At 45.8% G+C, this 54,082-nt stretch overlaps 4 protein-coding genes and 1 non-coding gene across 6 annotated transcripts in view; 1 reads left to right on the top strand and 4 right to left on the bottom strand.

The window, feature by feature from the left end:
* Positions 1-10,406: 10,406 nt before the first annotated feature.
* Positions 10,407-17,305, bottom strand: LOC125121853 (WAP four-disulfide core domain protein 6A-like). Its single transcript, XM_047770174.1, has 4 exons — positions 16,960-17,305; positions 13,814-13,945; positions 11,105-11,272; positions 10,407-10,429 (listed from the first exon to the last, which is right to left on the bottom strand). Exons 1-4 carry the CDS (start codon positions 17,162-17,164, stop codon positions 10,407-10,409), a joined length of 528 nt encoding a protein of 175 aa, XP_047626130.1. The 5' UTR covers positions 17,165-17,305.
* Positions 17,306-18,892: 1,587 nt separating this feature from the next.
* Positions 18,893-18,964, top strand: TRNAK-UUU (transfer RNA lysine (anticodon UUU)). Its single transcript has one exon. It is a non-coding gene; the product is annotated as a tRNA-Lys (tRNA).
* Positions 18,965-22,368: 3,404 nt separating this feature from the next.
* LOC125122044 (eppin-like) lies at positions 22,369-27,200 on the bottom strand. 2 transcript variants are annotated; one of them, XM_047770298.1, is made up of 3 exons: positions 27,110-27,200; positions 25,522-25,651; positions 22,369-22,824 (listed from the first exon to the last, which is right to left on the bottom strand). In XM_047770298.1, exons 1-3 carry the CDS (start codon positions 27,198-27,200, stop codon positions 22,542-22,544), a joined length of 504 nt encoding a protein of 167 aa, XP_047626254.1. In that variant the 3' UTR covers positions 22,369-22,541. The 2 variants fall into 2 exon arrangements, with proteins under 2 accessions (XP_047626254.1, XP_047626256.1); XM_047770300.1 differs by having other exon boundaries at positions 22,542-22,811; positions 25,520-25,651.
* Positions 27,201-31,328: 4,128 nt separating this feature from the next.
* Positions 31,329-50,347, bottom strand: WFDC8 (WAP four-disulfide core domain 8). Its single transcript, XM_047770173.1, has 6 exons — positions 50,307-50,347; positions 38,861-38,970; positions 38,218-38,358; positions 35,853-36,020; positions 32,408-32,548; positions 31,329-31,468 (listed from the first exon to the last, which is right to left on the bottom strand). The coding sequence occupies exons 1-6, from the start codon at positions 50,345-50,347 to the stop codon at positions 31,329-31,331; spliced, it is 741 nt and encodes a 246-aa protein (XP_047626129.1).
* Positions 50,348-54,010: 3,663 nt separating this feature from the next.
* LOC125122043 (protein WFDC10B-like) overlaps positions 54,011-54,082 on the bottom strand; it is a 2,803-nt gene continuing 2,731 nt past the window's right edge. The window contains exon 3 of the mRNA XM_047770297.1: positions 54,011-54,082. This exon is cut by the window's right edge and continues 164 nt beyond it. The gene's annotated coding sequence lies outside the window, so the exon portion shown is untranslated.

The following is a 54,082-nucleotide window of genomic DNA, read 5'->3' as shown; positions in this document are numbered from 1 at the left end:
TTTTATGGAGTTCCGTCTTGGCTCAGTGGGTTAGGGATCTGGCATTGTCACTGCTGTGGCTCTGGGTACAGCTGTGGTGTGGGTTCAATCCCTGGCCAGGGAATTTCCACATGCTGTGGGTGTGGCCCCCCAAAAGAGGAGCCCCCCCATTTGTAAGTGAGTTTAAGCTACTTGGCCATTGTTACATGGAGAGCGAATTTCAGGACCAGGACTGGGAACCTTGTCTGTTCAGCTCTAATAGCTTTTTTTCATTCATTCAACAAACACTGAGTTCCCACAGTGTGCCAGGCATAGATGTTGTCTCTCTCCCCACTGGGGGCTCCCAAGGAATTGGGGGAACAACAGACACACTGTTGTATAGAAAGGGGGCCCAACTTTGGTTTAGAGAGTCATTCTGTCTAGAGAATCACTCCAACTATCAGGGTTCAGCACGTTCCCCATCTACCTACTTTCTCAGATCCTCCAGAGATTCTGATCTTTTGGAAGACAAAGTCAGCATGCTTTAGTGGCACTTAGGGAGCCTCAGATCTGAAGTCCAAGGTTGAGCTTTTGAATCCAGGTGTTCCTGACCTTGAGTGAGTCATTTAACCTCTGTGAGCCTTAAGTTTTCTCATCTATAAATTGAGATTAATAAAGCTGGTTTAGCCTCTTTTTCCAGAACTGGCACAGGTGTTCAAAGAATATACAAGTTCTTCATACACTGTAAATGCACACACACGTGCCATGGTGCCTTTTTGGAAACGGGAGTGCTGACCAGATCAGTACCACATTTTGTCTCGACACAAATGTGTTACCCATCTCTGCACATTAGTGGTAACTCTTCCTTCTCTAAATCCCTTGACACCATGTCACTCATTCTGTGGCCATTGCTTCTCCCAACCAGAGTCCACACAATGTTGGGCCAACCCTCTCAGCACCTGCAGATCTTCACTGTATTTCCTTGAAGGCTCCTCCCAAGCCTGTCTTTCCACGTCTCCCTGGTACATCTTCTTTAGCACTTTGGTGGGTCTACCAGCATTATTCCCGGTATCTCTTTCCTTAGCTCTCTTAGGTGGTCAAATCAGTTCATCAGAAACCAAAATAGGAGTTCCCATCGTGGTTCAGTGATAACGAACCTGACTAGTATCCATGAGGACACAGGTTCAGTCCCTGGCCTCACTTAAGGTTAAGGATCCGGTGTTGCTGTGAGCTGTGGCATAGGTTGCAGACAAGGCTTGGATCCCGAGTTGCTGTGGCTATGGTTATAGGCCAGCAGCTACAGCTCCAATTCGACCCCTAGCCTGGGAACTTCCATATGCCAGGGTGCAGCCCTAAAAAAAAGAAAGAAAAGAAAGAAAGAAAGAGAGAAAGAGAGGAAGGAAGGAAGGAAGGAAGAAACCAAAATAATGGGAGAAGGAGGGCCCCAGGGAGTGAAGAAATTGGCATTGGCCATTCAGGCAGAGGCATGGCAAGACTGCCTATGGGTGCCCTTGGCTGAGAGCTTACTAGCGAGCTCCCTGTCCTAGAATGAGAATTGACCTTTTGACACACAACTCAGAAGAGCAGTTTTCATCTGCAAGGGGGGCAATTCTGCACCCCATCCCTATCAGTGTCTAGAGACATTTTTGAGTGACACAACTTGGGGATGAGGGCAGGGAAACTACTGGTAGAGGCCAGAGATGCTACTAATCATTCTTCAATGCACAGGACAGCCCCACAATGAAGAATTATCTGCCCCCAGTGCCAAAGTCAGGAAATCCTGCAGAAGAATTACGGATATAAATAATTTTTAAATTATAAAAGTATTTCCAACATTGGCAGCATGATATGGACTTCACGAAGTGAGAGCAGTGCTTAATGAGGTGTGCCTGTACTTATTTGGCTGAACAAGCCTTGTGGGTGGGTGCAGGAGGCACTGACCTTTCAAAAGTAGGCACTCTGTACCCGGTTGCCCTGGGGGATCTCTGGCCATGACTCAATGACTTGGCCTGTCCTCAGGTGATTTGGGTGTCATGGTTCCGCTAATTCCCAAAGATAAGGGCTAGGGTGAGATTTAGTAAAGGCACATGAAAGAAGCTAGCAGGAAGCTCTTGCTAGCTATCCAGTACTTATACTCATCAAAGGAGTCTTGCTAACCCTATGTCAACCGTGTGTGTGTGTGTGTGTGTGTGTGTGTGGAATGGATTAAATTACTTTTGATTGAGACCTAATGATTTTGCTGGTATAAGGATAGAGGAAGTCAATAAGGGTGGGATTTTGAAAATATATAATCTCTCCATTTAGATTATAACCTCCATGTAAAGTTTATCTTTTCTAGAAGGGGGAAGGAGAAGAGTATCACTTGAGCACCGGCTACATGTCAGAGAATTTTTTGCCTTTTGACTCATTACATTCTTATAAAAAGTCCTTAGAAGAGATATAATTATCCTCCCAAGACAATAAACAGGGCAAAGAAACAGGCCTCGAGAGAAGACTTGCTTACACACATTTATCACACATACATACCAAGAGAGTCTATTTCTATTTTCACCTTATTTATGTTCAAAATAAATGTCCAGTGGGGAAAAAGAAGCTCGATCACTTTAATAGCAGAGTCAATTTATGTCTTCAGAAATACAAGTAGAATTTTTGGCAGAGGACAATTTTTAGCGCTCTACGCCAAACAGCTTAAATATAAATAGGGACTTTAGAGTAGGGAGAAAAATGTCTCTAGAACTCAGAAGCCTGAAATTCTCCAATAAGAAATAGGAAATTCCACCATGGGGCTCCAGGTTAACCCCTTTCCTGGGAGCTATGCCCCTGTAAATTTGCCTCTGAAAGGTTGACTCATGAAGCTGTACCTACAGTTTATACTGTGTTTATTCTAATACGAATCTTTATTGTTTATGGAGTATCTCCTACATACCAGGCAGTATGCTACGCCCAATGCATAAATCATCTTGTGTGAGCGTCACAACAATTGGTTGGTACAGATTTTATTGTTTGTCATATTTCGTAGATGAGGAAACCATGACCCGGGGAAGTTAGGAGACATGCCCAAGTTTATTGGCCAGGCTGGGAGTGAATTTGCCTTTCTCTGACTCAGCCACCTGTTAAACCATTGTATGGTATCATTCTACCACCACCTTGCCAAGGAGCTCTGTCCTTCAGAAAGGCTTCTCCCTTCCATCATTTTTCCTACCCCAGAGAGGCCATCAAGTTTCCATGAACTCAATGCCTGTCCACTTCTAGGCTTTATTCCTTCTGGAAATGAAGTCTGGTAGAGGACGGAAGGAACTCATAATATAGGGAGTAGTTTTTGGTGTGGCAGAGAGAGATCCTGGGCCTAGAATGGAGTTAGAATTGGATATATAGGGAGTTCCCGTCATGGCTCAGTGGTAATGAACCCAACCAATATCCATGAGAACCTGGGTTCGATCCCTGGCCTTGCTCAGTGGGGTAAAGATCCAGAGTTGCCACGAGCCATGAGCTGTGGTGTGGGTGGGCGGTTGCATGTCCCGATTTGACCCCTAGTCTGGGAACTTCCATATGCTGTGGCTGTGGCCCTAAAAAGACAAAAACAAACAAACAAACAAAAATAATTGGATGTGTATCTATTCACTTAGTTTCCGGAAAATAGAGTAATTTTGTTCCGGTATAGCCCCTTTTCCTGCCCCATCCTTTGAGCGTTTGCAATCCGTATTATATTTATGTATGTCTTAGACCTGACAATACAATGCTATAAATTGCTTTAAACAATCTTATCCCTTTTAAAGGAATTAAGAGAAGAGCACACACACGTTTTTATATTTACCCACATATTTATCATTTCTGCTGTTCTTCATTCTTTCCTGCAGATCCAGATTATCATCTAGTGTCGTCTTGCATCCTTAAGGATCAGGTCTGGCAGTATCAAATGCTCTCAGTTCTCCCATTTATGGGGGAAAGTCTTCATTTTGCCTTTATTTTCTTTAATTGAACTTTTTTCATTTTTTTAAAGTTTTATTGAAGTATACTTGGTTTACAAGGTTGTGTTTACTCGAAATTTGTATTGCACTGAACGCAGATTCACATGCAGTTGTAACACATATTACCCTTCACCCAGTTCTGGCAACAGTGATATTTTGAAAAACCGTAGTCTGATATCAGATATCACAACTGGGATACTGACTTGAAACAACCCACTGATCTCACTCTGATTTCCATTTCCTTGTATCCATTCATGTGGGGGCGGGGGGGCACATGCACTTTTTTTTTTTTTGTCTTTTTGCCTTTTCTAGGGCCATTCCTGCGGCATATGGATGTTCCCAGGCTAGGGGTCCAATCGGAGCTGTAGCCGCTGGCCTACAGCACAGCCACAGCAACACGGGATCCAAGCCACGTCTGCAACCTACATCACAGCTCACGATCAAACCCGCAACCTCATGGTTCCTAGTAGGATTCATTAATCACTGTGCCACGACGGGGACCCCTACATGTACTTAGTTCTATGCGACTTTTATAACATTTGTAGATCTGTACATGCAGCACTACAGTCAAAATACTGCACGATTCTACTGCTACGAGGACCCCTCGTGTTCTCCCTCCCAGCTCCTCCCCTTCCCCAGGCCATTGCTCCTGGCAGCTACTACTCTGTTCTCCATTTCTGAAATGTTGTCATTTCCAAATGTGATGTAAATGGAATCACACATATTTAACACTTTGGATCGGCTTTCGTTAAACTCGCCATTCATCCCTGGAGACTCATCCAGGTTGTCACCTGCATTTCATTTCTTTTTTTTAATTTTTATTTTATTTTTATTTTTTGGCTTTTGTCTTTTTGTGTTGTTGTTGTTGTTGTTGTTGTTGTTGTTGCTATTTCTTGGGCCGCTCCCGCGGCATATGGAGGTTCCCAGGCCAGGGGTTGAATCGGAGCTGTAGCCACTGGCCTACGCCAGAGCCACAGCAACGCGGGATCCGAGTCGCGTCTGCAACCTACACCACAGCTCACGGCAACGCCGGATCGTTAACCCACTGAGCAAGGGCAGGGACCGAACCCGCAACCTCATGGTTCCTAGTCGGATTCGTTAACCACTGCGCCACGACGGGAACTCCTGCATTTCATTTCTTTGCGTTGTGGAGGACTTCTCTCTCCATGGAGGGACCATAGTTTGTTTAATGGAACACAGATCCTGCTGAAGGACACCTGGGCTCTCCTTGGCTGTTATGAATGAAGCTACTATTTTGTGTGAACATCAGTTTTCATTTCTTTTTTCTTGTTGTTTTGTTTTGTTTTTGTTTTTTTAGGGCCGCACCTGTGGCATATGGAAGCTCCCAGGCTAGGGATCAAATTGGAGCTATAGCTGCTGGCCTCTGCCACAGCCACAGCAATGAGGGATCTGAGCTGCATCTGTGACCTACACAGCCGCTCACGGCAAGGCTGGATCCTTAATCCACTGAACGAGGCCAGGGATAGAACACAGATCCTCATGGATCCTAGTTGGATCCGATACTGCTGAACAGCAAGGGGAAGTCCCGATTTCTTATTATTAAATCCTCTCTGTTTGAAAGACTGTATATGGTTTCTGCGTCTTTTAATGAACTTGGGCTGATAGAAGGACAGTCTGGCCCTTTCAGCTTTTATAGTGGAATATTTCTCTTACCTTCTACCAAGACTCCCCTTCACAGGGAATTCTTCAGCTGTCAAAATGAGATTAAGATGCTGAATATTAAAAGAGAAAATGACAAAGAGCCGTTATATTCCCCCTGATTTCCAGCTAGGCTGAGGGATCTGGCAATACCTTGCTTCCCTTCAAACCTGGATTTTAGTTCCAGTTTTGCTACTTATTTGCTGTGTGATCTTGGTCAAGCCTATTTCCTACTAGAAGCTTTATACATGTGTAAAAAAGAGGGTGATTCTTAGGGCTGCTGGAGCCCTCTGCTCTCCTCAGCCCGCTCATTCCCTGAGTTTCCAAACCATCCACATCTACAGGTGACTTTGAGGAGAGAATAAGAAGGAGGGGAAAGTGAGGGGTCCAAGGTCTTCATGGCACCATAAGTAACACCTGAAGAGCCCACTCAAGGTCCCCTCGGGGCTCTAATGGGCAGAGCAGTGAGCAAAGAGTTGACAATGAAGAGACACAGCATCTTGCACTGAGATCCTTATAAGGAAGAGTGCTCCCTATGCTCAGCCTCCAGGGCTCTGAGTTTGTTCCTGAGCACAAAAAGAGAGCAGACACTGTCAACTGCAAGGCACACTTTGCCATTTATAAGGACCTTTCTGGTCCATGGGTCCCTAGGACAGAACAGTTCTGTTCCAGCCATTCATGTATGTCAACCTCAATCAAGGACTGAGAGGTTCCCAGGGGACGGACAAGCACCCAGTTGCTTATGAGATTTGGCAGGGTTCCCGAGCTGCCACAGTTCCTCCAATTTAGAGGTGCTCTTTGACCTTATCAGTCTACCACCTTTATCTTATGGCTGGGAAGCTGAGAGCTTGAGAGGGGCATCCCTCCTCCCTACCCTCTCCCAACCAGGTCATACATTCAACCAGGGGCAAAGCTGGACTCGTAACATCAATCTCTTTATTCCCAGAGAAGCACGCTTCCCACAGGATGCAGACGGAAGATGGCTTGTTGGTAATTTGGCCTGGATCACAAAGACGCACAGGACTTGGGACAGCCTCCCCAGGAGAACAGAGGTGTGGACACAAGAGCAATGTAAATGCGAGAGATGCCACACGGAAGGACCACTTGGCTAGATGGTCACTCGGCAAAACTGCCCAGTTAGCGGTGTTTAGGGGTCTTCAGTCCAACCCTGGCCTCATTCACACCTACTTTCAATGATTCCAGCATTGTCTCCTGATCTCCTTCTACACCAAGAACAGGCACCAATACATTTGTTAAGCCTTTGTTGTTGTTTTTTTTTTCCTACTGATGAATCAGTCCAATCCACACATTCTGATAAAAATCATTTAGCAGTTCTTGTTAAAAATGCTGATTCCAGTAGTTCCCATTGTGACTCAGTGGCAATGAATCTGACTTGTATCCATGAGGATGCAGGTTTGATCCTGGCCTCACTCCGTGGGTTCAGGATCCGGCGTTGCTCTGAGCCGTGGTATAAGTCTCAGATGTGGCTCGGATGTGGTGATGCTGCAGCTGTGGTGTAGCTTGGCAGCTGTAGCTCTGATTTGACCCCAGCCAGGGAACTTCCATATGCCAAGGTATGGCCCTAAAAAAAACTCCAGATTTATTCCTGCGCTCTATTCCTAGAGATGGCAATTTCCTAGATCTGGAGGGCCTGAATTTTAGACAAGCCCCACCCTGCCCTAATGTAGGTGTTTGCCAACAGCATTTTCAGAAACAGTCATCAGTTTAACCAGCCCTTTGAAAGAGGGAGAAACTGAAAGATGAGGAGGAGAAAGGTCTTACTCAATAGTCAGTGGGCCCCCAACTCTCTTTCGAACCTCTCGAGGGAGGGCGATGGATGGGGGCTTTGGGGTTGGTAGAGGCAAACTATTCCATTTCGAATGGATAAGCAATGAGGTCCTACTGTTCAGCACAAGGAACTCTATCCAGTCTCTTGGGATAGACCATGATGGAAGCTAGTACGAGAAAAGGAATACACACACACACACACACACACACACACACACACACACACACACATATATGTATATAGCGACAGGATCACTATGCTGTAGAGCAGAAATTGACACAACACTCTAAATCAACTATACTTTAAGAAAAGTAAAATGAAAAAATAAAACTAGAACCTCTTGATTCATGTCATACCAAACAATGAGTTTATTCAAAAGCAATGTCCAGGTTTGGGTGGGCTGTGGCGACTCAGCCTCTGGCTCGGGGGCTCCCTTCTCAAGCCTGGCGCCCTCTTATCCTGCCCAGTCCTCTCGGGATCCCTTTTTTCCTTCCCCTAGACTTCTCTACGTCTTTCCTTTCCCCCTTCCTCCCCCTCCTTTCCTCTTCCCTTCCAGCCACTTCCTTCCCATTGTTCCAATTACCTGCCTATGGGTGCAAATAAAATTTCCCCCAACTTAGCCATTTAAAACAACCTTTTTCTTTTTCTCACTGTTTTGTGGGGGAGGACATGGGGGAGGAGTCAGCGTGGTGGTGCCCTCTTGGGGTCTTCATGTGGTTGTAGTCCCGTGTCTCCTGGGCTACCGTCATCCAAAGGCTCTCATGAGTTGGGAACTCAATCGGATGGATGCAAACTAGCCCTGGTTGTTAGGTAGAGCTTCTTTGGGGCTGCCGACCAGAGCACCTACACAGGCCTCCTTAGCATGTCTCAGACTGGTTGGTTCTCCCAGGTGGCAGCTGCATGAGCCCTTTCAGAGATGGGTCTACCACGAAGCTGATGAAGTTCAAGCGTCAAGGTCCCTCCCTTGAACAGGTCCCTTTTAAGACTCTGGGCGAGGCCCAGGTAATATGTTCACATGATCAAATGCTTTGTATCCTTTGTAAATGTAAGATATTCTAACCATAGAATCAAGCAGCCTCCCTTTCCCCTCCATCTTTCCCACTAACACACTTCTCCTGAATCAGAAGGTGTTGGAATGGCTGCTAGCCTTCTTGGTAGTCCGCTAAAAGGAAGTTGAGTGGGGGAATCCATTGAGTTTGGAGATAGCAGGATACATTTAGGAAGTTCGCAGTTTTTCTACGTGTCATAAGTCGCTGCCTTCTGTCCTGATGTAAGAACGGCTCTAAGCAATATTCCGACCACCCACTGGACCAGCTCTCTGATATCCTGACACTAAGGCATCGAGCTAGAAGTTGTGCTGTCATAGAATGTACCTGGCCCTAGAAGGGTATGGATTGTAGAGGAGAAACAAAGTTTGAAATGTATGGAGACAGAAAAATCATTCTGCAGAAAATTCTTTCAAATATCAGATGCATAAATTTATAAATAGAAAAACAGTTCTTAGGGAAGCCTGTTCAAACAGATGTTCTTTACCAGCAAGAATATATTCAGTAATTCAATATGTACAATTCTATTTTTTTTTTTTCTTTTTAGGGCCTCACTCATGGCATATAGAAGTTCCCAGGCTAGGGGTTGAGTTGGAGCTGCAGCTGCCAGCCTACGCCACAGCCATAGCAACACGGGATCCCCACCCCCTGAACAAGGCCAGGATCGAACCCACATCCTCTTGGATACTAGTTGGGTTCTTAACCCACTGAGCCACAACAGGAACTCCCAATATGTACAATTTTAAATGTGTCACGTATTTGTTTCTTTTTTGATGGATTTGTGCAAAAGAAAATTTATTAAAATCCCTGCATTTTTAGGACACAAACCTGTAGTAGAACTACAAATATCAAGTTTGGCTGTGCATTTATGCTTCCCAACCATAATCAAAATCAAACTATAATCATTATGTTGATCAACCATGTTGAATAAAAGGCTGAATTATCTTTCTTTTCTTTTCTTTTTTTTTTTTTTTCTTTTTAGGGCTGCATCCGAGGCATGTGGAGGTTCCCAGGCTAGGGGTCCAATCAGAACTACAGCTGCTAACCTACCATAGCCACAGCAACTCAGGATCCAAGCTGTGTCTGCGAACTATGCCGCAGCTCTTGGCAACGCCGGATCCTTAACCCACTGAGCAAGGCCAGAGGTCGAACCCGCCACCTCATGGTTCCTAGCTGGATTCATTTCCACTGTGCCACGACGGGAACTCCCTGTAAGACTTTTTGATGACGGCCATTCTGACTAGTGTGAGGTGATACTTCATTGTAGTTTTGATTTGCATTTCTCTAATAATTAGTGATGTTGAGCATATTTTCATGTGCTTTTTGGCTATCTGTCTGTCGTCTTTGAAGAGGCGTCTATTTAGATCTTCTGCCCATTATTTGATGGGATTGTTTTTTGATATTGAGTTTCATGAGTTGTTGTGTATTTTGGAGCTGTATTCATTTTTTTAAAGGAACCTGCTAACTCTATAAGCTTTAACCCATACAAAACCTGCATCTGCTCCAGTTCCACTCTTAAGCATCTTAGGACAACGGTGTCACCAGCGTTTTCAGTTTGTGAGATTTTTGTAGTCCTCTCTCCCTCTTTTAGCGTCGCTGGGAGACCCAATGACTTCTTGTTCTTGGCACAGAGGGCACAGATGTGCATCATTCAGCCTCTGAGATCTCAGACCTCTCGGAACACTTTATTATGAGAAACTGGAAGCTTCCGAAGGATAAACAGGGGCCCTGAAAGTTGAAAGGATAGGGTCACATACGGAGAAGGAGCCCAAGGGCAAAGGGCACTATGTTTGAAGAGAAGCTGAGCTAGAGAAAAGGCAGTTGTCAGGAAATTGTGGCGGGGGAGGGGGGAGGTCCTTGGTGGGAACCTCCAGGGTCTGGGCAGCTGAGATTTGGCCAGTGGAAGCCAGGATAGAGCATCAGTCAGGCACATCTGGAGAGATCCCTGGATTATGAGCCAAATCCTGGAGGTCGTGCCATCTCTCCTCATCCCAGCCAGCTAGATGTCTCTGCAAGAGAGCGGGACAGAAAATCATATCCGGGTGAGATGCTGGAGCCCTGCTCACTTTAGGGACCATATCTCGCAGTGAATGGTAAAAAGGAGATGGGACCATTTTTACATCTTTTCACACAGAGAGAAAACAGAAGTAGAGTGACTTTGGGGGCTCATAGAGGGATCACGTATTCTGGGTTTTCCAGTAGAGTCCCAGTTTGCGCCAGTTGTCCAAGGGCACTAATGAATGGCACTGCCTTTCACTTTAAAAGTGTCTTGGTTTGATCATAAAGCATGTGGTCATCCTGGCTTATAATCACCCTTGAAAAAAAAAAACTTGCTGATGAGGTTTGATGAGAAGGTGAGGCCTGGGGCGAGAGTGGCTGGTGCCTGATGCCCAGCGCTGGGCTGGCTCACTTCGTCTTCTTCTGACTTGGTCTCAGATACCCCATCACTTCTGCTTACTTTCTCTGCACCCTCCAGTCATGGTCTCCAACATCCCTTGGACCACTGCTCCCCTCCCCCGCCTCCCCAAAACGTCCTCTACTTACTCCTCCGTGAGGTGCATGCGTACCTCCTAATTGGACTGGTTCTGTCAGCCCCAAGCCTGCCAAGCTTCTGGAAATGACCTGTCAATCAATACCCAGGGTGGTCCAGATGAGCAGGGGAGACTGGGGTCCCTGGAACTTACCTTTTTGGGGGCAGATATCCTTGCAGACATTTTCAGACTGGAAGTTGTTATTGTTCCCCTGGCAACCGCCATAGATGAATCTGGAGCAAACCTTCTTTTCCTTATCATACCACCAGCGTGGAAGGTAGGCCAGGCAGGGGCCAATCTTCTTTGGCAAACTGCACACGTCTGCAGGGAGATTAAAGGGCAGAGCTGTCTAGATGCCGGCCTCCCTCAAGAACATTCCAGGCCTGTGCAAAGGCATGAAGGAATGTGCTAAGGATGTGATATTTTCAGAGCATGATGTAGAAATCCTAACAGATAAGTTGGCACTGAGTGGTTGTAGGAGTATTTGCAATAAAAAACCCCAAATATATCCTGAAGTTAAAGAATTTATTGAGCTACTCTTGTGCATAAATAGAACTCTTGCATATAAAGTTCTCTAGAACCTCATAGTTTGAAGCACAAAACGATGCCACATTGATTAAAAGGACAGGCACTGTTCTTAGCTCTTGACATGTATTAACACATAATTTCATGAGCTAGGTCCTCTTATTGTCCTCATTTTGCACACGAGTTAACTAAGGCTCAGAGAGGCTAAGTAATTTCCCCAAGGTTACACACAAGGATGGTAAGGGATTTGAATGTAGATAATCTGCTGCTCTTAAGATCAAGACCAGACCTTTTCCTCTGGCTGGCAAGGCCCTGGAAAACCTTCTCCACCTACTCTAGCTTCATTTTTCTCATCTCTTACCACACTCACGCTCATCTCTCTTCTCTGGCCTTTCTAGCCTAAGCATGGTTGCCTTCTCCCCCAGGACCTTTGCACATGCTGTTACCTGTGCCTTGAAAGCACTTTCCTCCAATTTTGGCCTATCCACCTTTCAGATCTTAAATCATGGATCCCTTTCCCGGGAACACCTTTTCTGTCCTCCCCAGCTATACTAAGCAAGTAGAGCCCACCATGAGTGTCAGGGGCACCAGTAAATGTTTGTTGAATGAATGAGTGAATAGTCTTTTTTTTTTTTTTTTTTTGCTTTTTAGGGGCTGCATCCATGGCATATGGAGATTCCCAGGCTAGGGGTCCAATCAAAGCTACAGCTGCTGGCCTACGCCACTGCCACAGCCACACCAGATCTGAGCCATGTCTGTGACTACACCACAGCTCACAGCAACACCAGATCCTTAACCCACTGAGGGAGGCCAGGGATCGAACCCGCAACCTCATGGTTCCTAGTCAGATTCGTTAACCACTGCTCCATGACGGTAACTCCTGAATGAATAGTTCCTGATGCTCCTCTTTAATGCTCAATAATATGGGCAGAGGAGCTCCTAAAAAATAATAATAATGATGATGTGGGCAGAGAGGAAAATAATAATGATAATGTGGGCAGAGAGGAAAGAATGTAGGCAATCAAAGGTGGCTAGGGAAATGTCTGGGAGTTCTATAGACAGAGAAACCTAAAAAAAAAGCCAGAAAATACAAACTATATACCAGCCTTTTTTTTTTAATTTTTAAAACTAAAGCATATTTGATTTACCATGTTGTGCCAATTTCTGCTGTACAGCAAAGTGACCCAGTCATAGACATAGATATAGATATATAGATATATACACATTCCTTTTATTTTTTCTTTATTTTTTATAGCTGCACCTATGGCAGATGAAGTTCCCAGGCTAGGGGCTGAATCAGAGCTGCAGCTGAAGCCTACGCCACAGCAACAGCAACAGCCGATCCGAGCCATATATGGACTTGCCCCACAGCTTGCGGCAACACCAGATATTTAACCCACTGAGCAAAGCCAGGAATCAAACCTGCGTCCTCACAGAGACTACATGGGGTCTTTAACTCACTGAGCCACAATGGAAATTACCCTTTTCTTTTCTTTTTTACATTTTTAAAATTAAAGTATAGCAAATTTACAATGTTGTGCCAATTTTGGCTGTACAGCAAAATGATTCAGATACACACGTACACACATACATGTATTCTTTTTCCATATTATCTCCCATCATGATCTATCCCAAGAGATTGGATATAGTTCCCTATGCTATACAGCAGGACCTCATTGCTTATCCATTCTAAATGGAATAGTTTGCATCTACCAACCCCAAACTCCCCATCCATCCCACTCCCTCCCCTTCTCCCTTGGCAATCACAAGTCTGCTTTCTATGTCTGTGAGTCTGTTTCTGTTTTGTAGATAGGTTCACTTGTGCCATATTTTGGATTCCCCATATAAGTGATATCACATGGTATTTATATTTCTCTTTCTGACTTACTTCACTTAATATGTTAATCTCTAGTTGCATCTGTGTTGCTGCAAATGGCTTTATTTCATTCTTTTTTATGGTTGAGTAGTATTCCATTGATATACCTGTCTTCTATAGCTATCATATCACCTGCCACCATGCTGGCATTCGATGAGACTTCAGTGGCTACTTGGCATATCAAAGGATCACAGAAGGGTAGCCATATGGTCTAATACCCATGTCTTTCTTACATGTGGCGGGAATTAAGGCTCTTAAAGGAAAAACTGTGTTATGCGCATCCCATACCTAGAGGCAGAAATGAAATAAACATGTCTCCCAACACTCTCCCCAGCCTAGCACCCATAGGAGGTGTGTCGAGTAGAAGATACACCCAGGCTCTTGGTCAGACTCTGCTGTGCAGGTGGCAGAAAGTGGAGGTAGAGATGTGGGCATAAGATAATTCAGGGGATTTGAGTTACCTTGTTTGATGTTTAAGCATTTCTTTCCACAGGCAAACTTGCAACAATTCATCTTATTTGGGCACTGTCTGTGCTTCGTACATTGGTCTCTTTCTTTCATTTCGCATCTTGCTCTGTTTGAGGGACACTTTTCTGAGGGAAGAAAATATATACTTCTCTGGAGCCTTGAAGGGACTGGAACCCTCCCTCCCCAGGCCCAAGGCACTGCTGCAGAAGTAGGGAAGTTTATTTTCACTTCACTGCCCCCAGAAGGTAGTGACCTTCAGGGGGCTCTGAATTTTCACAATGGGGCCTCCATCACCACCCCCATGACAAATCACCATCAGATCCCTAGGCCCACCACCCATAAGGTTCCAGCGAGAAAATGCTCTCCCCCAGAACCACTCTAATCACTCCACCTTCCTGTATTTGGATGTTCCCTGGGTAGGGGCAAGGATGCTATAGTTTTCAGATCCAGAGTCAGATGGCTGGGTTGTTTTTTTTTTTAAGCAGTTTTTTTTTTTGGGGGGGGGGGCATCTCTTTAGGGCCATAAATGTGCCATATGGAAGTTCCCAGGCTAGGGGTTGAATCAGAGCTGCAGCTGCCAGCCTATAGCCATGCCAGATTTTAGCCATGTCTGTGACCTATGCCACAGCTCACAGCAACACCAGACTTAACCCACTGAGCGAGGCCAGGGATCGAACCCTCATCCTCGTGGATACCAGTTGGGTTCGTTACAGCTGGTACACGATGTGAACTCCAGATGACTGGGGTTTTGAATTCTGTGCAGTCCTTGGTATGGCAGGTACCACCTCTGAACCTTGACTCCTTCATCTGCCTATAGGATTGTCTTAAGGATTCATGTGACAAAGCTTAAAAAGCCACTGTCACAGCTGCATGCAAAGCAATGAAACTAGAACACACCCTCACACCATGCACAAAAATAAACTCAAAATGGCTGAAAGACTTAAATATACTGACAGGACACCATCAAACTCCTAGAAGAAAACATAGGCAAAACACTCTCTGACATCAACATCATGAATATTTTCTCAGGTCAGTCTCCCAAAGCAATAGAAATTAGAGCAAAAATAAACCCATGGGACCTAATCAAACTGAAAAGCTTTTGCACAGCAAAGGAAACCCAAAAGAAAACAAAAAGACAACGTACAGAATGGGAGAAAATAGTTTCAAATGATGCAACGGACAAGGGCTTAATCTCTAGAATATATAAACAACTTATACAACCCAGCAGCAAAAAAGCCAATCAATCAATGGAAAAATGGGCAAAAGACCTGAATAGACTGTTCTCCAAAGAAGATATACAGATGGCCAACAAACACATGAAAAAATGCTCAACATCGCTGGTTATAAGAGAAATGCAAATCAAAACTACCATGAGATATCACCTCACACCAGTCAGAATGGCCATCATTAATAAATCCACAAATAACAAGTGCTGGAGGGGCTGTGGAGAAGAGGGAACCCTCCTACACTATTGGTGGGAATGTCAACTGGTACAGCCACTGTGGAGAACAGTTTGGAGATACCTTAGAAATCTATACATAGAACTTCCATATGACCCCGCAATCCCACTCTTGGGCATCTATCCGGAGAAAACTCTACTTAAAAGAGACACGTGCACCCACATGTTCATTGCAGCACTATTCACAATAGCCAGGACATGGAAACAACCCAAATGTCCATTGACAGATGATTGGATTCGGAAGATGTGGTATATATACACAATGGAATACTTACTACTCAGCCATAAAAAAGAATGACATAATGCCATTTGCAGCAACATGGATGGAACTAGAGAATCTCATCCTGAGTGAAATGAGCCAGAAAGACAAAGACAAATACCATATGATATCACTTATAACTGGAATCTAATATCCAGCACAAATGAACATCTCCTCAGAAAAGAAAATCATGGACTTGGAGAAGAGACTTGTGGCTGCCTGATGGGAGGGGGAGGGAGTGGGAGGGATCGGGAGCTTGGGCTTATCAGACACAACTTAGAATAGATTTACAAGGAGATCCTGCTGAATAGCATTGAGAACTTTGTCTAGATACTCATGTTGCAACAGAAGAAGGGCTGGGGGGAAAATGTAATTGTAATGTATACATGTAAGGATAACCTGACCCCCTTGCTGTACAGTGGGGAAAAAAAAAAAAAAAGCCATTGTCAAGATCCTGGGACGTAAGAATTATAATAATTAATATTGATGAAGTGCTTACTATGCAAATGTCCTTTTGTCCTTAGTCCTCATTACAACTCTCTGGGTCAGTCCAATCGATACTCACACTTCATAAACAGAGGCATCTGAAGCACAGGGAGATTATGTGAATTTGCCAAGTTCCCATGGCTACTAGGCAGTGGAGCAGGATTTGAACCTACGACGTTCCGTCCTGCCTGAGTGCTCAACTTATCTTAGCTGCTAGTAATGGGGGCCTTCAAGTGTCAGCACTCCAGGGGAAGTTTAAAGACCATTCTTTTGGGAGTTCCAGTTGTGGTGCAGGGGAAAGGAATCAGACTAGTATCCATGAGGATGTGGGTTCAATCCCTGGCTTGGATCAGTGGATTAAGGATCTGGCATTGCTGTGGCTGCTGCATAGGACAGCAGCTGCAACCCTGATTTGACCCCTGGCCTGGGTAACTCCCATATGTGTGGCCCTAAAAAGCAAAAAAAAAAAAAAAAAAAAAAAGACCATCCTTTACCCTAAATGCAAGGAGACGCTGTAGGTGTAGGTTATAGGTATGGGTGAGGGTGTGGGGTGACTTTGGAGGGCTGCAATGGGAAGGGCCACACTGGGAAGATTTGGAAGCTGATGAAGGTGGCACCAGGGGAGTGGCCTCTCTGTGGGAAAAGCCCGTAAGTTTCCCAGTTCCCTTAGTCTGTTTCAGGAGCTCCAGGACCAAGCCCTCTTAGGAAGACCTCCTGTCCTAATGATGGTGAGGAGTCCGTTGCCACAGACTCAGGATCCTGCATTCACCCAGGGTATCTTATCAGAAGGAAGGGGGCTGAGAGCATCACTCCAACCATCTCCAGGATCTCAGACTGAGGTGGGGGAAATTATTATTATTATTATTTATTATTATTATTATCCTCCCAGCTAAGCCCCGTTTCTCCACTGACAGGACTGAGTTCCCCATACTTACTAACAATGAACGCCTCCACCAGCCCAGGTTCTTGAACATCCCCCAGGACGATGAGTGGTACCAGGATGAGCAGAAGTCCCGAGAACCCCATTTCAGGAGGGACTGGCCTGGCTGGTGACACCAAAACTAGAAACTCCTGCTCAGAAGCTCCTGCTTCTGAACTTTGGCTGCCCTGGCCTAGCCTGACACTCCAGGAACCACACATCACTGGAGACAAGCCAGCTACACCCCTCTGCTGGGGAACACCAAGTCCCAGAAGCCATCAGTGGGACAAGCTGACACCCTGGGCACCAACCCTAGGGAGGAGGGCCTCTTGATAGGCAGTTCCCCACCCTCAGCTCACTGAGGCGCTCCGGCTTTCTGGTCAACCAGGAAGAAGGGCAACGCTTGGCAGGGGCTTCTAGATCCTCTTAGCCAAAGGGCACATTCAATTCCAGGGTCTTCTGTTTTCCGGGGCAGGGGGAGAAGTTAAAGGCCAAGAGGATCCTTTGTCTAACTTTACTCTTCTCTCTTTTTTTTTTTTTTTTTGGTTTTTAGGGCTGCACCTGCGGTATATGGAGGTTCCCAGGCTAGGGGTTGAATTGGAGCTGTAGCTGCCGGCCAGTGCCACAGCCACAGCAACACCAAATCTGAGCCAAATCTGTGACCTACACCACAGCTCACGGCAACATCAGATCCTTAACCCACTGAGCGAGGCCAGGGATCGAACCCACAACCTCATGGTTCCTAGTCGGGTTCATTTCCACTGTGCCACCACAGGAACTCCATAATTTTATTCTTTTCTTGATGTATCTATTTCTCTGTCTGTTTATTTTTCTCACACTGTTTTTTTCTTCTCTCTGCACCTTTCTTTTACTCTGCTTGTCCTTCTCTTTTCTGCGGGTCTCCCTCTGTCTGGTCTCTTTCCCCTTGCCCTTCATCTCCCTCTGTCTCTCTCTTCCTTCTCTTTGGGCGACCCCTTTTCTTTAACCTTTGTCAAAGCGTAAGGATATTGCCATGAGAAGCACATGGGGAAGAAGATGGGTTCATCTGAGGTTGAACTAAATGTTCAGTTTAAGATTGTGGTGCTTTGCAATCAAGACAGAGTGTTACAGTTGATGGAGAGTGTCCACCGTCAGCTGAAATTTAGAATAGGTGATGCAGGAGGGAAATAATAAATGTCAGTTTATTATTGACATTTATTAGAATCAATAAAGACACGGCTCAGATCTGATGTTGCTGTGGCTGTGGCGTCGTAGGCTGGCAGCTGTAGCTTCCGATTGGACCCCTAGTCTGGGAACCTCCATATGCTGTGAGGGCCCTGAAAAGTACAAACAAAACAAAACAAAACAAACTATTTTATTTATTTATTTATTTTTGTCTTTTTAGGGCTCCACCTGCAGCATATGAAGGTTCCCAGGCCTGCACCACAGCTCATGGCAACGTCATATCCTTTAACCCACTGAGAGAGGCCAGGGACCGAACCTGCATCTTCATGGACATTAGTCGGGTTCTTAACCCCCCAAGCCACAATGGGAACTCCAAAATTAACAATTTTAAGGTAAAAGTTCAGTGGCTTTTTAGTCTCTTCATAAAATTGTGCAACCACCACCTTTATTAGTTCCAAAACATTTTCATCACCCCAAAAGGAAACCCTAGGAGTTCCCATCGTGGCTCAGTGGTTAACGAATCCGACTAGGAGCCATAAGGTTGTGGGTTCAATCCCTGGCCTCGCTCAGTCAGTTAAGGATCTGGCGTTGCCGTGAGCTTGTGGTGTAGGTCGCAGACACGGCTTGGATCCTGAGTTGCTGTGGCTCTGGTATAGGCCGGTGGCTACAGCTCCGATTGGACCCCTAGCCTGGGAACCTCCATATGCTGCTGGAAGAGGCCCTAGAAAAGACAAAAAGACAAAAAGAGAAAAAAAAGAAAAAAAAGGAAACCCCATACCAGGAGTTCCTGGGTGGTCTAGTGGTTAGGATTCAGCACTTTTGCTGCTGCAGCCCAGGTTCAATCCCTGGTCTGGGACCTGAGATCCCACCTCAAGCCACTGCATGCTGTGGCAAAAAAAGAGAGAGAGAGAGAGAAAAGAAAAAGAAAACCCCATACCATTATCAGTCACTTTAGCCCCGCCCCTAGACTATTCCAGCCCCTGGCCACCACTGTTCTACCTTTTTTTTTTTTTTTTTTTTTTTTTTAGTCTTTTGTCTTTTTAGGGCCTCACCCACGGCACATGGAGGTTCCCAGGCTAGGGGTCCAACTGGAGCTGTAGCTGCCGGCCTACACCACAGCCACAGCAATGTCAGATCTGAGCTACACCACAGTTCATGGCAATGCCGGATCCTTAACCCACTGAGCGGGGCCAGGGATCGAACCCTCAACCTCATGGTTCCTAGTCAGATTCATTTCCACTGCACCACAACAGGAATGCAGGATTTACCTGTTCTGGATATTTCATGTAAATGGAATCCTATAGTATGTGAACTTTCCAGTGGTTTTCTCTCTCCTAGCAGAATGTTTTTGAGGTTCATCCACAGTGTAGCGTGTATTAGTGCTTCATTCTTCTTTAGGGTTGAATAATATCCAGTGCACGCTGATAGCTTTCCATAGCAAGGGTCAGAGTCTCTATTTCTCCGCTCTCAGCTTTCCTCTGGCTCCCAGGGAGCTTGCTCAGCTTGCATACAGAACAGTCTGGAAGAAGGAGGGATTTGACAACCCCATGCCTCCAGTAAGGGATGGGAATTGAAAAATAAGCACCTCAGCTTACCCATCACTGGATGAAGACAATTTGGAGGCGTGTACTTAGTGGTTCTTTAGAAGATCCCCAGCAGCTGGAGTTCCTATTGTGGTTCAGTGGTTAACGAACTCGACTAACATCCACAAGGACACAGGTTCAATTCCTGGTCTCGCTCAGTGGGTTAATGCCGGCAGCCAGGGAGTGTACCCTTTTCCCAAAGGAGAGGGACGGACATCGGCTTTTGCAACGGAGACAGCCTCTTTGTCCCTTCCTTGAGGGCGCTGGACTGCTCAAATTTTATTGGCATAAGTGGTTGATTACATAGACAGCTTGTTACTACAGATTACATCATAGTGTTAAAAGTACATTGGTCAACTATTAGGCTTTGTTTTTTGATCACACGGTACAGTAGCAATACATCACATTCTAAAATCTTCAACTTAACTAAATTTAATGAGTACAATTCAAGGACAAACAGGTGCAGCATATGATGTGGGAAAGAGGAGACTCAGCACAAACCATCTCATGACCAGCCAATTCCACAAGCTGAAGAGGTTACAGACACAAAAATCTGGCATTTACGAATCTTGTTTTTAGACTAATGTATATCTTTAAGCATTATGGCAGGAAGACAGTATGAGACGACAGAAATCAACTTAATCAGCTACCGCTTAGAAGCTTCTAAAATCAAGGACAAAACTCACAGCTGGGTTTCTTTTGATCAAGAATAACATATGCCTAACTTCTATGAACCTCATTAAAATCCTAACTCTAAAGTTTACTGTAACTAGTTAGTAGATAAACACTATGTTTTAATTAAGTTGGATATGAATAGGGAAAAGTCCTTCAGGATGAAATTCTTATTATACTATTGTTGTAATTTTGTTAAGTCACAAATCACCACAGGAAAATAAGGATGGAAAATAAGAATAAGTAAATAATCAGGAAAGACTGAGGAAAACTGAATAGCAAGTGAATAACAGAAAAGACTAAGTCATTCATGGAACAATCCCCACTCAGCAACACAAAATGGAAATTATTTCCTGGGAAATTTAGTTTTCCACCTATGTCAGCGGGCGAGCCTATTGTCTTCTGGGGCCTGTCCTCGGAATTGTGTCGTGCAGGCAGGCAGCCCCTTGTTTAGGAAGTTGCCCTCGGAACTGCACCGTTCAGGCAGGCCCCTTTTTCTGATTAGGAGCCTGCCCTCGGAATTGCACCGTTCAGGCAAGCTACCCTCCTCGGCTCCTTGTATCTTCTCGGCTCCCCGCAGGTTAAGGATCTGGCATTGCTGTTAGGGGTGGCATAGGTCGCAGACACGGCTCAGATTCCACGTTGCTGTGGCTCTGGCGTAGACCAGAGGCTACCGCTCCAATTGGACCTCTAGCCTGGGAACTTCCATATGCCAGGGGTGTGGCCCTGAAAAAAAAAAGACAAGACAAAAAAAAAAAAAGGTCCCCAGTGGGATTAAGTTGCAGTTTCCCATGGTGGTAACCAATTCATAATCAACTCCTCTCTTCCTTGTAAGACTTTCCTCCACTTCCCAACTTGTGTTTCTTGAGAAAATTCCCAAAGAAACTACTCTTCGCCCATGCCCTTCTCCTGGTATTGGTTTCTAGGGGATCCAAACTAAAGCAATGCCCATGAACCCTTTTCTTTTCTTTTTCTTTTTTTGGTCTTTTTGCCTTTTCTAGGGCTGCTCCCATGGCATATGGAGGTTCCCAGGCTAGGGGTCCAATCGGAGCTGTAGCTACAGGCCTACACCACAGCCACAGCAACGCAGGATCCGAGCCGCCTCTGCAACCTACACCACAGCTCATGGCAACGCCGGATCCTTAACCCACTGAGCAAGGGCAGGGATCGAACCCGCAACCTCATGGTTCCTAGTCGGATTCGTTAACAACTGCACCACGATGGGACTCCATGAATCCTTTTCTTAAAAGGCTCTTACGATGTTTTGAAGAAACAAAGGAGGATAATGACATCCCTGGAACTCTCAACTCTCAAGGTTCTGATTGTCTTCATTCCCTTTAGTGGTGTCACCAGAAACCTCAATGACTCTTTACTCTCTGCCAAGTGTAATGTACCAACAGGTGTGGATTATTCAGCTTCAGAAGCGCAAAACTAAACAGAGCACTTTATTGGGGGAAAAGAGGGAGCTATGCAGGTATGAAACAAGGGATTCTAGAAGTTAGGCATAAAGAAAAGAGGCATGAAGATGGGATCAAAACAGGATATACAGGATATTCTGTCTAAAAAGAGGCTGAGATGGAGGAAGGGAAGATTCAGATCCTGGGATTCAGTTTAGGGAAGAGTTGAGATCCTGGGATGCTGGGAGTGGACCGGTGGAAGCCAGCCTGGAGCATCTGTCAGGCCCATGGACAGAGTTTTGGATCATGAGCCAGATCCTGGTGGTTGTTCCAGTGTATTCTTATGCATTCAGGAATTAGAGCCTGTTGAGAATGAAGAACAGGACCAGCTGAGCTTCTTGGGCTCAGCTCATCTTCAGAACCAGTCTGGAAGTTATGTTTGTACATCTTTCCACGGGGGATTAAAAGGAAGTGGGTCTGCTCTGGGGAGCTCCAGATCTCCTTAAAGAAAAATGGGAGGTGGACGGAGTGGATTGCTTGGGGAAGCGTTGCAAGAGGAAATTAATGGCCCGGAAGGGTGGTTGGTCAGCCTGTCCAACACCAGGCTGGATATCCTGTGACTTCCCTGAAGCTCTGGGATTTCATCATGTCTGCATCCTCCCTCCACTTGTCACACTCACCAGCTTTGATTCACAACTGCGTCCCTTCCCAACCTCAGTTCCCAGAAAGCCACTGTCCAACCCTCTGCAAGACACCTTCCCTCCTGATGGGAGTTGGTTCCCTCAAGGATGTAACCATCCCAGAAGGGACCAAGGGACACCAAGGCCACCCCCCCACAGCATAACCCTGGCGAGGACAGGAGACTGGGGCCCCTGGGACTCACCTTTTTTTGCGGCAGAACCTCTGGCACATGTCTTGGGATTGGAAGTTGTTATGGTTCCCTTTGCAGCCACCATAGATGAAGCTGGAGCAGGTATTATTTGTCTTATCATACCACCAACGATGGAAAGAGGCAAGGCAGGGGCCAGGTTCTTTGGGCATGCTGCATATGTCTGCAGGGGGACCCCAAAGCTGAGAATTTAGAGTGCCCACACCAAAAAAAAAAAAAAAAAGAAAAGAAAAGGAAAAAAAAAGCAGCAGTTATTGTCCCCCTGGCAACCATGACAGATGAAATTGAACAGGATCCTTTCATCTTTTCACACCTCGGGATCCCAGCTCCACCGATGTCTCTGCACACTTGCAGGGACACCCCAGAGTGGAGCTGGTCAGGTGTCTGCGTCTCCAGGGAACATCAGTCTCCCCCTGCCCTTCTGGTCACTGGACTCAACGTCTCCCCTGAGAGTGAGGAGCCTTTGGTTTCACGGCTCTGCTCCTAATTCGGTATGTGCACGTTGACCTCCCTCGTTACCTCTCTGGTCCTTGACTTCCCCTTCTGTAAAATGGGAATGCAAAATCCCACCTTGTCTGTCCCACAAGGTGCCGGTAAGACCATCCTCATTCACGGCCGTCTAAGTTGTGAGCTCCTTGATTGTATCTGAAGGTACAGCTTCTAGGAGCGGTGACTACCGGAGAGTAGCTGCCCAATAAACACATCTTTATGGATAAAAGACCCAGCCAGGGGGCGGGGGCTGGAAAATGACAAATTATAAGTCTCTTATCTTACCCACCAAACCATTCCAAGAAGAGAGGATGGGATCAGAGTAAAGGGAAGGTCCCTGCGCGGAAGGCAGGGATAATTTTTCTGATGCTCATGCCCCCCTTTTTCCTGCAGTTGGCTTCGGTCCTGTTATGGGTTGAGTCCCCCTTCCCCACCAGGTCATCCGTTGAAGTCAACCCTCAGTGCCTTGGAATGGGACTCTACCAAGGGTCTTTTTTCCTTGCACCATGCTCATCCTCACGCTTCCTCTCTGGCCTCCCTAAGCCCCAGCCTTGAGCCTTTGTGCGTGCTGTTCTCTGTGCCCAGAAAGCCCTTCCCCCCACTTTTCTCCCAAATTTGCTGCCCATCCTTCGGAACTCAACTCCAGGATCTGCGTTCTCAGAGAAACCTTCCTCAACCTCTCCGGTCAAATTCTACCGTGGGTTTCAGAGACAACCGACAAATATTTGTTGAGTAAATGAATAAAGAATATTTAGTAGGCTTCATAGACTCAGAGACAGAGAAAACAAACTTATGGCCACTAAAGGGGAAGGCGGGGGAGGGATAAATTAGGAATTTTGATGAACGGATACACATTACTATATATAAAATAGATAAACAACAAGGACCTACTGTGTAGCACATTTAGAACTATATTCAATATCTTTTCTTCCCCTTTTTTTGCCTTTTAAGGCCGCCCCCACAGCATATGGAAATTCCCAGGCTAGGGGTCGAATCAGAGCTGCAGCTGCTGGCCTATACCACAGCCACAGCAACGCCAGATCCTCAACCCACTGAGCAAGGCCAGGGACTGAACCCCCATCTTCATGGACACTAGTCAGTTTTATTGCCAGTGAGCCGTGACAGGAGCTCCCTATATTCAACATCTTATAATGACATATAATGGAAAAGAATCTGCAAGAGGATATATACATATATATACATACATATGTTCAAATATAAATCAACCATACTCTCTTTTTTTAAAGAATCTTTTATAGTCTTTTTGGAGCCCACAGAGATGGGCACGGAGTTATGATTGCATCAGCAACAGACAACCCCTCCGATCTGGAGTGGTAAGGGGAACTTGCCTGGTGCTAAGTTGGATGGGTGTAGACAGAGAGGCAGTCACTCTGGAACAAAAAGTTAGGAAATACAAGTCTGTAAATTATTACTTGCAGCAAAAATGTTGGTATGCGGTGGGCCAAAATTAGCCACCAGAAAATCACGAGTTGAAAGAAAGAAAGAAAGAGAGAGAGAGAGAGGGAGGGAGGGGGGGAGAGAGAGAGAGAGAAAGAGAGAGAAAGAGAAAGAGAAGAGAAGAAAAGAAAGAAAAGAAAGAAAGAAAGAAAGAAGAAAAGAAAAAAAAGAAAAGAAAAGAAAGAAAAGAAAGAAAGAAAGAAAGAAGAAAAGAAAGAAGAGAAAGGAAAAGAAGGAAAAAGGAGGAAGGAGGAAGGAAGGAAGAAGGAAGGAAAGGAAAAAGGAAAGAAGAAAGAAAGAAAGAAAGAAAGAAAGAAAGAAAGAAAGAAAGAAAGGAAGAAAGGAAGAAAGGAAGAAAGGAAGAAAGAGAAAGGAAAAGAAAACCTGTTATGGCTCAGCGGGTTACAAACCCAACTAGTAACCATAAGGATGCGGGTATGATCCCTGGCCTCACTCAGTGGGTTAAGAATCTGGCATGTGAGCTGTGGTGTAGGTGGCAGAGGAGGCTCGGATCCCACGTTGCTGTGACTGTCGTGTAGGCTGGCAGTTGCAGTTCTGATTCGACCCCTCGCCTGGAACTTCCATACACTGCAAGCGTGGCCTTAAAAATCGGAAAAAGAAAAAGAAAAAGAAAATCATAAGTGTGAAAAGGACCCAAGAGTCGCTCTGATTCAATCCTACCCCTACATTTATCTTTTGTTTGAGGAAACTGAGGCTCACACAGAATGAAGATAATACTTAAGGTCATGTATCATATTGGAGGCAGTGAGGAAGCTAAATTTCAGGTTTCCCAAGTCCAGCCATCTTGCTCAGAGACCAACCCTTCGTGGACCAGGGACGACGTCAGCCCAGACGGGCAGACGTGAGGGTATGGGCTGCGGGGGGGGGGGGGGTGGCTGGTTATTCTGAGGCTCTCAATATTACCTTGATGGAGTTTTAAACATTTCCGTCCACAGCTGAAGACACAACACTTCTCGCCGATCTGGCATTTTCTGTCCTTCGAACATTGGTCCCTTTCCTTGAATTCACAATTCTCTTGGACTCTGGGGCATCTCTCTAGGGAAAGGACTTGTAACCATGAGTCTTGGAGGTCGTGGTACCTACTCTTCCCCAGACCCGAGGCAGTTCTGGGGAGTCAGCTCATCCTCAGGAGTGCTTTTCCTCAGGAACTTCCATGTATTTCCCAGCACTGCCCACACCACCCTCTCTCCTGAGCACCCCTCCCTCTCTAGCTCCTTCCCCTCGTCCCACCCTGTAGCCCCATCCCTCCTAAGGAAGGATTTCTCAACCTTGGCCCCAGTGGCATTCAGGCCAGGAAATCATTTGATGGGAAGGGAGGGCTGTCCTGTGCATAGTAGGGGGTTAACAGCATCCCTGGCCTCTACCCCCTTGATGCCATTAGCACACCCCAGTTATCACAACTAAAAAGGATTTCGGGCATTGAAAATGTCCCCTGGAAAGCAAAGCCGTCCTTTGAAAGCCACCCGTCTAAGCCAATTGGGCCATTTTGGACTGGTTGAGGAGTCAGTGCTTTGGAGTTCCTCTGGGGGCGCTATTGCACAGCGATTGCTATTGCTTAGCCCGGACAGTTGGGTTTTTAAATTCTGATTCTTGGTGTACCCCTTACCCTCTCTGAACGATAGTTTCTTCATTTGTAAAAATCATTTTAGCCTTACAAGAGTGATGAGACAAAGTGTGTAAAGATACAATCACAGTCGCTGACGCACAGTAATATTAACTAACAGTTGTTAAGTGTTGACCATAAGACAAGCATTCTTCTGAGCATTTTGCATAGGTTGTCTCATTTCATCTCCGTAATTGCTCCATGAGATAAGTTCTCTCAACGTCTCCATTTTGCACATGAGGAAACTGAGGCACATGGAATTTAGGTAACGTGCCTACTAAGTGGTGAAACCAGAATTTGGGCCCACTGAGTCTGACTCCAACACCCTCTCTTTAAATCCCACCATTCTGAATGTTCAGTGAATGGTAGCAATTATCATTATTACTATACAGTCTTAGAATATCATTGTCTTAAGTGCAAAAGAACATCTAGATACTGTCTTTAGCCCAAAATCAAGGAACCGCTGGGGAGACAGGGATACTTTAGAGGACTACATTTGAAAGAACCTGGAGTAAAAGAGACGGGGTCCCAAGAAAGGGGGCTATTTTTGTTGTGGGAAGAGGGGGAGGTTCACTTAGGCTTCCCAGAATCCCATAGCCCCTCCCAGAAATGCTAGGTCCTGTGACTTCCCTCACCCCTGACCCCGCTCTGCCAAGAAAGACCTTCCACTTCAAAGGAGCTGAAAATAGGGATTGCCCCAAGTCTAGATTCTTGCATTCACAGAAGGGCTCTTCCACGGGGAAATGGGAAGAAATACCCCAAATATCTCCTTCCTCTCCCTCCCAGGGCCAGGGTAAAGTGGTGGGAAGCACCTCCATTTGGAGGTGCTTGTTTTCCCCCCCAGCAATATCCCTTCCCTCCAGGGCAAGGGCTGGGGCCCCAGTACTTACTGGGAAAGAACCTGTCAGTCAGACCAGGTCCCTGGACATTCACTAGAAGGATGGATAGCACCAGGATGCTCAAAAGTCCAGTAGACTCCATCCTGAAGGAAAGCTCTCCTGTCTGGTGGCTCCAGAACACGAACATGTCTGGCTGCCTTTGTCCAGCCTCGTCCTCCCACAGCCAGTATCTTGGATATACAAGCTGGCATCAAGCCAGCCACCCCCTTTCCTGATGAGAACGCCCAGTTCCTGAGATCATCAATGTGACTTGCTGGCATCTACAGCCCACAGCTCTGGGCAAGGGTCTCTTATGGGATGGCTCTTGATCCTCAGCCCCCTTGGCTGAGGTGGGACTTCTGGTCAATCAGGGGAACTAGGTAAAGCGTATTTCAATTTCCAGGCTACTTTCGGAGTGAATGCCACCCTCAGAGGTCCTCATCACGATAACTTTGAGAGTTTGGAAGGTCCTCATTCTCCATTCATTTTCTATTTTACCGACACACTCACTGGCACACCCATGATTGTCTCTGACCAATGTATGTATATTGATCTCTTGGTAACTCTGTTTCTGTGGGTCTCTCCTGGTCTCTGTGTCTCTTGTGTCTCTCTCTTTCTCCCTCCCCATATTTGCACCCATCCTCCTTTTGCTCTTTGGGTCACACATATTCTTTGACTAAGACCAAAGAGTAAAGATGTTGCCACAGAGTGGGGTGGGGAGGAGGAAGCAGGCTGATGGCAGAGTTTCAGGTAGTGTTTGTCAAGGTTGTATTGTTCTGAGAGCAGGAGAGAATGGCAGCGCTTAAGGGAGTGTCTCCCATCTGGTACAAACTCCCTGCTGTCTGAGGAGCAACTGTGAAGGGAGGACACCTGCCTGAGAGACTCCGTAAAGGTCAGTGACCCAGCAGAGTTGCTGGTTTCTAACTGGGCTCGTGGAGGGGCCATGGGAGAATCCTTCAAGCTGGAGGACCTAGGCAGCTTTCCTCCAGCCACGGAATCCAGGACACCAGCCAGTTCACCAGTCCTGGTAGAGGAAGCACCACTTTTCAAAGAGTGACGGTCATCACTGGGGTCCTTATTTCCTTCCCTAACTTTTGGGCGAAGCTTTATTCTCCAACTGGTCCTATCTGATGGTGAAGCCAGACAAAAACCAGTCTTATCATCGGTGACGGACTCTACGGTCACAAATGGAGGATCGCAGACAGAGCCTCTAAGGGAATCTGCTGTGTAGGTCTCAGCCTGTGGATAGTGATATTCTTGGCCAGGAATGCCTGAGGCCCTCAACACAGCCCATGTTTACTCATAGAGAGCCCCGCAGACATTCCTTCCACCACCACAGGGGCCAGTGTGGTGGCTGGACCAGCCCTTGTGGTTCTGATGATGATTGCAGGACTCATCTCAGCCACACCATCAGGGAACAGTTGAGGAGAAAAACCACAGGCCCCAAATGGCAGCGCTTATGCCAAAGCCCATGATACCAAGCCTAGATTTAATACCTAACCTAACTGCAGTTTCGACCTTCGCCAGAAATAGAATACTAATTAGCCCGTCTGGAATTCTCTGGTAGCACCAATGATGGTGCTGTCCCATGGGCCCTCTCCATCCCCCCCCCCACCCCCCAAGAAGAGGCCATCTGCATGATAAGACCCTTGGTTCTCTCCCCTCCAAAAAAGATGGCTGGGGGCTAAAAATAATCCTTTCTTGTCTTTGGCTGATAGCTCCTGTGCCCCACTCTTTTTCCGATAAAACGCTTCCATTTTATACAACTCCTCAGAGTGCCTTCTGATCCTTTGATGGATGCTGCCCAATTCATCGACCGCCTAATAAAGCCAATGCAGTCTTCAAATCTACTCAGTTGAATTTGGCTCTTTAACAGAACTTTGAAGAGCAAGATGAATTACTCACAAGTCCTGGAGTGTACTGGAGAGTACAAGCCTTGATTTAATACCTAACCTAACTGCAGTTTCAAATCTTCGAAAGAGATTCGAGAGAGGGGAAGAAAGTGTGGACCTAGGGCTGTGCCTCTTCGTTTTTTTATGGCTGTACCCACAGCATATAGAAGTTCCCAGGCCAGGGGTTGAATCCAAGCCATAGCTATGGCAACGCAGGATCCTTATTAACCCACTGCATCAGGCCAGGAATCAAGCCTGCGCCTCCACGGCAACCCAAGCTGCTGCATCTGATTCTTAACCCACTGTGCTGCAGTGCAAACACCTCTGCCTTTATTAGGATCCAAGGTGAGGTCTCTAGGGCTCCTCCCTTTATTGGTGAGTTTATTTATTTATTTTTTTGTCTTTTTAGGGCCACACCTGCGACATATGGAGGTTCCTAGGCTAGGGGTCGAATCGGAGCTACAGCTGCCGGCCTACACCACAGTCCTTAACCCACTGAGCAAGGTCGGGGATCGAACCCACGTTCTCATGGATACTAGTCAGATTCGTTGCCGCTGAGCCACGACAGGAACTCCCAGTGGTGAGTTTAAAGCATCAAAGCAGGAATGAGGGCATGGTAGGAAGAAGCAGGGCCACTCAAGTGGTCAGTCATCTAGGTTGCTCGGAGCTTTCCAAAAGCAGAAATTCATGGATGAGGGCAGCGTGGTTCTTTGTCTCGTGGTTTTATTAGAAGCTGTGTCATAGAGCTGTTCATCCAGGAGGATGTCTTTGAAACGGATGCCTCGGCACTCAACAGCTTAATGTCTGGCACTTATACTACAGAATCCTTTCCCACCGACGTCTCAGTCACCCTTCATCCCACAAAGAGACTAGGGAACAGAATTTCTAATGAACAACCAAGATGCCTTAAGCAGCATTATCCCTCTTATTCTACTACTTGTATTCTCCTAAACTCAGCCCAGAGGAGTGGATATAGTATATATACCATATTATATTTACAATCAAATCACTTTGCTCTACACCTGAAACTAGCACATTCTAAATCAACTATATTTCAATTGAAAAAAAATTTAGCCTACCCCCCTCCCAACAACCCATTATAGAAGGAACCAAAAGTAGGCAAGTTTCCCAAATCGTTTTCCATGCTAGTTTTTTGAGGTAGTGTGACTCAAGCAGCAGAGGAAACAAAAATCATAGACCTATTTTTCTTTTCACTATAGATATGAAGATTCTCAAACTATTTGCTAAAAGAATCAGCGGTGTATTGATTCAGCTATACCTTCAACATGAATAAGGTCATTCCAGGAATATGAGGGTGGGTCAACTTATGAAAATTTATATAAGTTATTTTATACCAACAAATTAGAAGAAAAAAAATCAGGAGTTCTCTTGTGGCATGGCAGGTTAAGGATCTGGCATTGTCCCTTAGGGTGCTGCTGTGGCATGGGTTTGATCCCTGGCCTGAGAATTTCCGTGTGTCACAGGTATGGCCAAAAAAAAAAAAAAAAAACCATTAAATGACTAGATGCTTAAAAGATATTTGAGGAGTTCCCTGGTGGCCTAGTGGTTAAGGATCTCACGTCACTGCTGTGGTTCAGGCCACCGCTATGGCACAAAAGATATTTGACAAAATTCAGCAGTAATTTTCAACAGAATAAAGAGGAAACAACCCAAGGGTGATAAAACTTACATCCCAGACCCTACAACGAATGTCATTTTATATAGCAAGAGACATTGACTCTAAAATAAAGAACTGGAGTTCCCATTGTCATGGCGAAGCGGAAACGAATCCAGCTAGGAACCATGAGGTTGTAGCTTCGATCCCTGGCCTTGCTCAGTGGGTTAAGGATCTGGCGTTGCCGTGAGCTATGGTGTAGGTTGCAGATGAGGCTTGGATCCCGTGTTGCTGTGGCTCTGGTGTAGGCTGGCAGCTACAGCTCCTATTAGACCCCTAGCCTGGGAACCTCCATATGCCACAGGTGCGGCCCTAAAAAAGACAAAAGACCAAAAAAATAATAATAATAATAAAATAAAATAAAGAACCGGACAGGGATTGATACCATTGCCTTTATTTTCAACATTATTTCATAGGTTCTACACAGTATAAAAAGACCCAAAGATGTTTAAAAGTAAGTTATTTAATGGGAAAAAAGAAAAGTCAAATTTATTCTCATTTTTCAGATGATGTGATTATCTATAAGATCAAAATAACCCTATTGAGTATTGTTATACATAAGACGACAATTTGGCAAAGCAGTTGGATGCAGGACGATATGGATAGCTTTTTATTGTACTACTCATAATTAAGTACTTTGATGATAACACTTTAAACTTACTCTTCATTTCAGGGAATCCAGGCACTTCAGTCCACAGCGCGAACAGCACTTCGCTGTGGATGGGCAGTCAGCATCCTGCAGGCACATGGGTTTTTCAATCCTGGAACATGTCGGTGGCTTGTTTGGGCAGAAACCTGCTTTGACTTTATGGGGGTAAAACAAGACACTTGACCTTGAAATACTTGACCATAGGTTGAGACAAATTTGGGGAATCTTGGGAACCCTAAACAAGGTTTTCTTCTGGTTAAACCTCTTAACTCTTCCCTCTTAGAGTAATAATGGAGTGGAATAGGCAGAACATCAACTTTCTCTTTGATAAATAATTTTAATAATTATCTGAAACATCAAAAGGTCTTGTCATAAAATCTGAGAGGATTCCTGACTGCCCCTACAAAATTAATAGGTTTGGGTTGTCTAATCCCAGAGTATGAGAAATTAGAGAATTAAGAGAGCGCCAGAATCTCCTTGTCTGATCAACTGTGGACAGCGAGGACCATAGCGGGGAAGCGAGTTGCCTAACAGCGCACAGAAAACCAGTGGGAAAGTTGAACGCAGTTGAAAAGCCTTTGCTTCCCGCCACCATTCCATGCTATTCCTCAACACCCTGGGACAAGACCCCAGTCTCTTAGCACCACATGGGGAAATGAAAGGGGTTCTTAAAAGCTGGAGCGTTCACTTCTACCCCAACAGCATCTTGCTACCCATCTTTTCCCCAGCACGCCTTACGTGAAATTCTGCGCAGGCCTAAGGACTCATTAGGAGTGTACTTAATGGTTATAAATTCTGTTGTATGCCTACATGGCTACTATCACCTTGTAGGCCATTGAAGAAAGAGGCTCAGAATAAATAAGTGTTCATTGAGAAAAACAAGGAGGGATACCATGCATGATGGCTTGGAAGAACGGCACGACCGTCTCCCAAGATTAGGAGCGTGACATGAGGGCCCTGGTTGGGCATTAAATGGGGCAATAGTCCCAAGAGACCTCTAAGGTTAACCTAAGGAGCATCCCCCACTTCACGGGACAGCATGACCTTCTTAGCATAGCCCAGCAGACTTTGGGAGGTCTCTTCGTGGTGCTCACCTGTCCAGGCCATGGCACAATCAAAGCCACACGTGGATTCACAGCATTTTTCTTTTGAGGGGCAATCGAAGTCACCCCTACATGAAGTTGAACACCTCATACGGTCCTTGAAAGGGAAGAGTGGGCACTGTCCAGCCTTGACTGAAACGAGAGCAGATGTGAGCGCCTTCAAAGCCCACCCCATCCCACCACCCTTCAAACAGCTGCAAAACTAGCATCTTTCTGTGACACCGTTCATTCTGCCCTGCCCAGAGTCACCTCACCTCTAGTAGCCTGTGGAGGGATGAAATGTCTCCCTGTATCATGAGATGCCATAGAAAGAGAGTTAAGCTTGGAGTTTGAAGCCCCAAGGTAAAGTCGGTGTCCTGCCATTTAATGAGTGTCTTTAGTTTCCTTCTCTGTAAGACAGGAGTAATTATATGAAATCCACCCAATTCAATGTAAGCTGTTTTAGGGGCTGTGCTTGCTCTGCTTCGGATAAGGAGTGACAAGATCTGACTCATATTTTGAAAGAATCATTGTGAGGAGTTCCCGTGGTGGCTCAGTGGAAATGAACCAACCAGTATCCATGAAGATGTGGGTTTGATTCCTGGCCTCAATTCCACTGAGTAGGTTAAGGATCTGGCGTTGCCCTGAGCTGTGGCATAGGCTGGTGGCTGTAGCTCTGATTAGACCCCTAGCCTGGGAACTTTCATATGTCATAGGAGAGGCCCTAAAATAAATGAATAAATTAAAATTCTTAAAAAAGAAAGAATCGGAGTTCCCGTCGTGGCGCAGTGGTTAACGAATCCGACTAGGAACCATGAGGTTGCGGGTTCGGTCCCTGCCCTTGTTCAGTGGGTTAACGATCCGGCGTTGCCGTGAGCTGTGGTGTAGTTTGCAGACACGGCTCGGATCCCGCGTTGCTGTGGCTCTGGCGTAGGCCAGTGGCTACAGCTCCGATTCGACCCCTAGCCTGGGAATCTCCATATGCCGCGGGAGCGGCCCAAGAAATAGCAACAACAAAAACAACAACAACAACAACAACAACAACAAATAAAATAAAATAAAATTAAAAAAAGAAAGAATCATTGTGGCAACTGTGTTCCTAATAGACTGTAAGCAGGGAAGTACAGAAACAAGATCTGCTGGGAGACAGTTGCAGTGAATCCAAGTGAAAAGATGGCACCTCAGGTTGGGGTGGCAGCTGTGGAGGGGGTAAGAACTGGACAGATTCTGGATCTATTTTTCAGGTAGATCTAAAATGATTTTTTAACAACGGATGTTGATTGAGAGAGCCATCAGGGGTGATTTAGACTTTTTTTTTCCCCAACAAAGATGGACAAAGCGGAGTTCCTGTCGTGCCGCAGCAGAAACGAATCCTATTAGGAATCATGAGGTTGAGGGTTCGATCCCTGGCCTTGCTCAGTGGGTTAAGGATCCGGCGTTGCTGTGAGCTGTGGTGTAGGTCGAAGACAAGGCTCGGATCCGGTGTTGCTGTGGCTGTGGCGTAGGCAGGCAGCTGTAGCTCTGATTAGACCCCTAGCCTGGGAACCACCATGTGCCGTGGGTGCGGCCCTAAAAAGACAAAAGACAAAAAAAAAAGAAAGGAAAGAAAAAGAAAAGATGGACAAAGCTATGGATAGAGCAGGTTTGAAGAGGGAGAACAAAGATAAGAGGTTCGGTTTTATTCATTTAATTATGTATTTGTTTATTCATTCATTCGGGCCACACCCTTGCATATGGAAGTTCCTGGGCCAGGGATTGACTCTGAGCTGTAGTCCAGGAGTTCAGTTTTGGGGAAGTGAAGTGTGAGGTATTTGTGAGATCCAGATGGACGTGCAAGGTAGGCAGGTGGAGCATGGAGTCAGATTTGGGCTGAAGCTACAACTCTTGTGGGTCACTAGCACATTGATGGTATTTAAACCGGCCCTTCAGGATCTTGTGCGTGTTTCCTGCTCAAATTCAATGACAGCAGGAAGCGTTTCTTTCCTTCTCATTCTCCTCCTTCCTCTTCCTCTCCTCCTCTTCCTCCACACCCACCTCCTCCTCCTCCTTCTTCTTGCCCCAAACCTAAATTTCCCACAAACCAACCCAAGCTCATTTCCCTGGCCTCTTCTTTCTACTGGTTCCTGAGAGAAAGCCAAGGTCTCGCCCACAGCACCATGAATGAGTCTTTACAGGCTCCCACAAAGGGAAGCTTCTTAGTCCTCACTTCATGAGGTCAGGCCAGGGCACAGGATTTCCTTGGCCATTCAGGCTCCCTGGGCCCGTGGAATGAAAATGCCAGCTCTACCACTGGGACTCCTCGGGCAGCTAACGTCACTTCCCTGACTCTGTTTCCTGGTCTGTAAATTGGTGGTGCTGGTCTACTTTTCAGCCCGCCTCACACGGCATCTGAGGCCGACCTTCTCATGCTGCCTTGGAAGGCACACTGGGCTGCATCTTGACAATCCCCATCTCGGCTATGACCCTTTGGGAAGCCCACCTACTGGGCGGCCGCCTCGTTAAATCTGTGTGGGCTGGATCGCATAGAACCCTATCAACCGCTCCGTGAGGTATTTGCTATTATGCCAGTGTTACGGGGCGGGGGCGGGGGGTTCTGACACTCAAAGGGGTGAAGAAGTTTGCAGTAAGTGGGAAAAAGAGCCTTTTAACCCAAGTCATTTGGCTCCTAAGCTCTGTGGCACACTGTCACCCAGGATTACTGATGAGGGTGGTCCCGGGACTAAGGCCTTAACCCACAGCCTTGAAGTTTGCTCCATTCCACTCCTCGCCTGCTCCATGCTCCACTCCCCTTCCGTGGAATTCCAGGGCCGGCCTGTCTATGCTTGGCTCTTGGGTGAGTCCTCAGGTAATAATCAGCAGGTAAATATGGTGAGGAATGACCTATTTCCAAACAATAGACCTGACGCTGGGTCCCGCTGGTCAAACTCTTTTTTTTTTTTTTTTTTTTTTTGCTATTTCAGGCCACACCCGAGACATATGGAGGTTCCCAGGCTAGGGGTCAAATTGGAGCTACAGCTGCCGACCTGCGCCACAGCCACAGCCACATCAGATCCAAGCTGTGTCTGCGACCTACACCACAGCTCATGACTTTACCAGATCCCCAACCTGCTGAGCGAGGCCAGGGATCAAACCCTGAATCTTCATGGAGAGTAGTCAGATTTCCGCTGCGCCACAATGGGAACACCCTGGCCAAACTTTATTAACCAGCTGATGTGCACCATCTCATTTGGAGGGCACCAAGACTCCATCAGGTAAATGCTATTACTAGCTCCATTGTATAGATAAGAAAACACAAACTCATAAAAGGCAGATGACTGATCTAAGACCACCTAGCCAGTGAATGATGGAGCCGAGACTTGAACCAAGGCAGTTTAACCTCAAAGCCTGAGTCTATAACTAGGCTGGTGCTATTTCTAGTTAGAATAAACCCTCCGATGGCCAAGGGTATATGTCTCACCCGTGGATGAGCAAGCCTTCATGCAGTCCTCCTTCTTGGAGAAGTTGTTGGCATTCCCAAGGCAGCCTTGATAGATAAAAGTTTTGCATATACGATGTTTACTATGAAAATACCAGTGCGTGGTTTTATTCTTACACTTTCCACGGTTTACGGGTAGCATGCAGGGTTCTGAGGGCAGGAGGCAAAGAGAGAACATGAGGGGTAGCGAAAAGGGAAGGGGTCAAGCCCTCAGCTTGTGTATAGTTTATGCGTTATTACCCAAATCATAGAAAGAGTCATGGCCAGTAACAGTTCTGGCTCCAGCTTTATGTGACTAATCTACGTTGCATAACATCTATGAGCATCATTTCTGCCTTGCAAAAGATGTAATGAAGAGCACAGAAGAACGATTTGGGAGGCTCCCCTGCGGTGCAGTGTGTTAAGGATTAGGTGTCACCGCAGCTGTGGCACAGGTTGCAACTGTGGCACAGATTTGATCCCTGGCCTGGGAACTTCCACATGCCATGGGTGCAGCCAAAAAATAATAATAAAAAATATTGGGGTTCCCATCGTGGCACAGTGGTTAACGAATCTGACTAGGAACCATGAGGTTGCAGGTTCGGTCCCTGCCCTTGCTCAGTGGGTTAAGGATCCGGTGTTGCCGTGAACTGTGGTGCAGGTTGCAGATGTGGCTCGGATCCTACGTTGCTTTGGCTCTGGTGTAGGCTGGTGGCTACAGCTCTGATTCGACCCCTAGCCTGGGAACCTCCATATGCCGCAGGTGCGGCTCAAGAAAAAAAGGCAAAATAAATAAATAAATAAATAAAATATTAAACAAAAAATTTAAAAAGGGAATGATTTGGAGCTGGTCTTCTCCACTGATCTGATGGTGGAAACTTGCTCAGGAACTATATCCAAAATGCCTAACAAAGTGCCTGGCAGAGGAGTTCCTTTTGGCTCAGTGGGTGAAGGATCTGGCATTGCCATGAGCTGTGGGATAGATCGCAGACATGGCTCGGGTCTGGTGTGGCCGTGACTGTGGTGTAGGCCGGCCGCTGCAGCTCCGATTGAACCCCTAGGCTGGGAACTTCCACAGGTCACAGGTTCAGCTCTAAAAACAAAGAAAGAAAGGAAGGAGGGAAGGAAGGCCCTGGCATGTAGGAGGAACGATATTCTGAGAGAGAAAAAAAGCAGCTCCTTCTGTCTGAAAATTGATCTGATGCTCACAGCTAAGCCATGTTGTTCTCCTGTCGGATATAATCTCACAGGACCCCCACATCAAACGTCACTTTGAGACGCCATAGTGGAACCAAAAAAAATCCCCCTGAAACTCACAAAATACCAAACACCTAGGAGTAACTCAGGCTTCTCTAGCAATTACAGCTTTAGCCTCGTCCTAGCCTGTTCCCCCTGGAGATTAGATTCACCAAGCTACTCAGTCACAGAGTCGCCCCCACTTTCTGACAGCACTCGATCTGGGACAGACCCCCACTGCCTTAGCTCCTCCCCCCAGTGACCCAATCAAACCTCAATCCTGCAGTAGATTCTTCACCAGCTTCTTACTGAGATGGCTCAGACTGTCAGTGGTGAACCTTCTCCCTCACCGCGACAAGTAATCAACTCAACCTGTTCAACTGCAGGCCTGCTCCTCATGGTCTTTGGCCAAAGGGCCTTGATAATAGTTGTCGAATGAATGAACGAATCTATATAAAATGCACAGTTCCCTATTATTACGTACTTTGAGTTAGCAGGAAACCTCCGTGAAGACCAAAGAATCAGGAAATAACCCCAGTCTCTGAGCTGACTGAGGTTTATACTTGCCGCAGTGCCAACAATATTCTTTGTTTTTTGTCTTTTTTTTTTGCCATTTCTTGGGCTACTCCTGCAGCATATGGAGGTTCCCAGGCTAGGGGTCTAATCAGAGCTGTAGCTGCCAGCCTATGCCAGAGCCACAGCAATGCGGGATCCGAGCCGCGTCTGCAACCTACATCACAGCTCATGGCAACATCGGATCCTTAACCCACTGAGCAAGGCCAGGGGTCGAACCTGCAACCTCATGGTTCCTTGTCGGATTCATTAACCACTGAGCCACGACGGGAACTCCCAATATTCTTGACACATAGTGAACACGCAGGAAGTAGGAGTTATTTGTGAATGATTGAATCTGGGACCAAAGGTGACTGCCATCAACAACAGCAGTTGATGTCCACCAGGCCTCGACTCACTCTTTGTATTTGACAGTTGGGAGTCCAACTCCAGAAGGAGAAAAGCTTGAACCCTGGCCTCTCTGTCCTACCATCCAAGGAAATGGTTCGGCCAGTTTTGGATAGAGCAGGACAGAGGACAAGTCACAAAGCACCTCTGTTCTCAGCCTGGATGCCGATACCTGCATATGGATCCATGCACTTCTTCCCACAGGCGAAGGAGCAGCACTTCATGTGCTTCTGGCAGTTGTAATCTGTTTGGCACAAGTCTGGGACTTTAGCATCACAGGTGAGCCTTTCTTGGGGGCACTTCCCTGGTTTCTCTGTAAGAAAGAAGTGTCCAGGAGTTCCCGCTGTGGCTCCATGGGTTAAGAATCTGACTAGTATTCATGAGGATGCAGGTTCGATTCCCAGCCTTGCTCAGGGGGTTGAAGGATCCAGCACTGCTGCAAGCAGTGGCTAGGAGGTGGCTAGGATCTGGTGTTGCTGAGGCTGGGGCATAGGCTGGCAGGTGCAACTCCAATTCGACCCCTAGCCTGGGGACTTCCGTATGCTGCTGGCACAGCTGTAAAAAGAAAAAAAGAAAAAAGAGTAAACTTGGAAAAGACACCTACCAGGAAAAGTTTAGGAAATAAGTTTGGGGAGTAATTTTGGGCAGAGCAGGTGAGGGGAGGATTGGAAGGGCTCAGGGTCAGTGAGCAGGGCTAGTTCTCTGAAGCCACAGTAGTAGCGGCCTCATCTGACAGGAGTCCCTGCCTTGCATCTAACCCTTGGTCGCCAAGAACACCTCCCAAAGAAGAATGGTTGCAGCTTTTCTGAACCCACCTTTGACTCTGCGGTATAGCGATGCAGATGTCTGCTCCAAAGAGAGGAAGAGAAGCAGCAGGAGGGCGCCATTCCTCCAGGAGCAGGTGGAGCTGCGTGGAGGAGGGTGCCTGTGGGAACCAGAAGAGCGCAGGGATGAGGCGCAAACCAGAGAGAGGCGCGAGCGTGTGCAGAGGAACCGTAGAGCCCACCCACCCATTCCCTTAGTTCGCAGATGAGAAAACCAAGGTGCATCATGGGGAGGGGGTCTGTCTGATGTCACATGGCAAGGAGGGCAGGACCTTCCGTCCCAGCACCCTCTGCCATGGTGCTATACCTTATCTATCCAGACACCTGCCTGCCAGTTGCCTTGCTCCTGAGTGAGAGGTCACGCGTGAATGATCACAGGGACTTTTCTGGAACAGTTGCAGGGCTGGTTTGCCCATAGTCACTCCTGGGGCAACCCCAGGCACTGGTGAGAACCTTTCCTTTGCTCCACTGATGACAAGAAAATGATGGTATGAGATTTTCAGGAGGGTCTGGGTTTATCCCACTGGGTTTTGGTGCCAGGACATCAAAAATGATCCCATTTGACCTTGGGGTAACAAAGGGATCCTTCATTCCTTCTGGTGGTCTCAAGCCTAGGAGATTATGAAACTTCCAGGCAACTGAATAAACAGATGCATTCCCCCACTTGCTCAGGCCTCCATTTCCTTCCTGACTCTTATGTATTTTTTTAAAATAATGTGAAGAACTGATAATGTCTTACTGTATTACCTGTTTTGGAGTAAATGCACTTCAAAAACAGCAAGGGAGGGAGGAAGGAAGAATGGGAGGAAGACAGAAAAGAAGCCTGGGAAGAAGGATAAAGAAAGAGAGAGTATTAATGCAAAGTATTAATGCCATACTATGCATCTGTATGACTGGGGGGACTTTAGACACTGAGAAAGAAGCAATCTTTTCCAGATCTTCTAAAGCCATACTAAAAGTAAAGATTTGCGTCCATTTATACCCCCCATCTTTTTTTTTTTTTTTCAGAATTCTAATCCTACATCCTCCCCAAATTTTCCAACTGGGCCTGGACCGTTCAGGGATGGGAATTCTAGCTCCAAACACAGTGATCTTGACTTTGGTCCTGGCTGGGTCACTTGTAGCCAAAGCTATGTCTTGGTTCCTCAGTTTCCCCATCTAGAAAATGGGAAAATACAATCTACCTATCAGCTTTGTTGTCATCGTGAGCATTAGATGAGATGGCGTGACAATTATTCACCAAGTGGTATGGAATGGCCAAAAATTTAGGGTTCGTGGCTGGACCTGAATTCAGTTCGTGGATCCCCCACTTACCAGCTGTGTGTGGCCCTGGCTCAGTCACCTAACCTCACTGAGCCTCGGTTTTACTTTTTTTCTTTTCTTTCTTTCTTTCTTTCTTTCTTTCTTTCTTTCTTTCTTTCTTTCTTTCTTTCTTTCTTTTTTTTTTTTTTTTTTTTTTTTTGCTGCACCTAAGGCATGTGGAAGTTCCTGGGCCAGGGATCAAACCCGTGCCACAGCAGTGACCCAAACTGCTGTAGTGACAATGCCAGATCCTTAACCCGCTGTGCCACAAGAGAACTACAAACCCCAGTTTTTCTTAAGGGGAACAATAATAACACCTACTTCACAGACACGAGAATTCCTTGAACTCTTGTGTAAAGCAGGATGACTGGCATAAAATAAAAGCTGAATATATTTAGTCAGTAAACAGGCAGATCCTGTCATGGCTCAGGGGTTAACGAATCTGACTAGCATCCATGAGGACGCAGGTTCAATCCCTAGCCTCGCTCAGTGGGTTAAGGATCTGGCACTGCTGTGGCTGTGGTGTAGGCCAGCAGCTACAGCTCTGATTCGACTCCTAGCCTGGGAACCTCCATGTGCTGTGGATATGGAGCAAAAAAAAAAAAGCAATCCAGTAGAAAACATCTTATTCCTAGAGCCTCATGGTCACAGTAAGTGAAACAATTAAATTTTAATTACTATACATGTTCTTATTACAAAACAGTATAAAAATATCATGAATAAAAGGCTTTGAGCATAAGATTATATTTCATCAGATTAATAGTCTGGGGGTAAGAGGAATGGAAATAGGAGTCTGAGGAGAAGAAAAGATGTTTTAAACTTTCCAACTGTTAAAGTGCCTTTCCTCTATTTTTTAAGTGAATGATGCTGGGTATCAAATTCATAAGGTGTTTTGCCCCGATCCACTTTTTAAAGTTATGTAGCAGCTTTTTAAAAAATAATAATATTTACATGTTTGCATAATGCATTTCAGATTCATTCGTGTTGTTGTGTGTTGTTTGTACCATTTTATTGCTGATCCATAGTCCATTATATGGATGTATCACAGGTTGTTTATCCAGTCAATAGCGAATGGAGGAGTTCCCGTCGTGGCGCAGTGGTTAACGAATCCGACTAGGAACCATGAGGTTGCGGGTTCGATCCCTGCCCTTGCTCAGTGGGTTAAGGATCTGGTGTTGCCATGAGCTGTGGTGTAGGTTGCAGACGCGGCTCGGATCCCGCGTTGCTGTGGCTCTGGGTAGGCTGGCGGGTACAGCTCCATTTCGACCCCTAGCCTGGGAACCTCCATATGCCACAGGAGCGGCCCAAGAAATGGCAAAAAGACAAAAAAAAAAAAAATATATATATATATATATATATATATATATATATAGCGAATGGACATTTCCAGTTTGGGGTGATGATGAGTAAACACCCTACAAACATTTGTATACAGGTTTTTGCATGAAATAAGCTGTCTCTTGGGTGGGATCTCTGGGTTACATGACAAGTATGTTTATAAGAAACTGCCAAAATATTTTCCAAAGTGGCTGTGCCATTTCGCATTTGGACCACTTGCTCCACGGACTTGCTAAACCTTCGTATTGTAAACTTTTTAAATCACTTTAATAGATGCATAGTGGTAGACTGCAAGACATTTTAAGAGATTAAAGTAATTAGCTTAAATTTCTGGAACCCTAAGAATCTAAGTCACCCAGAATGATGGCAGGGAGATTTCTCCTATTTCCAGACTTTCCTCAGGACAATTTCAAACCCAGTGGGCTCCTTGGTTCCTGAGCCTGGGTGGTCAGGACTTTCCCCAGAACCCTATCATTGAACCTACCTCTTTGCCCAGCCTTTCCACGTGGCAGAAGTTGCTCTTTGCACTAAACTGAGGAGCATTTTGCAATTGAATGGTCTACAGATGGTCAAGAGCTGGGGAGACAAGTGAATTTCCAGGTTACAACCTTTGGGAACTACAGGTAAAGACCCCACTATGACTCCACTACACTTCACTATGCTACTGCCCCTGTCTCGCGTCTCTCCCCTGCCCTCTCGCCACTGATAACCGCTACTTTGTTCTCTAGATCTGTGAGTCTATTTCTTTTTTGGCCACATTCACTAGTTTGATTTATTTATTTATTTTTTGTCTTTTTGCTATTTCTTTGGGCTGCTCCTGCGGCATATGGAGGTTCCCAGGTTAGGGGTCGAATCAGAGCTGTAGCCACTGGCCTACGCCAGAGCCACAGCAACGCGGGATCCAAGCCACGTCTGCAACCTACACCACAACTCACGGCAACGCCGGATGGTTAACCCACTGAGCAAGGGCAGGGACCGAACCCGCAACCTCATGGTTCCTAGTCGGATTCGTTAACCACTGAGCCAAAACGGGAACTCCTAGTTTGATTTATTTTTTAGATTCCACATAAAAGCGATATCATATAGTATTTGTCTTTCTCTGACTTTTTTCACTAAGCATAATATATTCTTTAGGTGCATCCACATTGCTGCAAAAGGCAGAATTTCATTCCTTTTCACAGCTTCTTTATCTATTCCTTTGTTGATGGACACATAAGTTGCTGTCATATCTTGCTATTGTAAATAATACTGCTATGAACATTGAAATGCATGTATCTTCTCAAATTAGAGTTTTCACTTTTTTCCAAATATATACCCAGGAGTGTAATTGCTGGATCATATGGTACTTCTATTTTTAGTTTTCCGAGGAATCTCCATATGGTTTTCCATAGTGGTTGCACCAATTTACATTCCCACCAAGGTAGGAGGGTTCTAAGAGAGTATATTTTTTTTATTATCATTGTTATTTGGCTGCACCCATGGCATGCAGAAGTTCCTGGATGAGAGACTGAACCCACACCACAGCAGCGACCTGAACTATAGCGGTGACAATGCCAGATCCTTAACCCACTGAGCCACCAGGGAACTCCATAAGGGAGCATCTTTAAAATTCATTTATTTTCCATATTATCCTAAAAACTCACTGTTTTGATTTAAATCCATTTCTTCAAATTTCTCAGATGATACACTTATGCTTATTCAAGCTTTACTGTCTTGTAGGAAACTAGTCTGTAGTTATGAATTCTTGGAGGGGTCTTTTTTCACACTCTACTGAATGGATAAATAAAATGCGGAATACAGGAGTTCCCATTGTGGCTCAGTGGGTTAAGAATCCAACTAGTATCCATGAGGCTGAGGGTTTGATCCTTGGCCTCACTCAGTTGTTTGAGGATCTGATGTTGCCATGAGCTGCTGCTGTAGATCTGGTGTTGCTGTGGCTGAGGCATAGGCCAACAGCTGCAGCTCCGATGTGACCCCTAGCCTGACAACTTCCCTATGCCGCAGGTGTAGCTATAAAAAGAAAAAAAAATGTGGAATGGATATAATGGATAAAAGGAAGGGACTTCTGACACATGAATGATCCCTGAGGCCATTATGCCAAGTGAAATAAGCCAGTTACCAAAAGACAAATATTCAAGGATTCCACTTACAGGAACTATCTAGAGTAGCAAATTCTTAAACCAAAAGTAGAATTGTGGCTTCCAGGAGCAGAGGGAGGGGGAAATGGGGAGTCACTGATTAATGGGTACAGAGTTTCATTTTTGTAAGATGAAAAGAGTTACAAAGATGGGTGATGGTTAACCAACAACATGAAGGTACTTAAAACCACTGAACTATGTAATTAATACTTAGGATGGTAAACTTTATGTCTGTGTATGTGTATATACACTTTATGCACATGTATCTTACCACAATTACAAATAACAATGTAATAGAGCAGGACCCTATGGGTCGTCCTGGGGCAGGCTGCTCCCCCCATCCCCTGCTTTAGCTCCGCTCCAAAGTACCTAGACAACAGCATCTTATGCACATTTCCTAAGTCGTTTAACAGAAGCTAAACCCACCACAGAATGGAAGAAATTAACTACTTGATGACCGGGAACACATAGCCCCCAGGTCCCCTGGCCCCTAAGGATTCATAAGGCGAACTCCTGCGACACCGCCCTGGTACCCCACCATCAACCAATCAGAGAATTGTGCACAAGCGGAACACTTACCCTGAGACACCCCACCCCCACCCCCTGCAACTGGGCCTTTAAAATGCTTTGCAATTTTAGTTTGGGGATTTCAGGCTTCTGGGGGTGGAGAGGGCACAAGCCACCCATCTCCTTGCCTGGCCTGCCATAAACATTTCTCTGCTCCAAACTCCGACCTTTTTTGAGGGTTTGGCCTCCCTGGGCATCGGGCACTGGAACTTGTGCTAATGATGATAATAATACAGGGAAAGAGGCTGGATTTCTGCTCAGAGATGTAGAGAACGGAACAAACCTCCCAAGCTTACACTGAAAAATAGCTGGACAGCTTTTCTTGAACTCACCGGCGCGCTGAGATCACAGGGCAACCAACCCGTCCAGAATCTAGGGAAAGACAGGCACCTGCAGGGAGAGATCCGTAACGAGCATTGATCACCTGGGGGGCAGGCAGCCGGGCACCAGTACCGGGCTAGCAAATGGCTGGAGGCTGAGTGGCACTGGCACAACAGAACCAAGTCCCTGGAGCCCACATCCTCTTATAGACTTTTCTCCAGGGAGACCACTGGGTCCTCGGAAAAGATTTTCAGAGTTTTCTTTGTTGTTGTTTGTTTGTTTGTTTGTTTTGTGGGAGGAGGGGTCTGGCCATCCTGTGGCATATGGAGTTTCTGAGCCCAGGATCAGATCCAAGCCGCAGTGGCGACCTAAGCCGCAGTTGCAGCAATGCTAGTTCCTTAATCCCCTGTGCCCGGCGGGAGATCGAACCTGCGTCCCAGCGCTCCCAAGACGCTGTCCATCCCGTTGCACCACAGCGGGACCTCCAAGATTTTTCAGAGTTCTGATAACATCTCTTTGGTGGGGCAGCACTGGGAAGGGGAGAGAAGGCAGCCACCACCGTGGAAGCTTTCCTGTCTTTCCTACTGAGAGAAAGCTTCAGTCTTGGGAGAGAGAAGCAACACTGTTGCCCTAAGGGTACAAGGGAAATCTAGCAGCTTGAGGAGGGGCAGAAATACTGGCCAGATTCAGAAACCGCTGGCGGGGGTGGGGGGGGGGGCGCAGGATCACTAAGACCACTTCTGTGAGGCCCCAGGACACCGCCTCTGCCCAAGACTGAGAATGGACCCCAAGCACGCCCACTCCCGCCCCATCTGGTTAAAAACAGTAATGAGTAACTTGCAAGAGAGTCCTCTAGAGACACAGCACAAAGCTGAAATCTGAGCAGCGATCCAGGGGGGGAAAAATCCTCTAATTAACCTGGCTCCGCTCCAAACCCAGATACCATTTCTGTTTTGAAGATGGACTTTTTTTTTTTTTTTTGGTCTTTTTGGGGCCGCACCTGAGGCACATGGAGCTTCCCAGGCTAGGGGTAGAATCCGAGCTGTAGCTGCCAGGCTACATCACAGCTCACAGCAACGCCGGATCCTCAACCCACTGAGCAAGGCCAGGGATCGAACGTGCATCCTCATGGATGCTGGTCAGATCCGTTTCCGCTGAGCCACGACGGAAACTCCTGAAAACAGAATTTGGAGTCTGTGGTGCACTCAAGGTAACCACAGTGACAATAAATCAATAACCGCCAACTCAGCCCCTCTCCGAATCAGGTCAACACAAATTAAAGCCTAGGAGAAGGAAAGGCGAGCCCTTTTCCAGGGGTAGAAAACTATCTGCTGGGTCTGGTTCCTTGTCTCTCCCACAGAACAGAGCTATAAAAACCAGAAAGTAAGTCAGAGCAGGCAGATTGGGAAAGCCCATAATTCAAGTATCACATTGCCAATGATGAGTTTCCTGGCATTTTTTCCCATCAGGTGTCCATGGCCAACCTGAAAACAAGCACTGAAGTGCTGATAGAGCTGCAGAAGGAACCTTCTAATTTTGGCTTGATGCATGATACAGGGAACTTGTAATGCTCAGAAGGGGTGCAGAAATCCCCCAGATTTTTTCCTCCTCTTTTTCTTCTTTGTTCTTCTGCATCCTGGGCCCTAAGAAATTCTATGGTAGTGATGGCTGCAATGGATGCCTGGGAGCTGGAAGGAGCCAAAACTCGGAGGGAAGGGAAATCTTCCTCCTTTGGATGCAGCTGTAATTCTAAGAGAGTGGGTGGCCCTCTGTTGTCCTCCGTTTCTTTTTTCTCTCTTCATTTCTTCTGCCACTTGATCCCAGATGTGGATGCAGTTGTGGAAGTGCCCAGCAGAGCAGGGTAACCAGAGCCCCGGTTTTTTGGAGTTTTGGAGAAATAGAAGGTACTAGGGAGATGACAGGAAAAGGGCCTCAGGTGAAAGAACCGATAAAGTTATTTATTTACGCCTAGGTTCACCTCCAAGTGTGCATACGTGTATGTAACCCCGTCTGACATTGAGAATTGAACTAACAAATACACCCCCTCTGTAGGTCCCAGACCAGCCACTAGGTGGTGCACAGGCAGGGACGTTACTGAATGAACCGCAAAGCCTTTGAAACTGAACTGACATTGAAAACACAACCCACAGAGGAGAATCTGAACGTTTCAGCCTGAACCTAACCGCTTCAATGCCCTTTGAAAACAAAATATCAACCTTCTCTGTTAGACTTGAACAAGATTCAGAGTCTTATAACACAACGGTCAATATATCTGATATATATATATATATATATATATATATATATATATATTCCCAAATCCAAAATTATATAACAGATGAAGGAAAAGGAAAATATCAACTCATATGAAAAAAGACTATCAACAGACTCCAGTTCTAAGATGGAGTAAATGGAATTATCCGACAAAGTCTTTAAAGGGGCTATTAGGGAAATTGTTCAGCAATCAGGAACATTCTTGAAACTGATGGAAAAATAGAAAGTCTCAGCAAATAAACAGCAGATATAAAGAAGAATGAAATGGAAACTTTATAAGGGAAGAACATAATAACTAAAGTAGAAAACTCACTTGATGGGCTTATTATCAGAATGAAGATGACAGAGACCCGAGCAGTAAACTTAATGATGGAGCAATTGAAATGATCTAACATGAACAATAAGAAAAAATATACCGAAGAATGTGTACAGAACCTCAGGGACAGTGACAAAAGTTCTGACATCTGTTGTCAGTCATGGAATGAGAGGAGAAAGAATAAAATGCAGAAAAAGTATTTGAGGAAATAATGGCTGAAAACTTCTAATTTTGTTGGAAGACATAAGCCTATGGACCCAAGAAGTTTGTGGAGCATTTAGGATTTACCTTCACAGCAACTTACAAGTATATAATTCCATGAGGCTTACATAAAACATCTTATAGCTATGACAGCCTATTTTATGCTGATTTAATATTTAACTTCAATATGGTACATATATGCAATGAAATACTACTCAGCCATAAAAAAGAACAAAATAATGCCATTTGCAATAACGTGGATGCAACTAGAGATGATTATACTAAGTGAAGTAAGTCAGAAAGAGAAAGGCAAATACCATATGATATCATGTATATTTGGAAACTAAAATATAACATAAATGAACTTATGCAGGAAATAGAAAATGGATTCACAAACATAGAGAACAGACTTGTGGTTGCCAAGGGGGGAAGGGGTGGGGAAGAGAGAGTGGGAGATTGCGGTTAGCAGATGTAAACAATTATTGTAAATAAAATGCACAACAAAAAGGTCCTACCATATAGCACGGGGAACTCTATATTCAATATCCAGTGATAAACCATAATGGAAAAGAATATTCAAAAAAAGAATGTTTACACTTATGATGGAGCATGATGGAGGATAATGTGAGAAAAAGAATGTATATGTGTATGTGTGACTGGGTCAGTTTGCTATGCAGTCGAAAATTGACAGAACACTGTAAACCAACTGTAATGGAAAAAATAAAAATCATTTAAAAATAAATAAATATGTGAAAAAGAATGTTTAAAAAGAGGCTAAAAATTTTAACTTCAATCACATATAAATTTCTACCCTTTCACTTCCCCCTTTTTAATTTTTGGATGTCACAACTGACATTTTTTATGTTGCATATTCACTAATAAATTATCATAGCTAGAGTTATCTTTAATAATTTCGTCTTTCAGAGTTCCCATTGTGGCTCAGCAGATTAAGAACCTGACTGGTATTCATGAGGATGCGGGTTCGATCCCTGGCTTCACTCTGTGAGTTCAGGATCCCATGTTGCCAAAAGTTGCAGCATAGGTGGCAGATGCTGCAGCTCTGATTGGACTGATAGCTCAGGAACTTCCATGTGCCAAATGTGTGGCCCTAAAAAAAACCCAAAAAATGATTTTGTCTTTCAACTTTTAATCTAGACTAGAGTTAAGTGGTTAACACTTTTCCATATTACTGTAGCAGAGTATTCTGAATCTGACCATATACTTTAAAAAAAGAGAGAGAGATCAGTTAATTTTTTCTACCACTTTTCATTTTTATTTTGTTTTTTGCTTCTGGGGGCCACACACACAGCATATGGAAATTCCCAGGCTAGGGGTGGAATTGGAGCTGCAGCTGCCAGTCTACACCACAGACACAGCAACCTGGGACCTGAGCCTTGTCTGCAACCTGCACCACACGTCACAGCAATGCCAGATCCTCCACCCACTGAGGGAGGCCAGGGATCAAACCCGAATCCTCAAGGATACCAGTCGGGTTTGTAACCTGCTAAGCCACAATGGGAACTCCGCTTCATTTTTTTTCTTTTTGCTCCTCTAAGTGGATAGTCTCAGTTGACCTTTGCATTCTAGCTAATTTCTGCTTGGCCAAATGTGCTTTTGAAGCTTTCTACTGAGTGCTTCAATTCCACCACTGTATTCTTCAGCTCCAAAATATGTTTGGTTCTTCTTATCTTTTCCACTTCTTTGTTGAACTTCTCATTTTGTTCTTGTTTGTTTTTCTCATGCTGTTAAATTATCTGTGTTCTCTTGTGGCTCTCCAAGCATCGTTAGAACACATTTTTAAATTCTTCGTTGGCCAGTTTCTGGATCTCCATTTCTTTGGGGCCATTTATTGGAGTTACACTGTGTCCTTTGGTGGAGTCATGACTCTTCATGATCTCTTGAAGCCTTGCTTAGGCATCTGAGCATTTAAAGAAGCAGTCACCTCACAGACTTTGAAAAACTTATGGTTTCCATTTGATATCGCTTATATCTGGAATCTAATATACGGCACAAATGAACCTTTCCGCAGAAAAGAAACTCATGGACATGGAGAACAGACTTGTGGTTGCCAAGAAAGAGGGAGAGGCAGTGGGATGGACTGGGAATTTGAGGTTAATAGATGCAAACTAACGCCTTTGGAATGACATCCTGCTGTATAGCACTGGAAACAGTATCTAGTCCCTTATGATGGAGCATGATCATGTGAGAAAAAAGAATGTATATATGTATGTGTGACTGGGTCACCTTGCTGTACAGAAGAAAATTGGCAGAACACTGTAAACCAGCTATAATGGAAAAAATAAAAATCATTATTGAAAAAGATACTTTGTCAAGTTAAAATAAATAAATAAATAGTAAAAGTTAAAAAAAAAAGAAAAGAAAAATTTATGGTTTCCAAAGGAGACCGGTTGGGGGGCGGGGAGGGATGGGCTGGAGGTTTGGGTTGGAAAGGCTAGAAAACTGGGTTGTGATGATCGTTGTACAATTATAAATGTCATAAAAATTCACTGAGTTAAAAAAAAAAACAGGAAAATAAAGAAACAGTCACCACTTGCAGACTTTATTGACTGACTTCCGTAAGAGAAGATTTTGCCTGCCAGTAGGGGCATGCTGGAGCATGCTATGACCCTAGGTCTAGTGGTACAGGGTGCCATAGGCGGGGGCAGGTGGCAGCTTCAGGTGCAAAGGGGCATGATATGTCTTTGGCTCAGGCTGCTGGGGATCACAGCACCAATAGCTGTATGGTGCTTGGCAACCTTAGCAGGAGTCTGCAGTGGCTGCAAGAGCTGTTGGACTCCCCAGCCTCACCTCCAAGTCCAGCACCCCAAGACCAGGGCAGGCAGAGGTGATGGCCAGAGCTGGTGGTGTGCACACACTTGCCTTTGGGGGCCAGGTGCAGGTGCTTGTGTAGTGTGCAGGCACACACATAGCGGTGGGGACCAGAACGTGCAGCAAGAGCTGGGGCCACCTGTGGGCTCACTGGCAGTTGCAGGGATCCTGGCTGTCGGCCTGCACTACCATCACGGCTGGGCCTTACCACAGGCACGTGGCAGTGACAGCTCATGGTGGGGGTCAGGCTGGGGGTGTGCAGTTGCCTAGCTGGAGGCTCTATCTAGAGATGACTGCAGTGTTGCAGACCAGTGATGGAGACAGACCCGACCTGGGACCACAAGCAGCTGCAGGGGCCCTGGCTGGCAGCTTGTTCTCCCGTGGCTTCAGTGTCCCCTGGCATGTGCCCAATGCAGTGGAGGCCCGTCAAGCCAGCAGCGTGCAAATGCGCAGCTGGAGGGCCAGCCCTGGGCGTGCACCCTGAGGTCTAGGTTGGCATCGTACAATTGTGAAGCTACAGGGGTCTGGACTGGCTACCCGGGCAGTTTCTGGGCTCCAGTGTGGGGACAGGGGATAAGGAGTGGGGAGGGACTTGGGTGGCTGGTGTCAGTGAATGCAATACCCGTGGGGCAAAAGCTAGTGAAATCTACAGGGGGCTGTGGCAGCTATGCTGGCCGCTGGTTTCTCTCTTGGTGAAGTCGTCTCGGTTTGTCTACAGGCCACCGTTTATCAAGATCACTTCTGCTATGTGGCTGTTCCTGGCAGTGCCTGCTTTCTTCTTTGTTTCTAATTGTATCTAGATGGCTCTGCTTTGCCAGTCTGGGTGGAGTGAAACCAAAGCTGGACCTTTGTGTGGTGCCCTAAAAGGCTGAAGCTGGTTTTCACCCTGCCTTCCTTTCCTGGGGAGGAGAACTCTCTCTGGCTGGGGTGTTTCCTCTTGGTACTGAGCCATGCCAGCTTGGGGGATGGGGTGATGCAGGCAAAATGAGGTCTTCTCCCTTCCTTTTCTTAGATGGTTATTCTTGAGGCTTTTTGTTCCACTGTGTTGCTCTAGTTTTGTTGTTGTTGTTGTTTCATTTTTGTTTTTGTTTGTTTGTTTGTTTGTTTGTTTGGTCTTTTTAGGACAGCATCCACAGCATATGGAAGTTCCCAGGCTAGGGGGTTGAATCGGAGCTGCAGCTGCCGGCCTACACTACAGCCACAGTGACTCAGGATCCAAGCCACATCTGCATCCTACACCATAGCTCATTGGCAAAGCCGGATCCTTAACCCACTGAGCAAGGCCAGGGATCGAACCAGTGTCCTCATGGATCCTAGTTGGGTTTGTTTCCACTGAACCATGATGGGAACTCCTGCTGTAGTGCCTTAAGTGGAATTCTCCCTGAGCTGTTTTTATTCAAGGGTGCCTGTCTAATTGCTCTTTGCTGGGGGACAGAGGCTGAGGTCTCCTATGTCACCATTTTATTGATATCATTCTGTACCCATATGTTTTGATATGTCATATTTTCACTTTTCAAAATATTGAAATATTTTATTCAAAATATTTTGTTTCCTATCATGATTTCATTGTGACCCAGGGTTCCTTAGACTTGCCTCACTTAATTTTAATCATATGGAGAATTTTCTAGCTATTTTGTTTTCTTTATTTCTAGATTATTTCCACTGTCATCAATTTGAATTTCCATGTATTTTAATTTATTGACATTTGTAGAGACTTTTTTTTAATGGTCTACATGCTCTGGGAAAGAAACAATATTTCACAGCAATCTGAATTTTTTTTTTTTTTTTTTTTGCCATGCTCAAGACATGCAGAAGTTCTGGGACCAGGGATTGAATCCCTGCCACAGCAGTAACCCGAGCCACAGCAGTGACAATGCTGGATCCTTAATCTGCTTAGTCTTCTGGGAATCTCCTGAATTCTTTTTGATATAAGTTGATTAGCCTCTTTTAAATTTATGTTGCTTAAATCCTTATCCTTGCTGATTTGGGTCGGGGTGTGGGAGAGCAATTCCTCTTTTCTCAATTACTGAGAGAAATATGTTTAAAAAAATGCCTGCTGGTTAATCATTCTTTTGGCCACAGCAACCTAGTTTACTTGGGACCAATCCTTCCAGTAAAGACAAAATGAGATGAGATCCTGAGGCCGGGGATGGGGGTGTGGGGGGCTGCTCCCACACCTTTGAATACCAATCACCTCCCACTACCAAGTGCAAAGGCTCAGTGTGTTCCTAGTGCACCTGCAGGTGACCGAGAGTATCCTACTGCTAAGTGGTTCCAGAGATTTCTCCTAACTGCTTCTTTCTACTTGATCAGCAGGGAACAGTTCATTGGTTTTGTCCCGAGGCAATTCCCCCACTGCTGGTCCAGGAGAACACCAAGGACCTGTCTTACCTGCCCTCCGTCACCCATCTCACTTAAAGCTCTTTCTGCACAGTGCCCTCCCCTCCCCTAATCCCCACCAGACCCCTTCCTTTAAGCACATCGCTGGCCCCTGACATAGATGTACTTCAGGAAACTCAAGTACAGAGAATGGGGTTTGTATATCTGTTTGTCATCTGCTTGCCGAGTGAATTTGGGTAGGTTCCGTCACTTGTCTGTGCCTATTTGTTCACCTTTGCTAATTCTTAAAAATGTTTCCTTTGTTTTTCGGGGGGGGTGGGAAATAATCTTTTTATTTTTATTTTTTGCCACCGCATGCAGTGGCTTGATGTGACATCTCAGTTCCTAGGCAGGGATTGAACCTGAGATGCAGTGATGAAAGCACTGAGTTTTAACCGCTAGACCACCAGGGAACTCCCCTCCTTTGCTAATTTTGGCAAGCAATACTTATTCTCTGGAGGTCTAATGGATATAAAAACACAGACTAAAAAGAGAAAGCTGGCTAATCAGAACACGCTAGAGTCGTAGGGCTTAATGCCAAATTCACGATCCAACATTTTCTGCAACTTCCTCTCTTGCTGTTGGAGGCAGAGGAAGGAATGAGTATCAGCTCATCATGTCCTTCAGGTTCACTTCTGCTCCCCTCGATTCTATATTTGATCCTGACTAGGAGGAATTTTCCTTCTGAGGTATTCCAGTTCCCCCCAATCCTTCAAGGTAGGACCAAGCATCTCTTCTTGAGGAAACCCAATACCACAACTCATGCCAAATCCTCTGTCTCCTATACCGTAAATTCATGACCTATCTGTCCATTGGTCCCTTCTTGTCATGTCCCATCCTAGTGTCTATCCATTTGGATCATAAGACTGAACCCCTTCTTTGGGCTATATGCCAACAGATAGACTTAGCAACACCCCCATTTCTGTGGAGTGGCCCTTGCCACCATCTTGGGCATATGGGTAGGCTCAAAACCCCTGAAGTTTGCTTCTTTTTTTTCTGGGAGCATTTGCATGTGAAAATATCTGTATAGATCCCAAATGATTGAATAACTAATGGTAACAGATGAGGCATGGTCCGGGAAGCAAACTTCAAGGGACTAGTGTCATTTCCTTTTCATTCTAAACCATAGGTGCTGTCCACTTTAGGTAAGACTATACCTCCATGGATCAGTGAAAGGAGGAGGCAGGCCTGAGATGACGGGAGAAAGGCTGCACCAGGTTACGGGCATGTCAAAGGATCATGTGTTCCGTGGCTGTAAGAATATCCCACACATAAGCCGTTTTCCCCAGGGATGTTAGTCCCTGGACAAAGAGGAGTAGAATCCAGAAGCCTTGGCTAAGAGCACCAAGCCCCTAAAGGGTGAGTAGGCAGGGAGATCCAAAGGGAGAAGCAGGAGTTGAGAGCTTGGGTCAAGTGGGGTGGGAGGTAGTTAGCAAATGGTACTGAGACTATAGAAGAAGAAACAGATGCCGGGTGTTCCGTCGTCACAGCTTATTGGTCAAGGAATTGAAGCTGACAATATGACAGCTTAGGGAAGGGGGCTGGCAG

The sequence above is a fragment of the Phacochoerus africanus genome, chromosome 3, assembly GCF_016906955.1.
Source record: "Phacochoerus africanus isolate WHEZ1 chromosome 3, ROS_Pafr_v1, whole genome shotgun sequence".
Taxonomy (NCBI): Eukaryota; Metazoa; Chordata; class Mammalia; order Artiodactyla; family Suidae; genus Phacochoerus; species Phacochoerus africanus.
This window is presented reverse-complemented; position numbering and strand designations above follow the sequence as displayed.

Coding starts and splice junctions, on each gene's coding strand:
- LOC125121853 (XM_047770174.1), bottom strand. CDS start 17,164: ATGTGTGGTTCCTGGAGTGTCAGGCTAGGCCAGGGCAGCCAAAGTTCA. Junction 13,946..16,959: donor GGTGGAGGCGTTCATTGTTA/GTAAGTATGGGG, acceptor TTCTTCCCTCAG/AAAAGTGTCCCTCAAACAGA. Junction 10,430..11,104: donor GGATATCTGCCCCCAAAAAG/GTAAGTTCCAGG, acceptor GCTCTCTTGCAG/AGACATCTAGCTGGCTGGGA.
- LOC125122044 (XM_047770298.1), bottom strand. CDS start 27,200: ATGGAGTCTACTGGACTTTTGAGCATCCTGGTGCTATCCATCCTTCTA. Junction 25,652..27,109: donor GACTGACAGGTTCTTTCCCA/GTAAGTACTGGG, acceptor TCCTTTCCCTAG/AGAGATGCCCCAGAGTCCAA. Junction 22,825..25,521: donor AAATGTTTAAAACTCCATCA/AGGTAATATTGA, acceptor TCTCAGCTTTGG/GGTCCCCCTGCAGACATATG.
- WFDC8 (XM_047770173.1), bottom strand. CDS start 50,347: ATGGTAGTGCAGGCCGACAGCCAGGATCCCTGCAACTGCCA. Junction 38,971..50,306: donor CAGGATCCCTGCAACTGCCA/GTGAGCCCACAG, acceptor TGGTTCCCACAG/GCACCCTCCTCCACGCAGCT. Junction 31,469..32,407: donor TTGTGCCATGGCCTGGACAG/GTGAGCACCACG, acceptor ACCCCCATAAAG/TCAAAGCAGGTTTCTGCCCA.